General features: G+C 38.2%; 2 protein-coding genes across 2 annotated transcripts; one reads left to right on the forward strand and one right to left on the reverse strand.

The window, feature by feature from the left end:
• Window positions 1-27,925: 27,925 nt before the first annotated feature.
• Window positions 27,926-37,176, reverse strand: LOC134670249 (basic helix-loop-helix ARNT-like protein 2). The gene has a single exon (XM_063527977.1). It carries the CDS (start codon window positions 36,904-36,906, stop codon window positions 35,341-35,343), a length of 1,566 nt encoding a protein of 521 aa, XP_063384047.1. The 5' UTR covers window positions 36,907-37,176; the 3' UTR covers window positions 27,926-35,340.
• A 405-nt stretch (window positions 37,177-37,581) lies between these two features.
• LOC134670266 (serine protease persephone-like) lies at window positions 37,582-49,582 on the forward strand. The gene is made up of 12 exons (XM_063528012.1): window positions 37,582-37,615; window positions 37,914-38,062; window positions 38,367-38,445; window positions 39,352-39,446; window positions 40,137-40,178; window positions 40,260-40,295; window positions 41,429-41,520; window positions 42,723-42,832; window positions 43,547-43,690; window positions 44,496-44,611; window positions 45,295-45,458; window positions 49,366-49,582. Exons 2-12 carry the CDS (start codon window positions 37,999-38,001, stop codon window positions 49,528-49,530), a joined length of 1,107 nt encoding a protein of 368 aa, XP_063384082.1. The 5' UTR covers window positions 37,582-37,615; window positions 37,914-37,998; the 3' UTR covers window positions 49,531-49,582.
• The last annotated feature ends 1,721 nt before the right edge of the window (window positions 49,583-51,303 follow it).

Genomic DNA, 51,303 nt, shown 5'->3' on the forward strand with positions numbered 1-51,303 from the left:
GTACACGTGGAAAGAATGAGTGAAAGAAGGCTAACAAAGAGAGTGTATAAGGGGGAAGTGGAAGTTGGAGTTGGAAGGGGTAGACCTCGGCGGACTTTCTCTGATCAGATTGGGGAAATCCTGAAGAAAGGCTAGGTCAACAGCTCCCTAAACCGGCGAGCGTGTATGAAGAACGTTATGAAAGTGAAGGAAGCCAAAGAGGTATATGTCAGGATCGTAGAAAGAGGAAATCCGTGGTCTCTGCCTACCCCTCCGGGAAATAGGCGTGATTATATGTATGTATGTCATGAGACACTCAACGATACACAGTGCAAACAACTACTAAAAACACTTACAAGATATAATGACAAAACAATAAAATATGGAAAAAAATCAACTCCTTTCATTTATAATTATCACTTTCACCTATAAGGTGCAAATGGTGCAATCCTATTCGCAGACCCTGCAATTAAATGTCCCAGTCCCAGTTTTAGACCTCACGCTTTAACAGGGCGGCCCAAAAATACGTTGACATTTTTTTTACTGAAGATAAGTAATACTTTCGTTTTAGTTAAATTATTGTAGTTTTAATTTATAAATAATGACATTTTGTAAAAGACGTACTAACTACGTAAGAAAAATATTCCTAAAAAATTTTTACCAACGTATTTTTTGGGCCATGCTCGAAATTAACTTCGCTCACTGCCGAGGTGAAATATCCTCAATACAGGTGCTCGTTTTAACATAATCTTGCCTACGTGCTCTTTACCTATTGTTTTGGATTGAGAGGACCAGAAGATATCGACCAGTAGCTTGCTTTTAATGAGACTACAGAGACTACTGCGTTAAAGAGGAAATTTAATTTGTTATAACCATTATATGTCAGTTTTATTTTCATAGCTGCGCCAATTTTATCTTTTAATTATTTATATTTTCTGATCAAATTACGATATATAATATAGTCAAAAATATTTTAATCTATAATTTTTTTTTCTGCATAAATTACGATACTTATAGCCATAAATATTTCATAAACTCTAAGTTTTTCTATCAGCATCTCTATCAAATCAAAAAGCGATAAAAAGGCGGATAATGATAGCGAAACTTCGGTTTTCGTTTCGATGCCTGGTAGGCCGTCTGAACTCACCCTTATTCACTAAGTAGGTACTTTAAACTACAAGCATTTAATTGATTGATGTAGGCAAAGTGCGTAAGGTACCGTTCATTTGATACACTTACCTACCGGTGTTGAAGGTTTCCGGAATCCGAATTAACTTTGTAAATCAAACTTGAATATGGCTCCTCTCCAAAACTAAGAATGACTCAGTGGCAATAAAGACTCGGTACGAATGCTGCGTAGAAATTGTGGTCTAAATGTAATGAAACATTTTTAATTCAATAATAATCAATTTAATTTATCAAATCCTCAAAATGAGTCCCATACTGTTGAATACAAAGTCGCACTCTATTATTTCGCTAAATTTCACATCAAATGTTAAAATTCATGGTCTTCCTTTTATTTCTGACACTATATTATTTAGCAAAATATTATCCTTATGATGAATCCTTTCGATCGGTATGATAAAACTACAGGGTGATTTTTTTCTCGTGTAGCGGGTTCGATTCCCGGTTCAACCATGTGACTATTTAAAAATCTATGAATGCAGTTTAAATTGTTTCTTAAAATAAAATAATATCTTCTTTCAGCAAAATATCCTGTCTACGATATTTAAGGTACTTTCCCTTGATGTCCCATAGTCTTGGGACGCCCTGTATATAGGTGTGTTGTATGATATGTATGTGAAAAGCGAAAGCAGAATGTCCGCTAGAGAACGTATCCGATCTTAGCCTCCTGTGGCTCGGTCTTCGGTCTTCGGCCCCTCAAGGAAGTACGCTCAGCTTCATAAGTTTGTATGTTTGTAACTTGTATAGTCAGCAGTAGAAGTTGCTAAGCGGGCGAGGTGTTCACAATTACCTTGACACGCTCTTATTCCCTTAACAATAAAGTCGCGTCAAGATCATTTTGAACACCTGGCCTGCTTAGCAACTTCTGCTGCTGACTGTGTGTACACCTGAACAGGTAAAGTTTTGTATATTCCACCTAATGTAACCTGATTCCTTACATACGATAAAAACTTGGAGCGTCGACACTCACTATCGGGATCGAGTCTTCGGCCCACCGGTTCGTCGTAAACAAAGAGAATAGATAGTATATAGAGGGCCACTGTCATAGTAAATTGTGTAATCACAGTAATTTACTGCCATCTATCGACACACTATTAAAACCAAAAATGAAAATATAGAAATATCAAAAATTTGTCGTAATTATCCATTGTGTGGATCTATATTCTCCACTGTCCAGCTCGACCTTCGACCACCCAAGGCCAAACGTGTCGTCTAAGTACAAATACAAACATCAATTTCATTGTTTATTTACACGCATTGTAACATTTGTAACACTGAAATAAGGGTTATTTATAAAAGAGTTGCCTAAGTGTGCTTTAAAAAAAATTGTTCCAATTTTGCTAAGTATTTATGTCAACACTAAAAGACGATTAGGTTACAGGAACGATACGATAGGAAGATAGGTAGGTAAGAAATGCTGAACTAAATCGAGCGTTAAGTACTACTTTCTGTCCTAATTAAAGGACTTAATTCCAGTAAAAAAACGGACTAATAAGGGATCTTTATTTATAGGAAAATAATTAACAAAAAGTGTAAAACGATGTACAAAAAAATATCCTTAAAGTTTTTACTTGGGCGACAGTCCTCCCCCGTGGGCCCCCCTAGCAACGCCATGGCCTATGACATCTCTCTCTCTCTCTCCTCAGCATTATTATTCCCATCTGATTGTGGGGTCTGCTTTTCTGGTCTTTTCTCTCCACTTCGCGCGATCGGACGTGTCGTCTGCTGTAACGTCGCAGGCCCTCATGTCTTAATTGTCTTATGTACGCCATGGCCTATGACATAATAAACGAAAATAAGTTTTTGGCAAAAATTTAATTTTTGGTACAAGCTTTTATCGCTGACTGTACTTTTCTTACGACAGACAACTAATACTCATCTAGACAATTCTAAGAACCACTAACACAATTAGGTTGCGTTGTTTCATCACAGAGTTCCTATGACCACCTCCTTTCTCCATCATCAGATCAGCTCGATGGTACCATAATATTGCATTTTCATCCGATTTATACATGCATGCAAAATTTCAGCTCAATCGGAAACCGGGAAGTGGATGAAATTTAACTTGCATGATTTGATAACAGACCGACAGACAGACAACGGTCAGGTGAAACTAAATAAGTTTTGGCAAAAATTTCATTTTTGGTACAAGCTTTTATCGCTGTTTGTACTTTAATTTCTTCCCACAGGCAACTAATACTCATCGAGACAATTCTAAAAACCCCAAACACTATAAGTTTCGTTGTTTTATCACAGAGTTCATATGGCCACCTCCAGTCTCCATCTTCATATCAGCTCAATGACACCATAATATTGCATTGTCACCCGACTTACGTATGTATACAAAATTTCAGCTCAATCGGAAACCGGGAAGTGGATCAAATTTAACTTGCAAGATTTGATTACAGACAGACAGACAGACAGACAGACAGACAGACAACGGTCAGGTGAAAGTAAATAAAAGCTTGTAATAAATAAATAAATAAAAGCTTGTAATGATGAAAGTATACCTAATGTAATAGTAATGCCGGGGTCACACTAATGGGAAGCACCGGTGATTATCGTGATAATTGACACTTTTCCTACGGCCACACTGGGATTATCGCGATAATCAACGGCGTTTCCCGGCGTTTCCCGTTTGGCCCCGGCATAATAAAGTAAACAGGAACAAAGGACATAAAGAACTTCATTTAATGTGTCTAGATATGACACACGGTCATGTTTACCTACTGCAACAATGTAACAAAAAATTATGCCCAGCTGCAACTGTATTAACCATTGTAAAGGTCTGATGCATAGTAGAAATCTAGAATCGTCTTCATAACTATGGTTCAATCATTTGTTTTCTAAGCTAGAGTACCTAGGACTCTTAGATAGTCCATTCACATTTAATCTTTGATGGATGTATTGTGTGTTTATTGTATTATATACAGCCCTATCATATTACGCCAATTACAGAGAGATACTACAATAGTATACTCGTATAAGTACAATAGCCCTATTACTAGGCTAGGTAATCTGTTACAAAGCAGTGAGGGAACGCAGTAAAGGTATTTGTGTTTGATTGCAGTGTGCACACAGCAACAGTGTGGTATCAATTGCTTGCAGCGCACTAGTGAATAAAGATTACTCGCAGTTGATACGTAAGTATGGCAAACGTGCTCGAGGTGGGGCACACATGAGATAGTCGAATGCTGTGTAGAAGTCAGCTGTCGGCAGTTTTCACCGTGCACTCCTTGCAATCCACATGGCTTATGAATGACCGCACAAAATGGAGACAAATCACATTCGGTCGAGATCAAAGCCGCGAAGTCCTCATGCCTGGTTCTTGTTTAGGAAAATGTTCTCTTGATTCGCAACTGGTAGTGATTTAGAGAGATCTAGATTTCAGTTTTCTCGAAAAACGAGAGTCGTTTCTAGAGAAGTCTCGAAGACGTATTTCGGACGTTTTGACCCGCGGAAAAGAAGCAGAAGAGCCTAAAGTCATCCGCATCCTATCCGCCAGTAAACCGGCTGGCGCATAGGGTGCAGGAGAGACAAACGCCTGACTATGGCCCTCAGGTCAAAAAGTTTGAAAGCCAAAGTGATATATCGATCTTGATGACTAACTCTTATTTAGTTAGATCCTTCAAAATTCATCTGAGGTACGATTCGACAAACTCAAACACACGATTCAGGTGAACCCTTTTGACAGCTCGAAAAATTACGTTGATTTTCTAATTTAAGTAAACTCTAGTTCAGGTTACACTAGGCAACTATTATTCTCAAGTTACCCGCGCTCGGGCATTCAAAGTGAACACAGAGCTATGTTTACAGTTACAGTGTTACAGCCATATATTGCAGAGTACCTACATTGTAGCGAGTGCAGTGCGCACTACAGGAATATGTGCTCCAATGATGCAAGCACCGGTTTTATCTTGCCAGTTTATAGTTCAAAGTACATATACTCGTACCTACCTAATAAAACGGTCTAGGTATTATAACGCATATGTGCTTAGACATCTTATTATATTTATTTCGTCTCAGTAGCTCAAACAAGCGTAGGTACTTCTCATCGTCATCAGCCTACTCTCGTCCACTGCTGGACATAGGCCTCTCCTATTGAGCACGCCATTGAGCACGATTTGCGGCAACTCTGATCCAGCTCTTGCCAGCCACCTTGCGAAGGTCATCGATCCATCTAGTCTGAGGGCGTCCTACGCTACGTTTGCCGAAGCGCAGTCTCCATTCGAAAACTCGAGTACTTCTATTACCTTATAAATCGCGTACCTAATTTATGTTCTCGCGCCGCACGAGTCCAAAGAGAGTCGACGAGAGAGACCTTTCAATCTGTCGCCACGCCTATTATTCCATTGTTGAACCCTTTGCGTCTACGGGTCGAAACTCAAAATTAGCACTGGTGACAAAAACAAACTTTGCTCTCTTGAAAGGACTCATTTAGACGATTTTAGTTACATTGCAGACTATTGAGGCGACATATATTTCAGCCGAGCGATCAAATAGGTACCGCAAGGTAATGAAACTCGAAACTAGCACCGTCTATATTAGCCCTATTTCGTACCTACTTATAGTATGACAACCTATTAAGTTATTTCACGCACCAAGAAATGTAAATGCTGCTGCTATTTGCCGTGGGAGAATGCTTGGCTTTTTTGGGCACTTGGCCCGGCGTGAACCTGATAGCCTGGAAAAGGCTCTGCTAGTTGGCCCTGTTGAAGGACATCGAAAACAGGGAGGGATACCCACACGCTGGTTCAACGCCATTCAAGAGGTTACGCGCGAGGGGTTACTTCCAGGGTTCCTTAAGGAAGGCAATGAATCGGCCAGGATGGAGAGCACTACAGCACAGAGCGACTTATGGTGGTCACGAACCTCAGACATGAGGATTCGACTAGGAAGAGAGAAATGTAAATAGGTAATAAGAATTCAAAAATATTACTAGTTAAAGTAATAAATTATTAACCACCACCGACTTTCGTAGGTCCAAACCGTGGGGGCTAAGATATAACTAAATAACCGGCCAAGAGCATGTCGGGATACTCAGTGTAGGGTTCCGTAGTTACACGTCCGTCAAAATAGAGTTCTAGTAAAAACAGCTCTACCGATCATGTTCGCTATAGTTTACCTTGAAAGTATTTACTAAGCTTTACGTTCTCGATATTTTTTTTCACATTTTTTTGGCCCCAATAGTTGTATTGGTTGTTGAACGTAATAGTTTTGAAAGACCTATCTAACGACATCGACACCACACTATAGGTTTGAAGCAAAAAGAAATCAACCCTACTTTTCGTGTAAAGGACCTACACGAAAAAAAAATCTAGTTTTTATTGTACGACTTTGTTGGCATTTGATTTATACACATGCTAAATTTAAGCTTTCTAGCTCTAACCATCACGGAGCAAAGGAGCAAAGCCGCGGACGGACAAACAGACAGACATATATGGCGAAACTATAAGGGTTCCTAGTTGACTACGGAACCCTAAAAAAATCTTCGAGTTTAGCGACAGCCCCCATTCCTTTCTGGGAATAACACAAAAGTCAGCCTACACAATCAATATATACCTACCTTTGTCAAACAAATCCTCGAGGAATCCGTCAGATCCGCGTATAGGTAACCTACTGTATTTCAATCAACCCAATAATGAGACTGCTTTATTAAAGAGGCTTTGTTTTCAAATAATTAAAGTAGGAATCAAATTAAAAAATGAATTGTTCAAATTACAAGAAGGTGTCGCAGGTAGCGTGTAGTAAGGCCTAATCGCTAAAGTTCCCTAAAGGGACCCACAGATTACCGGGTCGCCGGACGAAATCAGCCTGTCAGTTAATCGCAACTGGTGAAAATCCCAACAACTGATAGGTTGATATCGTCCGGCGAACTGGTAATCTGTGAGCCCCTTTAAAGAAGAAGATACCTCTTAAAGGGATAAGGTCATCTTTATACTTACTCAAGATTATTCAACTACAACGTCCACAGGTGGTAATTATAATTAACCCCATGGGAGAAAGACAACTATCCAAAAATTCCGAAGGGAATAATGGACTTGGTATGTTAGTATGTATATATTTACATCGTTCGTTCATCCTTTAAAATTGAAGCTAAGTACCTACCTATAAACGAGGGATAACTTTGAGCACTACTTTTATTAAATCGAAATCCACCCGTTGAGGCGAGGGCAGGAAAATTACATAGACCTAACCCGAACTCCACCCGGGCGAACCCACGGATACAGCTAGAACTTTTATAAAGCTTCATATTTAAATATGCCCTGCCAAACAAAAGGTCTCTGCGCCTCGACGGGCGAAGCTCAAAAATGTCCTTGATGAAATCAATATCGTCACTAACTGTAATAAAATTCTTGTTAGGCAATTTTTTTCTATTAAGCAAATGAATTTATAATCCTGTCTCCGTTCGAGATTCGAACAAGGTCAAAAGTATCCTGGCAACGCCGACGCGTGCCCGGCAGTTATAGAAAGGCAGTCCTTGTAGCTCTCCCGCCTACGCCTGGCCGTGTCATTTTCAACGTTATCATAAAGGACATAAGGTATAATTTAATGGATTTTGAGCTCGGTTCCCGGGAAAATTAGTTTCAGTGGTACCTCAAAGGCTTTGTCTATTACACGAGGGGATGGTAGTTACATCCTGCATAAAGCGTTTAGAGAGTGGAGATGCATTTGCTCTGCGTTATAAGTTCAAGGTCTTCCATCCGATCAATACATTACAGACCCGGGCTTTGCACGGGGAAATTATTAATAAAATAAGGTTGGTTGGTTTTGTTACTTACCCACGTGTTCACAAATTTTGACTATAAACATTAATTCTTGTTAGAATAAATAAGAGCCTTATTAGTCGTTATTATTTATTTCTGCAGCGATATAAATATTTCTTGGAGAACTATGTCTGGACAATTTCATTTTTCTCGATATAAATAAAAATCACATAGGTAGGTATCACCATACCTACCTATGTGATTTTTATTTTGTTTTTAAGTTTGATAGTTTAGATATTTAGTAAGTGTTATTCATACTTACGTTTGTATATTTTTTTATTGATAATATAATATGTAATCTTCTTAATCACTTCTTAATCATTCTTTAAGTAAGTAGTTAAGTATACGGAACAAATGGAAACAACTCATAGTTGATTAAAGCCTGACCAGAAATATATAGTTATTGTCAAAAGGGCGCTGTTAATTCTTATGTTTAGGGTGACAGTTCATCAGTAGGTACCTATAGTATTCCGCAACATGGCGAGTGATGAGTTTTTCGAAACTTATGTACGAAATATCATTTGATATTCGGTGAAGAAAACATCGTGGGGAAACCGGACATTTCCATCAAGGCCCAGTTTCCCCTCTGGGTTAGAAGATCAGAAGAAGAGAAGATCATGGTAGTCGCTTAATTTTCTTAAAACTAGCGCCTACGCCAATAAAATTCTCGGGATTAGTTTCCAAGCGAACCCCAGGCTCCCATGAGCCGTGGAAAAAAAGCCGGGATAACGCGAGGAAAACGCGGATTTCTTTTTATGAAAAAATTGTGAATTAAAAAAAAGTACCTACGGGCGATCAATGTTATCACGCGTCCGGGCTCCGAGCGCGAAATAATGAAAAATAAATAGACCAAAGGTCTGCCAATCACAGACTCTCTATATGGCTAATTAAAAATTGGAGTGTTTTTTTTTATTTTTTATTGGAACATAATAGGTCGTTGACTTTAGACATTTTGTGGTGCTTCTAATCTAAATTATTTGTATTTTTTATGATGACACGAAATGAAGATTCAGGAGTCACCAATTTTCTCAAACGAGTTTTATTAAGTGTTCATTTTATCACTATCGATAAACAACTACTTATAAAAAAAACAGTTATAAAGGGTCAAATAGAAAACTATGTTACGTCTTTCCTGTAGACATACACAAGAGTTAAGAGCTATAAAGGTTAATTTTCTTATTTAACCCTTACCTATCCACGTGAAAAGGTCCTCCTTTTATTTGGAGAACTATGATCAAATCAGTACTTACCACAAGCTGTTAACTATTGCCCACAGGAGAGAAAAATGTACGAACAAACACACTAGTTAACAGCTTGTGGGCATGTAATTAATGATTTTATCATAGTTCTCCAAATAAAAGGACCTTCTCAAGTGGATAAGGGTTATATAAGAAAATTAACCTTTATAGCCCTTAACTCTTGTGTATGTCTACAGGAAAGACGTAACACAGTTTTCTGTTTGACCCATAATATAAATAATACTGGATATTATAAATTCGGGACACTTGTTTTCTACCAAAAAAAATCATACCTAGTCAAATATTTTTTTCCGGGATCCCGGTAACCGCCATGCCCAGAACCAGGAAATGAAATTCTTAGTGCCGGTACTGCGACTACCTACTTCTATTGAGTCTTTGATATTTTCACCCAAGAAATATCAAGAATTCCTATTTTATTTATGAAACAGCTGTCAGTTTACCGTAAAATGGGGTGAGTTGGGTGAAATTTGACTTTCAAACCTCGATAAAATTTTATTTTTACATGTGAAAACTGAATGGTGTATATAGTAAGTGGTTCGGACGTTTGTATTTTATTTTGGGTAGTTCCATTTCATAACTTTGACGATAAAGAGGAAAACCCACCTCACCCCGTAGTGCCTCGTATTTGGGGTGAGAGGGTTTTTCATACAAAGGTGATTTTGGAAAATTGTTGGATCGATGTTTTTATTATGCGTATTACTACAGCCCCATTTTAAATTGGAATACATTATTTTTGTGTCAGTAGCCTTATAATCCCTTCTCATCCCCCTCTCAAACCTTCTCTCCCCATTCATAACCCAACTCTCCCCGCGAAACCTACTCGCCCCGTTTTACGGTACTGTGAATTTTTCCGCAAACCGTATTTTTTCAGGCAAAATGCTCGCCTGGCATTGTCAATAACAGCCCCGCCAGCGATGAAATCCTTGAAACCATATTATGGTATTATGGAAATTCATAGTTTAACCAAATTGCTTCCGACAATCACGAAATGCATTACATTATTTGGACAAAAAACAACGTAATGAAACGCTTATAAAATGATAATGGATATCCGGTTGATATACTGTATGTAGTATCTGCCTGAGGTACTGCGAGGCGATGGATGGTAGTGGTATTTTATAAAACTGTTTGTAAAGTGTTGTGTACCGTAGCGTATAAGTAAACTCTAAATTGTTACAGTGATTTGGTTTATACTGTCAGACTGTATAAAATTTTGTTTGAATAAAATAAAATAAAATAAATACTACACGACGAGGTTGGGTGGAGATGTAGTGAGGTTTAAAATAACTTTTTACCAACATGAACCAGTACTTCACACCTAGTCACCGGCTTTTGTTATTGTATAAAGTGCAGGTTCTACCTCATTTGGAGTTCTCATGTCTGGTCTGGCGCCCCACAATACCAGCTCCTTCCTCTTGACTCCATCCAACGGCGGGCAGTTCGTATTGCCGGCGATCCCGAACTTACTGACGGCTTAGAACCTCTTAGCCTTCGGAGAGACGTTGGCTCTCTTTGCATGTTCTACCGTCTGTACAATAGGGAATGCTCGAAAGAACTTTTTGATTTGGTGCCATCATCTCGTTGCACCTCCCGCCAAAGGAGCAAAGCTCATCTTCACTTCTTAGATACATGGCACACCAAGAATAAGCGGGCATCTCGCTCGTTTCTTCCCAGAACGTGCAGAATGCTGAATGCAGAGTTGCCTCTTGAGGTATTTGCTTTGCGCTACGACATGGGATTCTTCAAGAAGCAGGTATTTAGGGGGTCGGCTTATGTCCATGGGCGACGATGACCGCTTCCCATGTTTTTAGAGCGCCCATCGGTCTAAAAAATACCTCATGTATATAAATTTAAAAGAAAACCTGCCTGTTATAGACACTGGGACTGCTTTAGAGGACAGAAACATTACTTATTATTCGACCACAATGATAATGGGATTCCAAAAAACCGTACACAACAGTGGGTAGGTAGCAATGGCGGAGCGTCCATAGAACTCGATTCTCATCGGCTTGTCTGATATTCAGGCTTTTGGGCAATTTTCTTTGAAGAAAAGGAAGGGCAACTTAGCTACGGCATGCCTTTGAACAATCTAGACGCGCCGCCACTGGTAGGTAACCATAGCGTAGGTACTTATAATGTATCCATGACGTTTTCAGTAGATATTCAATAAATTCTAATAACTGCTGCCTAAAGGGGCCCACAGATTACCAGTTCGCCGGACGATATCAGCCTTATCGTCCGGCGAACTGGTAATCTGTGGGCCCCTTAATGATTACATTCTCGTCAGTTAACAACCAAACCTCACTTAGTACTAATCACTAACGAAACTCATTAATCACTAACCAAACCTAATAATACATACCTATTTTAGGAGTTTAGAAGCATTTAAGAATTTGTAGGTATGAAATCTAATTTAGCACCTAATTTTTAAAATAATTAAAATACCTAAAAAGTCAAACGTACATACAAAATGATTAAGAGATCGTTAATTCAAGTTGTTTCTGCTTGAGTGGTGTGGACATTAAAAAGTGCACGCCACACTCTATGCGACATGCATCTAACTTTGGATCTAATCTAATGATTAATATACATCAAATTATGTATAAATATTTTCCATAATGTCAATATCCAGAGAGGAAAATAGGGACTACCTTAGTATGGAGAACCAGCCATCCATCCCCTTTCCTTTTAAGGTGCAATGAAATCACAGCGATAATAATATATATGTGTTCAATCTCATTCTAATAGTGATTTGATAATTACGGATTATATCGCGTGTATTCATACTTAAATCATACTACCTACATCTCGACGTTTCGAACCCTTTACAGCGTTCGTGGTCAACGGGTGACTGCGGAAAAACTACACTGTGCAAAATTATTTGTTTTTAATTGTCTATTTCTGTACCGGACCGTAAGTACGGTGCATATCTAGTCGCATAATAATTGAATTAATTAATTAATTATATACCTCCTACCGCCATCGTGTGTAGGGTTGCCACCTTTTTACTAAGCAAATAGAGTAGTTCTCATCTTAATTCAAAAAATAAAAAGTACACACCATAAAAATAAAGTATTTTATTTTATTTTTTTAAATACATACTTTTTGTTCGACTTGGCGCTGTCTAACAATTTTTTATCAGTTTTAAAAATATTTATTGCGTCTAAACAGGGTAAACAGAGGTTTAGGTACACTAATAATTCGTTTCGAATCAGCTTCATTGAAGCTTTGTTTCTGTCGTCCCGCCACTTCGCATTCATTACGGAAAACACCCTTTCTGTAAATGCTGAAGTGGCGGGAACGGACAGTAAACGTGAGATCACTTTAAATATATTGGGAAACAAGGTTTCCTGGGAAAATATTGATTCCCATTTTTTAGCTGTGCAGGATTCTTTAAAACTGCTGTTGTATATCTTTTCCCTCACATCATTTAGAAGGTTTACTTAGATTGCATATTCAACATTTCAGTAATTTTTAAGATCTCTTGAAATGATAATGCAGAATTTAAGTCAAAATGACTTATAATAGCTAGCCAGTTATCAGGTTTAAAGTTGAACCATTTTTCTAGGTAACTTACAGCTTTTTCTATAAATAGATCAAAGTTTTTTAAAATTTTATTTTTTAGGCCCTGTGAAGATTGCTCAAGTAATTCTATTTTCTGCATTGTTATAAACCCATAAAATTTATCTTCTTTTCTTTTCAGTAAATCTTTTTTTATATTTGTCATTATGTTAAAAACATCCAATACTGTGATAGAATCACCCTCTAAGCTCTTCACAGTTTTACAAAATACATTTAATACATGGCTACAGAAATTTAAATACACTTCTATTAAATCTTTATCTTCATTCAATAATAATAAATTTTGCATTATTATTGGGCAATCTTCACCTAGACTAATAAAATAATTCCTTATTGGTGCCCAGTTTTTTAGAACTGTATCCACACAAGGCAAGAGTGAAAGCCAGCGTGTTCCTACATGGCGTTTCAGTTCGTGGAAATTACCATCAGCAGCTTCAACAATTTTTTTTAAGTCTTCTCTCCTAACTGCTGAATGAGCAAAGTGACTGTAGATTTTTAAAATCACGTTTTCTATATCATAAGACAGGAAATCCATGGCACGCTTTACACAGTTGTGAATAATATGTGCATGGCAATTGCCTTTTAATACATCAGGGACCTCCTCTCTAATATTAGTAAATAAAGAATGTCGAGCACCAAAGTTTGCATTTGTGTTATCAGCACTAAATCCAGAAACATTCTCAAAAGTCAAATCCAGGTTTTCTAATGACTCCTTTATAGAACTAAACATGCCATCTGCACTTTCATTACTATTTTCATAGAAATCCAGCAACTTAGTTTGAAGACCATTCTTTGCAGAAAAATATTGCACAACAAGTGGAAAAAGCTTAATATTTTTTTTATTAGAGGCATCTGTTTGAAGGCTGAAGTACTGGTCTTCATTTTTTAAATCATCCACAACACCCTGAAGAGAATATGGCCCCAACACCTCAGTCACTAAAGCTTCCATTTTTGTTCGGCCTAACCGTATGCTGGTGGCTGTGCTTGAGTCAACGTAGATAATTTTATTTAATTTCACTAGACAATCCATACTGTTGTATGAAAGATTATGTTTTATAGCATGATATGTCAAGGCAAGCTCAGCCGCTGAAACATTCTCAGTGTTATTGTTGAGACATGCAGTGTTAGATGTAGATGGAGTTGTCAGGAATTTACTTAAGAGCCCAGATGTTTTTTTAATTTCCATTCTTTTTTTGTGTGTATTAGTATTCTCATGTTGCTTTATCTGGAAATAAAAAAAAACAAACTATGTTACCTCCACCTTCACCCTTCACCAGTCCACCCTCTCAGGCCCTCAATAAAACAAGACAAGTATGTATGATACAAGTACATATTTATGTACTACATTATTCTTACTAACACAAAATTGAACAGAGTCACAGACACACCATGGCAGTAAGTTAGTTTAGTAATTTTAGTATGCACAAAAACACTCAAACAATACAGTATAGTTAGTTAAGTTAAGACTGTTAGAGTTAAAACATGCACCAGTAACTTGACCAAACAACTAACCGTGAATGAAACTGTATATTAATCGGAATTGTATACCTGTCTTTGAAGTGTGTGTAGGTACTAGGTACGGTCAGACGGTCACATCTATAAATATATAAACAGTCATAAATATGGTTACACCCTTATTACATTGACAATAAGGTGTAACTGTTTACATATTTATGTTCCATCTGTACCTATATTTATGGAGCCGACTGTACTACATAAATTATATAATATGTTAATATGTAGTATGAAAAATATTATTTTTGGCACATGGCTTAAAAATTAATGTATTCAAATTCTTCAATAAAAAACCAGTTAAAAGGCTTCATTTCATTAATCCAAATAGGTAAACTAGGTAATCTATGTAGTGTAGCCAGTGAAGGGTAATAGAATAGGTACCAAAAAAAATTAATGCTCACCTGACCTACGCCACCTGTTCCGATAACAATAACAACACCACACGCTGTGCATTTTGCATTAAAATCGTTAGTTTCATCCTTCTTTAGCCAAGGGAAATCGGCTTCCCATTGAAATTTATATTTTTGTGCACGTTTTTCTACTTTACGTTTTTTTACCACGCGAACAGTCCCATCTTCGTATTCTTCGTCACTTAAGTCACTTTCCATTTTAAATTTAAGGAATCTAACAGTCAAAACACCTTTTAACACTGTTTTAAAACTTATTCTCAACAAAAGTTTAGCGCAGAATCACACACAACACAAGAGACAAGACAGAAAAACGACAGATATTGGGGAATGGGGATACCGCGAAAATTTTATTGACACTATTGACAGTGGCAGTGGCAGCTGTCAAGCCTGTCAATGTCAATTTCAAAATGCCAAGCGGTAATGGGGCCCACAAACTCATGTCCAACCAACGTCGGTAAATGAAAAGGACGCAGCGATGCGTTCATATATCTGCGTCCCTTATGTTTGCCAACGTTCGCGTTGGTCATGCATGTGTGTAGGTAGGCCCCATAAAATGCGAAATGTAATAAAATTTCGTTCAGAAACATACTCTAAAGTATTTTACTGTTCAATTTAAGTATGAAAATTTATAAAATATGTGTGTTTTACTTAAAAAAATACTAATCACTGATGAATGTTGTAAATAAAGTATTTTGGCGTACTTTATGTGTTTCGTAAAAAATAACGTACACACGGCTAAAATAGAGTACAATACTTTATATTAAAGTACGGGTGGCAACCCTATCGTGTGTCACCTGCGCAAATGAGAAAAATGTGAGAAATTAAATAAATCCATTTGTAGGTACCTACCTTCTTCTTCTTCCTGGCGTTATCCCGGCATTTTGCCACGGCTCATGGGAGCCTGAGGTCCGCTTGACAACTAATCCCATGATTTGACGTAGGCACTAGTTTTTACGAAAGCGACTGCCATTACGAAAGCGACTGCGTACCTACCTACCAAAGAACCATAAAAACATACACTCGAAAGACTAACCTACACATATTACCTATTTCATTCTAACATAAGTACACCCCTACCCGTAGTTACAGCATGTAATAACAAACATTGTTGCACAAGTGACGTAACTGCATCAGGAAGGTGCTTGCTAACAGCCCATTACCGCTAGCAAGGCCACAGTTCAACGACCGACCAATGTCACCTTGCCCGCTCCCCGCCTTATCTACCTAACTATACCTATCTATATACCTAATGCAGCTTGTTTGTCTAGAATGCACGCGCGCGTCGCGTCATCTGACTACGCTCCGTAAAATATCTTAGAAAAATAGGTATGAAGGATGTTATGGTAGGTACTTGTAGGCAGTGGCGTAGCTAGGGTAGGGTTACCAAATAGGTACAGATTTTGAATTTCCTGACAAAATTTCTGATTTCCGAATATTTTTCCTGACATTCATATTTTTGACAAGGAGGGGCGGTCTAGCCGTTAGCAATGGCTACCCGATTGAGCCGATAGTCAGATAGTCGCGTCAATTTATAAAACATCTATGTATTTATGTTTGAGTCGAAAATTCCTGTCATCTGGTAACCCTAAACTATGGGGGGCGGCGGGGGCGGACCGTGAACATCAGTAGTGCCACCTATAAAAATTCGTAAAATGAAAGCGATGGAGTAAATCGTGAGCTATATAACATTACAATTACTCTGTTTAAATATATTTTACAATTTTGATTGAATTTTGGGGTGACACCCACAATTTCCGCACCGGGTGCCACCCATGCTAGCTACGCCACTGCTTGTAGGCTTAATTAGCACACACTCCTATGTTACGCTACGTCTTACGTAGGCGAACAACGCGCGAACGCGGCGCGGCGCGGCGCGGCGAAATCAATCCTTTGATGCCCATAGAAGTGTCCTACGTAAGCGATCTCGTTGCGAACGCGGTGCGGCGCGATTTGCACGCGAATGTCAGGCGGCGCGGCGCGGCGGCGGCCGCTTTCGCCGCGCCGCGCCGCGCCGCGTTCGCGCGTTGTTCGCCTACGTAAGACGTAGCGTTATGCCGAATTGCCTACTGAGACACATGAGCTCATGAGATTTCTAGTTTCTAGAGAGTGGAACGAGCTACGCTAAGGACTTAGGCCTATTCGGATTTCGAGATAATCACAAGTTCTAGAGACGATATAGAGAACAACTAGATCTACATTAGATATCGACTAGATGTGACATGGATATCTAAGTCATAACTTGTCGAAATCGTTCAAGACGACCTTCAGAATCGCGGAAACGTCAAATTTGACATATATCTATCTTACAAATATCTTTAAATTATCCATATCGTAACTTGTTGAAGTCTAGTAGAAATCTAATTCATTTTCCGAATCGAGCCGTTACACAGGTATATGCTAAGTTGAGTCAGCAGGAGAGGAGATACAGACACAGACAGGATTATAAATTAGGTATAATGCACACATTAAAACAACGTCTGCATAGAGATTGAACAAAATTCCGTAAGATATGAATCCAAAAACCTGTTTCACAAAGTTAAAGAATTAATTAACTGCGTCGCGACAAAAATAAGTGCCCTCTGTCTGAATCGTCTGCTCATTCTCAAATGCCAATCCTTGTACGACATCAGTCAACCAACCACCGATGACCGAAGTAGTCAAATAAGGGTTCCGTTTTTTCCTTTTGAGGTACGGAATCCTAAAAATCAACACACCTACTACTTTTACTGGACTAGGCTAAGTTTATTACTTCATTATTTTTCCAATAAGCTGCTTTGTTGTGACAAAAATAGACTTTACTTAATTCACAAAAAGTTGGATCAAAAGTATAAAAACTAAAAACCTACCTACTGACAAAAAGATGACGAGACAAATAGGTAGGTATTAGGTACCTAATTTATTTTATAGCAAGAATACCAATTTGTGAGGCCAGTATTTTCGTTCTGGGGTATCTTTTCAATTTAGAGGGCTCTGGTCTAGTATCACCATAAATCTAAAATTGGAGATTGACGCCAATTTCATTTCTAATCAAATCGACCGATTTGATCAGTCCCGTCTGGATACCACTTAAACCTGAGAGCCCGTTGCGAATGTTGCGATCCAGAAAATCTTTTAGCTACCTATTTTGACTTTGATATGCTTCACTGCATGTTTTAAGAGTTCCGCACATGAAGGGTAAAAACGGGACCCTCTTACATACTAACCCCCTTATTCATAAACGTTTACTAAAGTTGACAAGCAGATAATAATCATTTGTCCCTTTCCGACGTACTGGTATGATGAAAAGGGACAAACGATTATTATCGGCTTGTCAACTTTAGTAAACGTTTATGAATAAGGCCCTAAGGGCCAGTTGCACCAACCACATTTGACAGACTGATCAACGTCAGCCGGCGCGCCCCGATGCTTTACTATGAAACTTTCCGTACATAAAAATTTAGCGAACTCTTTAACGATACGAACGGTTTGGTGCAACCGACCCTAAGACTCTGTCCGTCAGTCTGAACGTGCGCAATTCCGACTCGCACTTGGCGGTTTTTTAACAGCGTCAGCTTTTAAGGGTTTCGTATCTGAGGAAGTACAAACGGAGTGAACGGAAACCTTGCTAAAAGCCACTTACACCATCCAATCCAGGATCTAGGAACTCAAAACAAAACGGCCGTTTTAACTTTGGACGCATATATTGACGAATCCAGCAACATAAAAACTAGTTTGATGTATTCAAAAGGTACTTAAATACACAATACAGTACGTAGCGGCCCCCTTTTTTCAATATCTTTCGTTAAATTTAAATAATCACGATTATTTAGTTGTGGCGCTAGTGTGCACGTTGATGGGCTTTTAACACAGCGTTAAATTGTACTGGTAACTCCGGGTTTAACCGATTAACCCCAAGTTATATAATAATATAACTAACCCGGGCTATAATTAACCCTGAATGACGTGAGTCTGTACTATCCATGTGAGGTACATCTGACACGAGCTGTTTTTTTTCCAGAATTTCTTAGCCCGAGTTTCTAAGGTCAAAGAATAAATTCAGACATTATCTATCACACCTGTATTTTTCTATCGATATATGGTCACTGAATATCTAAATTATTCCTAGACCAGGCTTATCAATTTCTCATTATCATTCAGGCTCTGAATTTCTGAATAAAAATCAGCTCGTGTAGGGGAGGAGGGGGCTTGTTGTAACAGTTTTTGGAAAAAGGCCTGTATTGTCTAAAATATGTATAATTTTATGATTCTGAGTATGAGGGTTTGTAACCTAAGCACTAATTCCGATTACAAAATAATTTTAAATTTTTACGGCTGAAACCCTAAAACGCCGCAAATATGCTGGTCTTACAAACAACCACATATTTGCGGCGTTCGCGGTAGAGACCCTGGGGCCGTGGTGTCGTGACGCTCACAATATTTTTAATGGCCTAAATAAAAGACTATTGGAAACCACGGGTGACCTAGGGGTGGCTCATTTCAGGCCAAAGAATAGGCATAGCTATTCAGCGTGGGAATGTAGCCAGCCTTATGGGCACCCTTCCGCAGGGGACAGATCTGGGGGACCTAAGGTAGGTGGGTAAGTTTTATTTATTTATTTTATTAGTTTTAGTTTTAATTTATACTTAATTTTAATAATAGTTTGTATAAGTTTTGTTATTGAATAAAACTACTGTCAGAATTTTTACGCATCTGTTACACCACACACTTTTTGAAAAACTGGGAGTTGTTACAACTTACCCCGTAATTTTTTATCAATAACTGGTCGAAGCAGAGCTCGTATGCATATCCACTCGCTTCGATGTCTGACGGGGCAAAGGCGGTGTTTACGTTATTCCTCGGGTTATAAGTAAGTCATTCAGCAAAAAAAAATGTTTTTAATTCCCCGTCAAAATTGAGCGCTACGCTACTACTTACCCCTGTTACATTAAGCCCCCGGCTCCCCTACCTAGGGCGATGGCGTGCCTGTCAGCGGCCAGTATGTAGTTAGCAAACTATTTATGCAGCGAGTTGAATGTGTAGGCATCGAGAAATATATTAAGAATAAAGTGCTCACTCTATATCTCAGTTTTCATACCAAAACGACTATTATTTTCGCCGTCGACATCTAGCATCGAGTAGCGGAATTATCAGTACCGCTACTTGATACTAGAATTCTCTATAGTTCGTTTTTTTTAGCATTAGAAAGAACTTCGCAAAAGTAAGCTTGTGGTTCCAAATCCGGCACTTTTAGCGGTAATAATTTGAAGTAATTTATATGTATTGACAATGTTACATTAGATAATTCAATAATTATTAACAATTAAAGAGCCTGATAAAAACTGCACGCTTGCTTCTGTGGAGTTCTTTCTAATGCTAAAAAAAACGAACTATAGTATCGCGACTCACCAAAAATTGTATTGAACAACAATTCACAACTAATATTAAAAGCAGAAGGAGTTGAAAATAGAGTTCCGGTTAATCCTATATAATATTAGCTGAAAATAGTTCAGCATTAAATTAAACTTTTCGGTCGTTGGAACCAGGGATGTTGCGAATACTTACTTGTTACTTGGTTATTAGGGTTCCGAGCCCAAAGGGTAAAAACAGGACCCTATTACTAAGACTCCACTTTCCGTCTATATGGCTGTCACCAGGCTGTATTTCGTGAACCGTGATAGTTAGACCGTTGAAAATTTCACAGATGATTTATTTCTGTTGCCGCTCTAACAACAAATAGGTACTAAAAAGTACGGAACCCTAGCTAGGCGAGTCCGACTCACACATGTCCGGTTTTTTTGGTCACGTAGCTTCGAGTTCCGGAATACAGACTCCCCGGCCCGTTGCCTATTAAAACCCCTTTGGAAAAATCCAATCAAGTACCTACGGTTTTTTGTTAAAACCTTGTTAGGTGGTTTTTTTAGCATGACTGAGCAATCAAAATAAGTAATTTTTATAAAGTTTTTGTACGATGTCTAAATTGAAACAGTCTGCCGAACAATACAACGGGTCTGTTAGGGCGTGCCGATTAGTTACACTTTACATTTGAAGTGTTTGAATGTGGGTACGCAAATAAGATGAGTTTTTGCACAAGGCTCTGGCAGGTTATTGGTATGGTAAAGTTAACCAGCGGTGGCAGCATGGTTCCATTTTTATCGCTTGCCACTATGCCTGTCACTTTCACACTTACATACTTGTTAGAACGTGACAGGCATGGTGATAGACGATAAAAATGCGACCGTGCTACGGCCGCAGGTTTATTATCAAGCCTTATAAATTTTTATCCGATGTCCCAAGATTGATTTCCCAAAAAACGTAAAAAAACCTAATACATATAGGACTTGGAAATGTATGTAAATAAACACCAGTCCATCCATTTATCACAGGAATCATGTCACCCCCTAAATATGGAGAAAATAGTTTTTACAAATGAAGCCAACGAAAGTTTTACATTTGACATGAACATATAGGTAGGTATATATGTACTATCTTTCAGGCCAATCATAAGGTATACCTATGTATTTTATAAATTATTTTTTGTAATAGTAAGTAAGTTGACAATAAAAATATGGAAATTGTGGAACAAAACTGCTACACATTAAGTGTGAATTCTTTTATGCCTAACCTTAGTGACCGGTGGGATTATTTGGTTTGTAAATTTGATTACATATTTACCTGAAGGGTGATTTGCAACGAATACAGTATAAATTATTTTGTAAGTTGGAATACACTTACTATGTATATAATACCTATATCATAATATCACCATCGAAATTAGGTATATCACCTGGGCACCGAGCTTTGCTCGGTAAACATATATAAATACTCAAAAATGCGCGTTTCCCCAGAAATAAGACAGCGAGATCGAAATACGCCCCCGGAACTCCCCATAAGTACTTACAGCAAATTTCATCGAAATCATTATAGATAGCGTTTCCAAGATCCCCGAAATATATAAATAGATTAGTCAAACTAAATGTAGTTTTGTGGAGCATTGTATGTAACAATAAAGTTGTAACTTCTAGTATAATAAATAACTAAATAAAAAATAAGAAAATAGATACCTATATAATTTAGTGTGTGGGACACATCCTAACTTTTATACTTACCCTTAAACGAGCAATTCTTGTACATATTGTGTGGCGAGAGACATCAAAGAGAATGAAAAGAATATTAATCACTGCGAAATCTTGACTTTTTGTGCGATCCTTATTATTTTCCAAATGGAATGAGATCCAACAAAGGAGGTAGGTAGAGGAAGCTAAGGCTATGTTTTATACCCTAATAGATACTCAAATAACTAGAGATGCACCGGATATCCGGTTACTATCCGGTATCCGGCCAAACAACTATCCGTTGCATCTCTAAAAATAAGAGTTCAATATTCAAATTAGTTACCAATTATTCCTGATTTTCCGCCAATTATGTATTACTATGTGACAGATCAGTAAGACGAAATTAAATTCAGTAATCGAATTGTCATCATAGTACCTGGCATATAAATAATAGGTACCTACCCATTAAAGTCAATAATTTCGGTAGAAATACTGTACTAATTTTTTGTTATGGTAGGTTGCCAAATATACAGGTGCTAATTGAAAATTCTCAGCCAATCAAATTGGCTAATTACCTAAGTACTTATACAAAACAAATTAAACGGGGATGCTTTAAAAAAAATATAGAGCCGTTGTTTACTTGTTTTTATACTTTTTTTTTTTATTATGAATGGGCTTACTCATGGCCACAGACTAGCCGAGGCGTAGACGTGGCCTAGTAGTAGACTTTACTAATAATACACCGTGTTTTTATTGAATTCCGTTAACTTCGGGGTATGGTTAAGTACGTTTAAGAGAACTAAATGACATAGTTTATAGGTCATACTGAACAACTTTTACTATGGGACCAACTTAGAAATCACAAAAAATTTTTGGCCTATATTTTGCCGTTTCATACATTTTGGTCGAGCGGATGTCGTCGTTTTCCAAGGCCAAATTTAATTTGGGATTTTGGAGTTGGTCCCGTAGAAAAAGTTGTTCAGTATGACCTACCTAATCACCTCGCACAATATGTCTAGCGGTCCAAAAACGACCCTGAATATTAGGTATGGATATGGAACGCATATACTTAATTCATCAGTAACTGACCTGAAAAAGCACCTACAACGGGAGTTGTGGAAATCTAGGGGAGAGAGAGGCCTTTGCTCAGCAGTGGGACACTATAACGGTCTAATAAAAAATGTAGCTAATATAAATTGGCTTGGTTAAGTATCTAGATAAACTAGACTAATCTAGAGTTCTAGACCACACCACTTACATTTATAGCATTACCAACTAATTAACCTTCTTTTGGCAGACTGTAGACGCTAGGTGTCCTCTATTTATAGATAGAAAGAAAGCAGAAAATCTCATATACAGTAGAGTCCGGTTATAACGACACTCAAGGGACCGCTGATATTACGTCGTACTAACCGGACGTCGTACAAAACGAGCCGCCAATTTTAATATATTTTTTAATTAAAATAATTACATCATATTGTATTTATTAATACTTATGCGACGATCAAAGAATTAAAACGTTTTTTTTAAATATATATTTACGTTAGTATTAAGTTTAGCAGAAGCCACTTTTCATCAAGGTACGCGTACTCACTCGTCATCCGCAAATTACTCGAATCCCGTAAAATAAAAAGTCGTAATTCTTGGGGATCTAATCAAGATGACGTTGTTTTATCACATAGTTCCTGTGGCCACCTCCTGTGTCCATCGACAGATCGGCTCGAAGGTACCTACCAAAATATTGCATTGTCACCCAACTTACATAATTATGTCTTATTTATCTTATTTTTTTTTTATTATGTGTGTGAAGTTTAAGCTCAATCGAATAATGGAAATTGTTTTATTTAGTTTGCAAGATTACAAAAAGACGCATGACTATCTATTTAATCTTGCTCCCTATATGCAAAAGGGGGAGGAGAGTTGGGTGCGCGGGACGGAGAAAGCTTCTTACCAACAATTTATTTGTAAAAACTACGTCGCTCGTCGTTGTAACCGGACTTGACGGACGGATTTTGAATCAATTTCCGTCGTTAAAAGCGATCGGTCGTTATAAGCGGAGTCGTTATAAACGGTTGTGCTCTCATAGTAGCTTGTACTAAAACCAAACAAGTGCCTATACTTACGTCGCTATAAGCGGTTGGTTGTTATATGCGGAGTCGTACTAACCGGACTCTACTGTACTTGTTTTAACAGTTATACACCCTATTTTACGCTACGTCTTACGTAGGCGAACAACGCGCGAACGCGGCGCGGCGCGGCGCGGCGAAAGCGGCCGCCGCCGCGCCGCCTGACATTCGCGTGCAAATCGCGCCGCACCGCGTTCGCAACGAGATCGCTTACGTAGGACACTTCTATGGGCATCAAAGGATTGATTTCGCCGCGCCGCGCCGCGCCGCGTTCGCGCGTTGTTCGCCTACGTAAGACGTAGCGTTATCCAGTAATTCTAAACAATAGCATAGAATAGCATAGATAAGTGAAGAAAGAGTGGTAACTCCATACATCAATTTTCTTACCAAAAGGCGCGTTATTTCGTAGTCGACATGTCGGCGGCCGATCGTAAGATCAGGCATATCGTGAAATTCCTAGGCATATCGTGAAACATGAAAATCTTTAATTCGTTCCCTGAGTCGACGGAGCCCCGCTACGCGCGGCTCCTATTTCTGGGCAGTTTGCCCTTCGGGCATCTGAAGCAACCTAACGAACCTATCCAACCTATATATTGTGAGTATCGTCAAAACATTACACGGGAACATTACGATCTGCCTGATCTTACGATCGGCCGCCGACAGACATATAGCGTCAAGTAGCGTGGTGTGGTCGTGCACGCATAGGGACGTCAAGTGGTGCCAACCTAATGGCTCCTCTACACGATGGGCCAACGCTGGCCACTCCAAGGGAGGCATTTTTGCGTTAGAGGGAGCAAGTGATATTGCCGTCTCATTCTACCGCATGGCCGAGTCCCTTGGAGTGGCCGGCGTTGGCCCACGGTGTAGAGCCATAATAATTGCTCGGAGCAATGCTGAGGCTGAGCCGAACGGAGCCGACTTTGCCCGAAGGGAGGAGATTCGCTCCCCTAACACTACTTCACTGTGTTATGTTCAAGTTGGTGCTAAGTTAGCTTAGACTGACCTATTTTTCTGACATTAAAGCCCGACTGTTGGCAAGTTGATTAAATTTAATTGTGTCTCTAGGTACCTACTTGCTTGCTGCTTTCTTATTAAACTTATTTAATTTAGGCATGGCGTTTATTTGAACAGTTTGAATCATGTTAATGGATAGAACAGTTAAGTGCCACACGATAACCTATAGTCGATTGAAGTTAACGCTCTCATTTATATTTTAAAAACGACACTTAAACGCGCCAAAAGTATCGCTAGAAAATTTCTAAAGTACACGTTCTAATCCAAATTATCAGCCATGCTACTTAACAAGCAAGTTTAATATATTTATATAACGAGCTATTACATATTTTTGATGGTTATTGTTCTCTGTTATTATTAAATTATGTTAGCTAAACGCTTTAGATCCGGCTCGAAGGACCAACAATTATTATAAGACTTTTGTCTTTCATAAACGTGTGATTCGCGTGAAAAATGGATGTCTCAAAAACTGTTCTTGGGCTTTCTTTTAAGGTATCCATGTGCCAACCAGCTAAATTCATCGAACAAGTCTCTTTTTATTGTATTGGTGGTTCATTCGCTATACCGAACCGGGTGCAAATGTAGCCATATGATCGCTGTTATTACAGGTGACCGATCAAACATATTTTCTGCTTACGTATTTTCTGCTTACGTATTTTCTTTTCCTAGCTTCATTAATTAATTAATGTACCTAGGTATAATAACGCTTAAACATAAGGTCACAATACTTCGTTTTATAAGCAGACTTGCTCTTGAAGGCATTTTGCTACACACTTGAACCTAACCTAACAAGAACAAGACGGACGCTGTATTGCGTCTCTTCCGCTCCCTATTCAGATGATCTTGGCAACAAAAAATCGTATCACCCACTGAAAGCCATATGACTTATGCCCTTTTGACTTAGCGCATCGACAATTCTGTAGCTGAAGCCAGAGTGTCTTAAAACCACGATACTGCTTACGCCATTATGTACTATAAATTAACAACTATAAGAAGCATTATCGTGTGTAATGCAAAGGGCACTTGGGTGTACGACGCGGAATTGAGGTCGCGGCGCGTCGCTTTTTTGGCATCGGGTAGGCGGTAGGCGCAATGCGTTAGGTCACCTTCAAGCGTTCGTTGACCGTGGTCAGGGACGGCCTAACCCTGACCTCCGTGACCCCCCCAAATGATCGCTAATGGCCAGTTACCTAACGAACGCTCTTCCTTTTATGCACGTTTCAATTTTAAATTGGAACGCTTTAAAAAGATTGTTGTATTGTATTAGTAGCAGCAGGTTGCGATACCTATAGGTTAGGTTAGGTTGCGATACCTATACTCTATCAAGCCATTTCCGTCAGTAGAAAAGAGCGGCAAATTAAAAAAAAATATATTATAAGTTCGCGCTTCTACTGACAAACATGTTTGACCGTATAACAAAGTTAAAGCTACAATTTCATAAGTCATAAAACGTCAATATGTAAATATCGAAATCGTCCAAATGGGTTTTTATTTAAAGACAGTGAATATTTTCCGAATAACCGCAATAACAACTTCCGTCTAACAAGTTTTATAGAATCACCTCGCTTCAAGGCCCCCAGCTTTAGAAGAGTCGTGCATTATTTAAATTATATTTGGAATACGAATTCGAAACGATTTTGCCTCATACCTGGCCAGTCGGCCTTCGGACAGCAGTTCCTACGTTCGAAGTTGTCTGAATTAATTATGTATTCACAGGTTCAGGTTAAGGCCACGTCACGGACTACAAAGCCACTTATTTACTTGACCAGTTTAGAAGTTTCCATCAGTCTCAGGTAGAAAGAATGTTGAACGGTTATACGTGATTAGACTTTAGGCTGCCTTTCCGTTTTCAAAAACTTTATATAGCCGTGTTCATTTGCCAAGGTGACTATTAATAGAATTACTAGGTAGTCTAGGTACATTGCACTTTTTAGCGCGACCGTGCTACGCAAAAAGTACAAAGGCGCGGTCATCGGCTGTTTTAAAAACCATTTGTCGTTTCCAAGCAAAAAAAACCCACTTTGTGGCTTGCTATAAGGACGCTTTGGCAAGTTATTTGTAGAATAGTGGGCCCGATTCGGATTTTGAAATATAGACATCTATTAGATATCTTTCAGACATCACCAAGATACGATAACGATATGTTTAAGATGTAACCTGTCAAATTTCACATAGCGCGATTCTGGAGATACTCTTGAACTTTAAAACTTTTTCTTAAATTTTTATATCTTCTTTTTTTTCAAATTATTTATGACACCGTATAAATTAAATATCAGAAATAAATTTAGCATCCTTGATTTACCCCAAAATGATACCAAACTTGCGCACATAGCCAAACAAATTTTTCCATAAATTTCGGGGGGCACCCCCTCATAAGTCAAAATTTTTCATCAAAAATCCGGTTGGCTCCCCTTCCTAAATCAATCTGATAGTCAAAAGGAGCAACTCTGCAAAAGGAAATTCCATCATCATCATTTGCCGTATATCACACTTTTCTGTCGTGAGCTTCACGGACAATTCCCACATTTCGTTTTCCGTCTTATTGTATTGAGACGGTAGTAGCAACTTGTTAACGCATTTATAAGAGGAGTAAGTATTATTCTATTTTAGAAAGGTTTTTTGAAATGAGTTCAGAGTTGGTTCAGAGTTCTCGGGTAACATGCGACCATACGTACAGTCGCTATCAGATATATCGGAGCGGCCAAGGTGTTCACAAATATCTGAACACGCCTCTTTTGTGCCTCTCTTGTCAAGGCATTAGAGTGCGCGTTCAGATATTGTGAACACCTTGGCCGCTCCGATATATCTGATGGCGACTGTACGAAAAATATAGGTCGAATTAATAACCTCCTCCTTCTTTTGAAGTGGGTTAAAATTTAAAAAGGTATTATAACTAAGGCCCACTTGCACCATTCCACTAACCCGGGGTTAACCGGTTAACCCGGAGTTGCCATGGTTACCAGTACAATTTGACACTAGTTTAACGGTTTAACCGCTTAACCTCGGGTTAGTGGGATGGTGCAAGTGGGCCTAAGTAACATATAATAAAAGAGTAGATTTTCAATCATATCAATTTTATTTTATTACATTAAATGTCAATGTATGTACAATTATTTGCCACAACAACTTTGAGACACTATTCTCTTTTCTAGACGTAGGAGTTTGTGGATTGTGGATTTGTTGGTTGACAACAATGAATACATTGAGGATTACGGTAGTAAGGAATTACATCTATCCACATCACATTGAAATACGATTAAAGGTGACATTCCATTTCCAACTGCAGCTGCAATACTGTTCATTTTCTATGGAAATTGACAATGACAGCGACGCGTTTCCATAGTAAAATGAACAGTATTGCAGCTGCAGTTGGAAATGGAATGTCACTCTTACACTCGAATGTGCACTTGCGTTGCTTGACGACTGACATAGGGTTGATACATCAAATGTATCCAGTGTAAAACACGTAACTATCGCAAAGAATAACATGTGGACTTGTGGAGTAAGCAAACTTCAGAATAGTCCCCTTGACTTCAAAGTTCATTTCGTTTTTAATTACAAGATAATTGGTGAGGCCCTGACTGCAGGTTACGTACAAAGGATTAATGATTGATACACTTTTGCAAATATTTTGTAATAGATCTTATACAAATGAGCGGATCATTATCCAAACATAAGGTACTTCGCTATTCTATTTAATAGGGTTGGTACCCCGACAGACAAGTTATTATTTCTATTCAATGAAATGAAACTCTTTAATGGCCCACGTTATCAACTTATCATCTTATCAACACGTAGCAACATGCGTCCTACACGCACAATTGATAGTACGACATAATATTTGTTGAGCATGTTTGATAGTGTCTATAAGTAGCTGCAACAAATACTAATGGCATCAATCAATTCGTCTAAAAAGAGTTTAGGTTATTTCATCGTCTATTGTTGTGAAGTAGCAAGTATAGGTAGACAGTGGGCATGGCCTTAACACTTCCACTTACATTGTACTATAGGTATAATTACGCCCACGTCCTGTATTATTAATCTATTTCGAGTATGTTGCTTGTCTCCTTTTATGACAAGGAAAATCCGAGTTTTCACATCCGTAAAATGTAGCTGACATAACTAGTGACACGGTGTACTAGAATGTATAAATGGCTTCACATATTCGTGTCACAACCCATGAAAATGCCCATTTATTAACTACTCCTAACAACACTATCTATTAATAACTACATACACATATCATAAACAACATTTAACACTTGAGCAGATGCATCATCGGCGTTTTATAAGTTTTATATTACATATAGTTACCGTGCCAATTCTAGTACTTACATATTCCTAATACCTAAACTCCGTTTACAATTCAAAGATACGGAAATGACACCTTTCCTTAACCTTTTGGCTCTAAGAGCCACTCGACAAAGTCAGCCAGCTAATAGTTGTTCTGATTATACATTTGGGTAGGTACCACTTCAGGTGCTTCCGTAGATTGCCAGTGCCCGAGGACTACCGTTTAAAAACCACTGGTTTACGAGTAAATTTTAGTAAGTAAGGTTGAAGAAGGTAAATTCATTCTCGTCATTTACTTAAATACCTAATATCTGTGAAATCTAAACAGAGTTTAGTACATTTAATATTTGTAGTACACAACAACAGGGCCCGCATTTTATGTTGGCTCTCTTATACCTCTAAGGTCCCATTTCTTTGTAAACATCCGTCATACGGCCTTAAACAAAAGTAGCCGTAACATTATTGAACCCTACTAACATAACAGCTACCAACCTACATAACACGTATCCGTCAAGTAGTGCTCGATCGAGACTTGATCATTCAGTCGGGTATCAATGATAAGAGTACATTGTATGCAAGCGGATCGTACATATGAACGGCAATTATATCACCTGATAAGTATAAAAACTACACAATCAGTATAGATCTCTATTTTTAAAACTTGTAATTTAATCAATATGTATCTACAAGTTGCAGCGACTGTCCGAAGATAGCCTAAAAGGAAGAGATTGGCAAACGCTTAGGAAAAAGAGCAAACTGTAAACAACCAGTCTCAAAAGGTTAATGAGCCCAGATCTCTAACGCTACGCCAACAAGTCGCCACAGCTCAGTAGGTATCTTAATTTAGATCTGCTAACTTTGACAACAAATGTAGATTTTCGGTTCACGCCTGGACGGAGTTTGTTAAATTGTAGAGTAGGTATCATAAATCCTCGCTACTTCACCATTCGCTTTATGACAATTTATGTAATGACATTAAATGTCGTTCTTAAGACAAACAGTAGGTACCACTCTATAGATAACTTTTTAGTTTTTAATAAGGTGCCATAATTGTTTTACAAGGGGACAAGGATGTTATTTAACCCCTCGTGCTAATATTTATACCGGAGCAAGCGAAAGATTCCAAAATTTGTAAGATGTTTCGAGAAGTAGAATCTTGAAAATTTCGAGGTTCAAAGCCCGAGGGTTAAACAAACATTGCTCCCGAGGGAAACACAAAATTTTTCACCACACCAACGCGAGGAAAATATTAACTGTAAATCATTTTATATCAACCAACGAAGCAACCATCGTTATTAAACATGTATTATTCAAAATCATCACTTATGAGGTATATCTACTAGCGAAAATGAAGAAACAACTCGAAACTTTGCCACTCTTGTGGATTAAGGCAAGTTTTTCATCAGTTTTTGAAGAAAAAAGAGAGCCTTTATAAGCTGGTGAGGCGAAAAATTATGTATGCTACCTATTGCCTTAAATTGTACTTTATTTATTTTTATACATATCTTATGAGTCAATATGAAACAGTCAGTAAACGGTACAGGTACACATTGATTCAACACTGTAAACAACAAATCTGGACTTACTACTTTTACATACAGACCAACACTTATTTGTATTATTTCACATTAGAAGTGCACATACTTATGTAACGTTCATATTTATCATTTCTGTCTCATTTAAATACATACAAATACAATTTAATTGATTGCACCAGTTATGCCTAATACGTTAAATCGAGCAAACAACTATTCTTAGTGTACATGCAGTATTAAACATTTTTTTTTTTCAATCAGACCAGTTGCAAACAGCAGACCCATTATAACCAATGATCGTACATTTTCCAGCATTTTTGGAGCTTCTGTGGTGTTAACGGAATTGGTATAGATAATTTGAACTGAAATGGTAAATTAAGGTTAAAATTAACGTAATTAACGCTAATTAATCATTAGGATTGAAATTATTTAGGTATACCAATTCCGTTAACACCACTCCGCTGCGCCAAAAATGCTGGAAAATGTACGATCACTGATTATAACAATGTATCTATATGTAAATATTCGGGTTGGGTAAGTAAACTAGATTCAGAATTTCTTTATAATGTCACTTAAACCAGTGTTCTCTTTCACTTACTGTAAACGTTAAAATTGTACTAAGTTACATATTTAGGTGGATGTAGTAGACCACAACTGCACACCAAAAAAGGAACATACGAACAGTGTTTCAAGTTAGTAGTTCATCAAGACATCTGTATATAGGTATTTAATAGAGTTTAGGACTTTGTGAACTCTTATATATATCAAAATGGCAGACTCCACTTTAAAATAATTATTGATTCCAAATCAAACTCGCCCGAACCCATCTCTTCCAATAAGGTCCATATACTCTCACAACTTACATAAAAGGTAGAGTTGGTAGTAGAGGTGAGACTCAAAAAGTTTTAAGTGGTAACGAGAACTAGGTATGAATTAATAATCACTGTTTAAATTGGGAATACAGCTGCTATTATTTCCGGGTGACAGTTAATTAAACCACCAGCACCATATCTATACATACTTATTTACTTGTGTTGATCTTTGCCTCAAGATACCATTTTGTCGGATGTCAAGTCAAACGATTACTGAGTAATAGCGTCATGTTTTAAAAACGTTTGTGGTTAAATCGCTATTTCTTTAATTAAAGGCTATGTGTGACGATTAACAACCGAGAAAGAGATGCCTTGTATCTGGAAAATGCCACATTATTTATTTTCTCTTTTTTTGACTTTCTTGTACCCAAGATATGACAGCATTCATAATTTGTAAACCAACCTTTTTATATGTATTAATCACTAAGTGTATTATTAAAAGCACAGGTCGATACATTAGTTCCTAATCGTTAAGTGACCCTGACATCGTTGCTATAAATTCGCCATACTTCTGATATCTAACAGTCCAAAGGATAAGATTACCCCTAACGCAAGCCCTAAGTTGCCTTAAGTACCTACTCCCATTTTCAGGGGTACCTACTAAAGCCGTCAATTGTATTCCATTTAAATCATCAGAATCGATTTTTAAATCAAAGGTGGCGTATTGAGGGAACTAAGCGACAATTTTATTGTTCCCAGATATTAACCCCAATCCGTCCTCACATCGGGCCAAATGCCGGGCCAAAAAAGGGGAAAAAAAGCCCCAAGATAATGAGAAAGAATCCCAAATGTAGCAAAAATTTCAAGCTTTCCAACTTGGAACTTAGGTGTTAAATTTGTCACTTTAATTTATTGACATTATCTACTCTACTGAATCAAAACGTAAATCGCCTAGAGCTTTGCTCTACCAGTCTCACACAAAAAAAAACGATGAGTGGGCCCCACAAAACCACAAATTTAACGTTGTCTAGCGTAGACCACAAGTTTTACTACCCGTTGCGTACAAAAAATACCTGCCAGTATACCTAAATGGTCTAGCATTAAAAAACGGTTTGAAACAATCTTATTATTCAAAGCTGATCTCTACGTATACACTACCATGTTTATAAGGTCAATGAACTAAGCGTCGTGAATCCATCTACGTGCAATGTGCATTAATAAACACTTATAGGTATTATCGTGTTTTATGAAGTAAAACACCAATAAATACTTCGTTGGAATAACGATTTAGGCCACCGTTTCTGTACCTAGAATTACCCCCTCAATATTATCTCTACTAGCCTAAAAACTCCCTGGGATACCAATGATACCATAGACTACCTCTTGTTGTGTATGAAAACGGAATAGGCCCTTTATAGGTGTTGGAAGAAATTAAAAAAACAGATCAATGGAGGTCGACTGATTTTCAGCCTCTAATTTGTAAACGATACCAAACAATTTGTCATATAACATAGCCGTATCTTCTGTTCCCGAAAAGTAATGACACCAAGCTTGAGCAATTAAGATACATTAAATTACATGGATTGTCAACAATTAATTAACACAATTAAGATACATAGATTGCAGGGGCGTAATTTGAAATTTGGCGCCTTGGCAATAAGTTTGCCGCCCCAAAAGTCAAGGAAGAATAACAAAAAGCAAGACGCCAGGGGCGGCATACGCCGCCCGTGGCGGATTGGCGTACCGGGCCATGGCCCGGATGGCCCTAGGGTAAATACGCCCCTGTGGATTGTCAGTTACATCGGCATGAGCAGCCCTCGACATGACATATTTATGGCAGGTTTCCAAATTGGGATCTAAATTCTTCCGTGTCCGAAATTTTCAGGTACAGAAAGACAAATTCAGCTAAATCTCTGCACAATCATAAAATAAGATCATAAAACTGCACATATTTTTGGCCTAAATAGGCTAGTTGACAATAAGTAATTAATTATTTTTTACAGCAGTCATGAAACTCATGAAATTAGTTTTTACATGAAAAAAACTCAACAACTTACAGCGCTTACAATTATTTAAATCGGCAAAATGTAATATATGACGGATTTCAATACAAATTGTACAAAATCATTTGTTGTTCATTTTACTGTACATTTTATTCTGCACATACTTATGTGCAGAATAAATGATTGTACAGTACATCGAATCACTTGACTCGATGTTAAATCTCTTGAAGAATTGTTAATTACTGTTAGAGAAATTAATAATTCAGTTCTGAACAAATATGCTAGCATATTTAGTATTTAGGTATCAAGTTTTAATAGCAGTAGTTTAGGTACAGTCAGCAGCAAAAGTTACTAAGCCGTCGAGGTGTTCAAAATTACCTTGACACGCTCTTATTCTCCTAAAAATAAAGCCACGTCAAAATCATTTTTAACACCTCACCCACAAGCAACTTTTGCTGCTGACTGTAGGTATACGTAGATACATTCGGCGAAAGATAAGTAAAGACCTGCGTCATAAGTTACCTATAAATTTATTTATATCCCATATCTATTCTACTAATCATTATGCAATAACATTTGGCACAAATTCAAAAATAAAATAAAATTGATATTTGCAGAGCTTTTATTAAATAACATTAAAATTAACTGAACGGGAAACTGATAAACGTTAGATCATTGCGTTTCAGACACACCTAACTAAGTACCTATATTACTATTGATAGTGAATAGTAATATTCATTATGTAGAAGTGTGGTTGTACTATGTAAATCATAACAATGGCCATGTGTAGGTATTGGTCAACTCTCGCCATAAAATGATGTGCTGTTAATGGAACAAGAGTAGGCAAGTTGATATCAAAGATAAGTTTACACTTTGACATTTATTGCATTGTTATAATGATATGGCAAAAATGTAGGCATATCTTTGATGGGCTGGTTTTTATTTGGTGAATTTTGGTTTTCGACAAACTTCCATGAAATTTCGTGAATAGATAGTTTCCTATTCTGTACCTACGCGTTATTTCACCATATGCCCTAAAAAGTCTTAAAAAACTAAGTTACGAAAAACTATGGTATTTTCGTAACTCAAGGGAAAATTATATACAGTTTTTTGATTATATGACACAAGTATTTCGTATTTATCCCGCCTGGAATGAGGAGCTTTTCAAAAACCGGCAAATTTTTATCCAAATCTAAGGGAAAAAAACGACAAAATAAAAATCAACCCTGACATTGCCTCTACTTAGATTACCTATATTTACTATTGGCTTAAGGATTAACATATCAATATTATATGCCAATAGGTACAACAGTAGATAGGTACATGCTTCTACAATTTGAGTGAAACCATCACTAGTTCAAATCTCACTCAATTCAGTTGCAATAACAACCTTGCTCTATACAAATAAGGTTCATTTCAAAAACTCATTATTGAATGCCACATATAATTGATTTTCTTAATATCTACATTTTTAACTTAACTATCCCATTTATGTATAAAATTACATAGAAAGCTTATTAATAATATCTAGTTCCAGTACCTTCAATCCTTCATAATTACTAAAATATTCAATTTCAGCCAGTCAAAGAAAAATATCAAGTTAAATAAAAATTTATAAAAAATATTAATATGAATTTGAAAACAACTATATTAACGCTTTTTGATTGCTCTGAGATCAGTTATGTCAGAGACCAAACTTAAATTAAAAAAAAAACTAGAGGATCAAATTGCTGCCAAAAAACGTCAATCTTTAACATTGGTCATCATCCCCACAAGGAATGTCCCTAAATAGTTAACTTACATCTGTGAATGTCTGTAAACAGATCAGATTATTCCATAAGTCCACTGTGCCTTTTTAAAGCATCACTTTGATCACTTTGGAAAGAGTTTATTTTCCGTTTCCGACAGTCAAACCTCACACCTGTCTCTTCAACTATCTTTTCACTATTCTTAATGGCAGAAATAATGTTCTCCTTTGAAGGAGGCACCAACTTTAGCTCCTCTGAGCCTTCAATTGCAGAAGGTTCTACTAAGTGCATAACAATACGCTCTAGCTTTTTTGGGTGCTCCACTGGTGCATCATCACCAACTGTGACCTTTTCATTTTGCTCCTGGCTCATATCCACTATCACAGAGTACTTTCGTTTCATCTCCTCCATCATTCTACGACCATAGTCATCCCCTATTACACTGTTAACGCATACAAAGCTTTGTACTTTCTTTGTGTCCCTGTCAATTTCTAAAAAACCTCTAGTTCTCATGTATATGAATTGGCCTGTGCGAGACATCAGTCTGTAATAGGACTCACCAAATTCCCGACTTTGATCATACATCTGTCGCAGAACACAAATTACCCATCGCACATCATCTTTGTGCATGAAAAAGAAGGCAGATGTGCCTGTAACTTCCTCCGTCAAGTACCCAGCCACCAAGGATATGCTCTGATCACATTGCACTATGCGCCCATCTATCAGGTGCCTGGTCCAGTATTCCGAGTATGCTGTGGGCAACATGATGCGAGGTGGCATGTTGTTTGTCACGACATGTACCATGCCAATAAATACAAAATCATTTCCACTCGATGAGAAAGTGCGGTTGTGCCTGACTCTTTGCCTTCTAATAATCTGTTCATCCTGGACCCCCACTGCTGTGGCTCTGTCCGCACGTCTGAGTGTACCATCTAGTCGGCACCGCTCATACCTGGGTGGATCGGACCTAGCGCCTGCCCTTACTATCCGAATTGTGAAATTATGGCGTTGCTCTATGAATGAGTTGTCACAACCCTTCTGAAGTTCAGGAGGATAGATGTGCTGACGTAGAATGGCTGTATCTTCAGGATGTATATAATTGTAAATATCCTGGCCCAACAGGTCTACATGACAATAGCCTAATTTCTCTTGTACGTTAGGTGAGACGTTAAAAATACGGCCGCGGCACGTGACTGATATCATGAAGCCGCCGAGGAGATCAAAAAATTTTAGGAAAGCGGGAGACCAAGTTTCGACATGGCCGCAGGTAATAGTATCGCCGAACACATGTTCGTTACGCAGCTTATTGGCGGCGAGGCGCAGCACGCTCGTCTTGTCCACCTTGCGCTGCGAGTGCACGATGTCCGTCAACAAGGACGTCATCACTTGTATTTGGGAGTTGTATTGGCTCCGGCGCTGCTTCTCCGCTATGATGCGCGACTCGCGATCGCTCGCCTTGGCCGGCGGCAGGTCCGGCGAGCGCGACTCCGAGGAGGAGTCGCCGCAGCTGACGGCGTGCAAGTCGAAGGCCATCTGCGGCGGCGGCACGCTCACGGCCATCCCGAACTCCGGACTCCCGATACCTATCTGACCTGATATAGCCGCCTGCATGCCGAGTCGCGTGCCCGCTCCGTCAGACGAACTCATTGCATTAGACACTGCACTATGCACACATTTTTATACCATATTAATGTTAGAACGCAATGTGTTATCCCGAACAGTAATCACCGATTGATTGTCAACATAGTATCTTGCTCACATCACTTTCAATCCAATGGCACAGAAACACGTTAAGAAAACCATTTTATCAACACAAAGTGGTATTTACTAGGTATTGAATAATATGTAATAATAAGACTACAGACAAGCGCCCTGATTGAACGAATGACAGACAGTGCAGCCGCGGACTGGCTGAACGGACTTGAGATTATTTTCGTTTCATTAAAATACTATTATCTCTGTTCTACTCTTTCTTATTTCCTATCTCTTTTACTCATGAAGTTTCACAAGGACACGGAACAGATAAAGCTTCGATAGGCATACTGAGAGGTTACCTTCCTGTCATCCAATGCGCAAAACAATTGAAATAAAAAGTAGTATACCAACATTAGGAACACTGCCATCATAAGAGAAAACGCAGTTGACAGTTGTTTCGCAATGTTGGCCAGTTAGCTTTGTCTCAAATTTTCGTGTAGTCTAGCAGCGAAAAAAAATTATAGTCTATGGTCATATGGATTTTGCCTTTTGCCTTGCCAGTACTGCCGGTACCTATTATACTTACTTTACTCTTTGGCCGGTAGTGTCAATATATAAATGTCATATGTCATTCAACTTTAAATTTTGTTGGAGTCAACAGGTAAAGGCTACAGTTTAATTCAAAGAGTAGATAATATTTAATTCAAATCGCATTATAAAATGAAATATAGTCTAGTATATAATCTAAAAGCATACAAAGATAGTCGCAGTCCATTAAGATTTGACTATTGTTATACCGTTTTATTTTTTATTGCATTTAACCTGTCTGTTGTCTATATTACTAAGAACCGGTTTAAGTACAACGTATTTTGATATCATTATGTTATAGGTCACATGGAATGAGGAAAATCGAAATATATTATTATTTACATTAAAATTTATTCCGTGTTTTGTTGCAGATATGTGCATACTTAATTTTGACTGTGAAATAGTGTGATCGTATTAAAAGGATTCTCAATAGAATCATTAGAAATCTCAATCAAGATGTTTTCGAAGTGTTGTTTCCTGTTCATGATTTTGTTAGTTCATATTATTACGGCAGGAGAAGGTAAGACATGACTGTTTAATTTATTTTATTATGGTTTGTTATGTAGAGTTAACATGCTCACTGATATAGTGTTGATTTGATAATTGTGACTTATTTATTTAAAAGCATAACAGCATAGACTACGCCTAACAGCATAGACTACGCCTATTATTATTAGTACAAGTCAATTTACAATATAAATTAAATAAGATTAAAAAAGAAAGTGGGACAATAATATAGTTATTATACCTCCGGGCATTAAGTCCGCGAATTGTACAATTTTGTATCAATTAAGTTTAAATAAATAAAGGTTTTTTTATTACAGTCGGGGACAGTTGCACTCCTAGTGAAGATGTGGAGGATGGAGTGTGCACTCTCGTCACCAATTGTAAAGTGGCCTTAAGGTCAGGTCAACACAAACATTAAAGATAACACTATCAAAGTAGTCATAAACACCCATATCAGTAGGTACATGTTTGTTATGTTTTTGGTGCTTGCAAGGTGAAACTGTTCTGTTCTGTGAAGTCTTGATCATAATTCTAGAACATGATTACACACATTGAAATATTATTTTCCTCATGAAAATTTTTTTAAACATGATGTCAACACTCATTAGGCTCCACAAGGTTAAGGCAAGATATATCCATTCTAATGATGTGTTTTTACTTTGATTTACTTTGTAGCATTCTTTGTATTGTGTCTATTCATTGAATATTCAATTTAATCAACAGTTCTAGAGTAGCAACAATAATGAATGATAGCACAATAAGAAAAAATATGTTCAATAGAATATTAAATTATAAAAAAACACATCAAACCACTTTTGGCATACTTTGCCTTATAACAAAATCTACGGCAATTTTTTTAAATGAATAAAAATAGTATTACAAACAAAGATATTATATTAAATCAATGCAGTATACAATATACATTTCAAAACTAGAATCCTGGGATATATGATTTTATTACTCTTTATAATCCATGCCCTCCATGGTTTCCATGTCTGGGAAACCTTAGCTGAAGACCATGATGGATGGCGCAAGCATGTTGTGGCAGGGTAAAAGCTATGCAACCAAGCCTGGTTTAATACTTTAGATAGTTGATAGCAGAAGGTGTTGCAGTAAGCAAACCGGAACTGGAACCTCAGGTGGCATGAGCTTACTCTGCCAAAACTGTGGCAGGTTGTGCCGCTCACGCATTGGCCTTCACAGTCACCAAACCAACACAGTCTTAAAAGCAATACATAAATTGTCTGCAATAGACGGAAAGGCCTGTGATGACTCTATAATAATTAATTGTTTACTTTTCAGTCAAATAAAAGACAAGAACTATCACTCATTTGCAAGATGTGGCTTCGAAGGAGTTACAGAAGTTATGTGCTGTCCCAGCACAAACGTGAAATTTGGTATGATTTCATTACTTAATCAACTAAACAGCGGTCGGCAACCAGCGGCCCGCGAACCTCTCACTTGCGGCCCGCGAGCCTCCCTGGCTATGTTGTATGTAATATTGACAAATGACAATGTCTGATAAACTCATAAATATTAACAAAATGCGGCCCGCGTCCATTTCGTTAACTGCTATGTGGCCCTTGGCTGCTAAAAGGTTGCCGACCGCTGAACTAAAAAAAAAAAAACAAAACACTGATATGAAGACTTCTTGTCATAGAAAATTTAAGCCGTCCTTTATCTCCATACATTTACAGTGGAAATATATACATTTACTTGGCAAGTATACATCATGTACGGTCGAAAGCAATTTCCTACCTTGTCACAGTGACAATCAATATGAGAGTTGCTAGAGATCTTATACAATTGTGACAAGGTACAAAATGGGTCCTAAATTAAAACTTTCGACTGTACTTTATGTAGCAATATACCTAATCTTGCTATTCATATTATTATTATGGAAATGATGATGATTGATAAAAACTATCCTAATGTCCTTCCTGGGGTCTCAAACTATCTACATACAAAATTTCATCTAAATTGGTTCAGCAGTTTAAGTGTGAAGAGGTAATAGACAACCAAACAGAGTTACTATATTGTGATGTGAAGTAGGGATTAATATCAGAATGTTTTTATTGATGTTACAGGTGAGACGACAGAATCAACGCGTAGAGTTGACGATAATAACGGTAAACAGTATTTAATTACCATTTAATTTTATGTTATAATATGATGAAACATGAATATTAACTTCTTATTTAAATTTGTAGGTAACACGCGTCCAACCAAAAGAATCGCGGAAGTAGGTAAGAAAGAAGCTAAGCTAAGCATTTGACTCACCACGTATTCATAGGTACTTAAATGTATATCTGAGAACATGCACATTTTAGCGTCTTGATAATAGAGGGGCGGTTGTTCAGATATTTGTGAACTCCTTGGCCGCTCCGATATATTTGATGGCGACTGTGCCTAATCATTGCTTAAACCGGCTCCTTTTGACTGACTTTTTAATTTTTAATTAATTGTCTCTTATCAAGCTTCTTGATGTGACATTAAGGTACGACCCAACCCATTAAACATTAATAATATCAATTCAATAAACTTTCCGTTTCATAGTAATTATTGATTTCTGTGATATTCTACTTTGAACTCTATTGCCTAAGTAATAAGGGTGATGCTTGTAACCAGAGCTATTTAATTATGTTGATGTTGATGACCTGCTAGCATGAGTTGCGTTCTCGCGCGCGACTCCATACATCAGGCGCGACTTCAAGCAGTGGGGAGACGCTCCTGACTTCGGTCGAACTCGGCTCCGTTCGGCTCGGCATTGTTCCGAGCAATTATTAGGGTTGGCACGATTTGAGCTCCTTGTACATGCACGACCACAGATAAGATAATCACTTGAATTTTGACAACCCTAAAGAGCCGAAAGGGATAGTGCCATATATTAGAAAGGGAATGCATGATTCGACACTGAACCGCTGTCAAACTTCGGATTTGTAGGAAGTATACGGTAGTACTATTATTTATTCTGTGCCTCTGCCACGCATACGGTAATTTTACTCCATGTTCGAGTCGAAAGTGTCTTTGTGTGACGTCCGTGTCTTTGAACGGACCAATCACGGCACAGGACTTCGCTCACCTCGTCCCGCGCACCCCCGCATTTTTGGCATCATCGGTTGCATGAAATAATTGCTCTAAACTCGGTCTAGAATATTCCTAGTCATATGAATCAATCTTTTCATCTCAGTGAAGCGTTTTGCTCATCTCTAGTGTGTTGATATTGTATGTATGTATGTATGTATGTCACTTTATTGCACATAAACAGGTTTACATAAAATGGACAAAAACAAAACAAAAATAAAAATGTTATGTACAAAGGCGAACTTATCCCTAAAAGGGATCTCTTCCAGCTAACCTTTATTATTATTTTTTACAGAATGCCAAAAGATCATCGCTTCTAGCAAACCGCCATTGGACCTGCACATTATCGGCGGCGAGCAGTCTTCACTCGGGGAATTCCCGCATATGGTAATCATTATTTACAATGCATTAATGTGTTGCGGGCTAGAAAAACCCGGATACCCGCATCTGGTTTTGAAATATCTATTGGAATTCATTGAAATGCCGTAAATTGGCTGAGGGTGCTGGTACCGTCGAAAGGAAAACAAATATGGTTTAAATATTTACTGTTTTCCTACTCCTATCTATTGTAAAGAAATCCAATTTGAATGATCTTCAGCATTTCGGTTAAACGTGTGATTAAGAGCCCATTAACGTGCACACTAGCGCACTAGTGTTTATTTAAATTTAACGAAAGATATTTAAAAAAGGGGGCCGCTACGCACTGTATTTTGTATTTAAGTACCTTTCGAATACATCAGACTAGTTATTGTGTTGCTGGATTCGTCGATCTATCAACTCAAAACAAAAACGGCCGTTTTAACTTTGGGCGCATAGATTGACGAATCACGATTATTTAGCAGTAGCAGATGGACTCTTAAGTATCTATCGTAATTTAACTATATCAAAGGCTTCAGTGTTAATTTAACCCTCTAGTGCATGTCATAAAAATATTTGTTTAAATTTGAACTTTAATAGCTGTCAATAGAGTTGAATATTACAACGGCCATTATACGACTTTGTATGGACTAGACTAGAGGCTTGAAATCATTGACGTATTATATCTATTAAGGACTGGCCTTACGGGCACTATAGTTGGTTTTTTTTAGCATTAGAAAGAACTTGCAAGAAGGTAAGCGATCTTGACATGTCTTATAATTGAAAAACGCTTTTTAAAAATCAAAACCTATTACTTATGAAAGCAGAAGAATATAAATGATTGTATTAGATTCATAATTGTTACATATTTACCGTGACTTATTTTTAAAACGCGTTTTTCAATTAAAAGACACATCAAGATTGTTTACCTTTTTTCTAATGCTAAAAAAACGAACTATAAAAATGGTACTAGTTCAGCGGTGTCACTCACGAATTCGAGCCAATCGTGCAGCCTAACGCAACTATTTGCGACCAATCGCGCGCGTGATTCGAACTCATCAACCAATCGCGTTGTAGCGGTGTCGCACTGTACTGGCTCCATTCATGCCCCGTTCTTATTGCCAGTAAGGCCAGTCCTTAGATATTATATGCCAATGCTTAAAATAGTTGCGTGTAAATTATTTAGATACAGGTTGTTGTTTGCCTAATTAATTGCATACGTATTATAACAGGTGGCCTTGGGATTCGAAGGGCAATTCGGCTACCGATTCGACTGTGGCGGTTCTCTCATCTCCAACCGCTTCGTACTGACTGCCGCACACTGCGTGGACACGCCCGACAGGTAGCTTATTGATACATACTTAGGGGCCACATCTGGCGTCTTTCGAGCGTCGGCGTCTACAATTCTATGGCCGACGTCGACGCAACTGCGCAGCGACGTCATTTTCCATAGCGCTGACCAGACGCCGACAGACGCCGACGCTCGAAAGACGCTAGATGTGGGGGGGCCCTTAAGTATCCAAGTTGCCATACTAATTTAAAAGAAGAGGGGAGATGGCGCTGCTGTCAGCACATCAGCTCCGAGTTATTTTCGTTGTTAAAAATGGAAAACTGCTGCTTTATCGCTAAAAAACGAGTTAAACATAAAGAAGAGTGCTTAATTACATAGTGACATTGTTATCTCATATTAGTATTAAAAACTTAAATAGACCCGGAGTGATACGGAGGCAAAAGAAGTGCAGAGAGACATAACGCGGAGACTTTTATTTTCACTGAAGTCAACACCAGGAGTACTGTGCTGGAAGTTTAAATAATGTGTTGTGGTATACGAAGGAATACAGTTACAATTTATTGGATGAAGTGTTTTGTGCTTTTATGTTTTATCTTTTCATTTTCGAGGGTGATTTTAAACTTGGGCTGTGACGGCCAACGGGTTAACGGCAAACGTCTTTAGTCAATTTAAAAGAAAAGTGGATAGTTACTTATGTTAGGGAACCGACTACAAGCAGTGGACTTCTTTTGGCTATGAAGATAATATGTGTTTGTCTGTTTCCAGGCTAGAGCCAACTGTGGTGCGCATGGGAGTCATAGACCTAGGAGATGCGCAGTTTAACTCGGAAACCGACGTGCGCGTCGAGACGATATACAAGCATCCCAACTACACGCGCAGCCTCAAGTATGACGATCTGGCGCTTCTGAAGTGAGTGCTTCATCCTTCAGACCTTCATCATGCTCTAAAACATTTAAAATAAAGAATTAAAATGCTTTCGTGCTCGGCAAAAAAATTTACGTATTTTCATTTAAAAAAAAGAATCTAAATAGCGCAGCCAATAATATTTTTCTGCGGAAGAGGTTACAAATCACGCGAGCATGATCACTGGATCAGTCTCTGGCACTGTTTTGGAGACTCCGCTCTTTAGAGCTCCTTCCCACTGACGTCCAGCTTTTTGCAGGAACGGTTTTCTGCAGGATCCCGTTTTCTGTAGTATGCGTGCAGTATCCCGCAAACAGAATGTTCGTGTGAACCTTACTATAGTAGCACGTATACTACTGAAACGGGATCCTGCAGAAAACCGTACCCGCAAAAAACTCACGTCGTGGGAAAGAGCTCTTAGAGACAACCGCATGGGCATCTTGGAACCCTTGAAGCTGGGGATCGAGACTGACTTTTTCTATTCTCCTAAGCATGACTTGCAACATATCACTAACCCGGGGTTAACCGGTTAAACCGTTGACCCAGTGTCACATTGTACTGGTAACCATGTTGTCCAGGTTAGTGGGATTGTGCAAATGGCCCTAAGGCTCAGGTCTGGTAAGATTTGCATTCTTTTATTTCGTTCGATTTCCAAAAGATATACCTATTGAGCCATTTCTACTCGATTAATTTCAAATTCAACCGCCAATTTTTCGTGGGTAGGCCTTAAAAGGCTTTCTATACCCCTACCACTAGCCAATTCGGACCAGTATCTATCTATAAGTCCAAAATGATCATATTATTTTTTCAGGCTAGAGAAAGCGGTACAGTTCGACACCACGCTCAACGCGGCGTGTCTCTACACAAAAGACACAGATCCTACCACCGCGCTCACCATCACGGGCTGGGGCACTACCAGCACTACAAGTTAGTTACAAATGTTGTTACCTAAAGGCTCCGTCACACAGGCACGTTTTGCTGGCGGCTCGTGAGCGGGGCGCGCCGCTTTTACATATAAAACGCTCACGCCCCGCCTGGAAAACGCGCCTGTGTGAACCTTAATCCTAACTCCTCTCACTCTCTCTCCTTTAACTCCGCTACACAAAATTGTCAATCCACTAATTACATGCTTTTATAATAGTAGGTCAAGCAAATCTTGTCAGTAGAAAAAGGCGGCAAATTTGAAAAATCGCGGGCTAGCAACAATACGTTTGAAATCATTTTGAATTATTCGAAAATCGCATGTCATTTATATTTTATCTGTGGAACTGTTTTGTTTACACTTCATCGTTGTTCGATGTACATTGCTCCTTTGTTTCCATACTTTAGTCTGCTTTAGATTGCTACTGACATATCCGGCTTGACAGACTATATTTATCTTACCCTGTTAGTATGTGATGTCTTTGAAGCCAAATTTAACCCACTTCACGATTTCCGATTGAGCTGAATTTTTTTATACAATGACAACGCAAACTAATTGTGCTTGGGGTTGTTAGAATTGTCTCGATGAGTCTTAGTTGCCAATGGAAAGAAAAGTACAGTCAGCGATAAAAGCTTGTACCAAAAATTTAATAATTGCCAAAAACTAATTTTTCGTTATATTTGTGCAGAGGACGCGCGCAGTAATACGCTGCTAAAGGCGAACGTGACCATAGTCTCGCGATCTAAATGCAGCGAGTCCTACACTTCTACCAAATGGCGCAAGTTGCCTAACGGCATCTCGGAGACGCAGGTCTGCGCTGGCGACCCCGACGGCCTGCGGGACACATGTCAGGTATGTATGTGACATCCTAAGATTGTGCACCTGTAAGTTAACCTTTTGAACGCCACATACGGCAATTGACGTCTACGTAAAATCGTGACAACGACGCCAAAGACGGTATTTGATGTCGATCGTTTTTTTTGATGAAAATCTGCTGAAAAACATTCCACTTTTAGGTTGGAATTATTTATTCACAAAACTAAATTTTACTCCCGTGGCGTCAGTGCAAATGGATGCGCCGTTTGGCGTTCAAAAGGTTAAGTTTATAATACAACTTATAGTTCATTTTTGTACATTAGAAAGAACTTGCAAGAAGGTAAACGATCTAGACAGGTCTTTTAATTGAAAGCCTGGCAGACTTACAGAAGTTAAGCTAGACCTGCTGCTGCGTTTATTGTATTCTTAAGTTAGTTTGCTAGAATCTTTATTAACTAAGTAGTCAATTTGTTTATTTGTATTCCTTTTTCTATGGTTTTAACTTGCTTTTATCAAAATGTCAGAGGTCTAAGATCAAGCATTCCTGAGGCACGTCAATGGGCTTTAAACTGTAATTATGACATTATAATACTCACGGAGACTTGGCTTAACGATAGTATTTTTGATTCTGAGATCTTCAATAATAGTTATGTTGTGTATAGGCGCGACCGGGAAACCTCCGCAATAGGCAAAACCAAATTGTTGGGAGGTGGAGTGCTGGTTGCCGTCTCAAGTAAATTGGTATCTAGGAGGGTACATGAATGGGAAAGTGAGGGAGAGGATCTGTGGATCACTGTAGAACTTAATAACAACAAGAGAATTGAAACTCTTAAATTGTGCGCCGTGTATCTACCCCCTCCTGTTACAAAAATATGCTTGGATAAGTTTATTAACAAAGCGAATACGGCCCTAGAAACACCAAGCACGTATACCTTTATCGCAGGTGACTTTAATCTTAGTGGCATTGTATGGAGCGCATCGGATGGTGAAGTGTGTAAAATACCTGAGAACTATAGCAACTGTATTATAAAGAGTACCATTGTTGACTTCATCTCGTCGTATAATATGAAGCAGTACAATGGTGTCACTAACTCAAAGGACAAAATTCTGGACCTTCTATTGTGCGACTCTGACATTGTTGAGGTCACCAAAAGTACCACTCCAATCAAAAATGTAGATAGTTACCATCCCCCTTTAGATGTCATTATAGATTTGCCGTATCATGAATATTTTAAAACGGAACCTCAATACAGACGTAACTTTTTTAACGCGGATTATGATTTAATACTTGGGGCCCTGGATGACATCATGTGGGATGATGAATTAAAAACGTGTCATAATGCTAATGAGGCTGTCGACAAGTTTTATAGAGTACTACATAATGTTATCTGTGAAAACATCCCCTTGAAAAGGTGTAACAATAACTCCTATCCTGTCTGGTACAACGCGAACTTAAAGCACATGCTAAAACGAAAATACAAATACCACGTTAAATTCAAGAAATACAAGAACCCGTTGGACAAACTTGAATTTGAATACTTGCGAAGCAGCTGTGACAAATTAATAAATCAATGCTACAGAAACTATATAAGCGAGATAGAAAAAAAAAATAAACCAAAATCCGAAAATGTTCTGGACACACATAAGCAAAATGCGTTGTAATAGTTCCGCGTACCCACCTGTTATGGTGCTCAATGACACAAAAGCAGATAATCGCAGAGATATTTGTAACTTATTTGCTAATCATTTTTCATCAGTATATGAAAAACACGGAAACGATCCAAGTAGAAAAATACTAACTACCGGTAATGAAATGGCAGACATAATACTCTCGCAGGATGAAGTTAAAGGCCGTTTAAAAAAACTTGATATATCAAAAGGTACTGGTCCCGATAATATACCGCCTTTATTTCTTAAAAATTGCGCAAAGCCACTTTCTGAGCCCCTCACCATCTTGTACAACTGGTCTCTCAGAACAGGAGTATTTCCGGATAAATGGAAAGAAGCTCGAATAGTTCCTATATTCAAAAGCGGGAAACGCAATTTAGTCTGTAACTACCGACCTATATCTATCCTGTCCACAGTTGCCAAGGTTTTCGAACAGGTAGTGTACCCATATATCTTTAGCCATGTGCAAAATTATATATCACCATTGCAACACGGGTTTATGCCGCAGAGGTCAACTAACACAAACCTATGCAATTTTATCGAGGACCTTATTCAAGCGGTTGACAAGGGATGCCAAGTCGATGCAGTCTATACGGATTTTTCGAAGGCATTCGACAAGGTTAATCACCAGATACTTTTAGATAAGCTGCATCGATTTGGGATATGTCAATCATTGTATGACTGGTGTCGGTCTTACCTGAAGGATAGGCCATCGACTGTGGTTATTGAGGGCGCGCAGTCTCGTGAGTTCGTAGCATTTTCAGGAGTACCCCAAGGATCGAACTTGGGCCCTCTGTTTTTCAACATTTTCATCAACGATGTAACATCCATATTTAAATTTTCTAATGTGTACTTGTTTGCCGATGATTTAAAACTCACGAGAATCATTAGAGACCCCGCCGATGCTGAAAAATTGCAGAGCGATGTAACGTCCTTGGTGGAGTGGTGTGCCTTCAATAGAATGCATTTAAATCCCACAAAATGTTACCATATTAAATTCCATAGGAAGCGGAACGAGTTACAAACAAAATACAAAATCATGAACCAACATGTGCAGGAAGTGACTGAGATCAGGGATCTCGGCGTTACTGTGGACAGCAAACTGCGGTTTCATAAACATATTAACACCATGATTGACGCTGCATTCAGGACGCTGGGCTTTGTACTCAGGGCTGGGAAAGAATTTAAGAAAAACTCTACTCTGATAAAGCTATTTAACTCATTCGTCAGAAGTAAGCTTGAATATGGCAGTATTATCTGGACGCCTACTTACAAAATCCATGTCAACCGAATCGAACGCGTGCAGAAAAGATTTACCAAACACCTGGCTTACCGAAACAGAATACCGAAACTAACGTCATATAAAGAAAGACTTAGGCGCTTCCATATGAAATCACTAGAATGTAGGAGAGAAATGCTGGACATGACGTTCCTATACAAAATAATCAACAGCCAAGTAGACTGCCCCAGCCTACTAAGTATGCTCGCGCTTAAAGTACCAACCCGCACTCCACGCTACCCCTGCCCTCTGTTTAGCATGCGTTTTTGTCGCACTAAACTTGGTTCCCACTCACCGGTGCCCCGCATGTCGCGCTTGTATAATAAAATTAGCAAGCACAATGCCCAGCTGGATATATACTATGACAGCTTGTATAGTTTTAAAAAGAAACTTACTTCGATTCCCGATTGAAGTGCCTCTTGACATTCCATTTTGTAGATTTTAGGTTTATTGTTTAGTTTTTATGTATTTAGTTATTAGACTTATTAGGCATCATATGTAGTAATTATTAAAATGTTTAGAGTAAGTAATATGCATGATGTGTTCGCCTGTAATTGGTGGCGCAATCATAATTGAATAGTACGCAAGTGTGTTACTTAGTGCATAAGTTGTTGTTGCCACTGTTGGTGAACCTTAATAATAAAATAAAAATAAAATTAAAAATAAAAGACGCTTTTTAAAAATCAAAAACTATTACTTATGAAAGCAGAAGAATATAATTGATCGTATTAGATTCATAAATGTTACATATTTGCCGTAACTTTTTTTTTTAAATGTGTTTTTCAATTAAAAGACACATCAAGATTATTTACCTTATTTCTAATGCTAAAAAAACGAACTTTAGGTTAGGTTAGTTTATAATCTAACTGCCGTCAGTTTATAATTTAAATAACGAGATTATTTGTGAAATGCAGCGAGTCCTACGCCCACCACATTTGGCAATTGCGCATATTGTCGGCATACTGACAGAACTTAACCACTGGTATTTCTGAACAGGGAGACTCCGGCGGCCCCCTACAGAGCCTGACGGAGCCGGACGGGCAGACTCGCCTCGTGGGCGTCACGTCGTTCGGCCGCGGCTGCGGCTCCGCCGTGCCTGGCGTCTACACGCGCCTCAGCCACTACCTCGACTGGATCGAGAGCGTCGCCTGGCCGAGATAATAATTAGAGATGCCACGAATATTCGGTATTCGGCCAAATACCGAAAATCTGTTGCACATACCTAAAAAGAAAAATTACTCAATAATAATAACCCAAAACTAGGTATATTTAATATTTAAAATATATTCTTGGGAAGTTGTTAAATACGAAGACCCTTTTTGAGCATTTGCAAATATTTTATTTTTATCATGGCCATCATGGGTCTCATTTGATTGACTCTAACTAAATTCATTAATTCTGTTCAACAAAATGTATCTTAGCAAACGTTGTGCTTTGTTGGCGAACAGTTTTCATAATAATTGTGACTCAAAATGTTAGCATTATTCGGCCAAAACCACTATTCGGGGCAACTCTAATAATAATCACCCAGAATACAACTATTTACATGGAACCCGGATAGTACTCTTTTTTTCGCTTGTCAAAATTGACCCACAATCCCGAGCGAAACAGAAAATGAAAGCACAGGGGTAGTCTGCCGGTTCCTCTCTTTAGCCCTGACCACTGGCAGCTTGGGCCCTGCCCTACTAGCTGGTTTAATAATGTATTTAATTTAGTACGTTCTTAACCTTGTGTTTAATTATAAGTTTTAAATGTAATTTAATAAGATCTGATCATGCATATTAAAGTAATACTCATATCTCCACTAGGTACACCTTATAAAATAAAGTCCCCCCGCCGCGTCTGTCTATTTGTTTGTGTGTGTTTTCGCGATAAACTCGAAAACTTCTGAACGGTTTAGGTGTATATTAGGTGTCGTGTAAGCCGGCGCGGGTCGCTATAGTTAGTTTTTTAGTGTTCCGTACAAAACTTTGTTTACGGAACACTTATGGGATCACTTCGGTCTTGTTTAGCATTAGAAAGAACTTGAAAGAAGGTAAGTGATCTTGACATGTCTTTTAATTGAAAACCACTTTTTAAAAGTCAGTAACTATTACTTATGAAAGCAGAAGAATATAAATGATCGTATTGGATATTGGATTCATAATTGTTACATATTTGCCGTAACTTATTTTTAAAATGTGTTTTTCAATCAAATTTCAAAAAGACACATCAAGATTGTTTACCTTATTTCTAATGCTAAAAAAAACGAACTATAGAGTTGATTATATTCATTGTACTCTTTAAGATCTGCCGAAATGACATGCCCTTATCAAGTCTGCTCTCTATCTAGCTTTTGTGATTTAAATACCTAGTTATTTTGTACAAGTTTGCCACCGATTGTAATGGTTAATATCCTGAAACAGGCAATATTCGTAGTAAAATTCACATTTGACGACGTTAAGCCCGCTCCACACTCGTGCGCGAATCGCGGCAAGAAGCTGCGAACACGAGTGTCGAGAGGGCTTTTGCTGTATGACAGCGATAAATAAAACCAATATTATGATATTTATCTAGGTGCGTCTCGCACTGAACGTCTAGCACATCTTGCCTTTGACTCGCGCGACTGAAGACAGATGGATCAAGTCATGTAGGTCCATAATAAACAAATATAGTTTGTCAAAGGACTCTCATTTCAATCATAAACAGAGAGAATCATACTATCTTTGTCTTACAGTAGTACTAGCACCCAAAAGAAAAGGATGAGTATAGTTTTCCTGGTTCTTACTGACTGACAAATTGGTTTGACCAACTTTATGTAGGTATAATAATAGCCGCGTAAATTAACACCTAATAAAGAGAATCAAAAATTGTATAATGTTTATTTCACTATCATGTATGAGAACCTCCGATGGTCTATGGTTGTGTATTAAGTATATCCATTACATTAAAATA

The sequence above is a fragment of the Cydia fagiglandana genome, chromosome 13 (assembly GCF_963556715.1).
Source record: "Cydia fagiglandana chromosome 13, ilCydFagi1.1, whole genome shotgun sequence".
In the NCBI taxonomy this organism is placed as follows: domain Eukaryota; kingdom Metazoa; phylum Arthropoda; class Insecta; order Lepidoptera; family Tortricidae; genus Cydia; species Cydia fagiglandana.

Bases quoted from the DNA above. Each gene is read 5' to 3' on its own strand.
- LOC134670249 (XM_063527977.1), bottom strand. From the start codon at position 36,906: ATGAGTTCGTCTGACGGAGCGGGCACGCGACTCGGCATGCAGGCGGCT.
- LOC134670266 (XM_063528012.1), top strand. From the start codon at position 37,999: ATGTTTTCGAAGTGTTGTTTCCTGTTCATGATTTTGTTAGTTCATATT. The intron at 38,446-39,351 runs GTCAGGTCAACA...TTTACTTTTCAG, and splicing joins AATTGTAAAGTGGCCTTAAG to TCAAATAAAAGACAAGAACT. The intron at 42,833-43,546 runs GTAGCTTATTGA...GTCTGTTTCCAG, and splicing joins TGCGTGGACACGCCCGACAG to GCTAGAGCCAACTGTGGTGC.